The 71,472-nt window shown below is 39.0% G+C and overlaps 4 protein-coding genes across 11 annotated transcripts in view; 1 reads left to right on the top strand and 3 right to left on the bottom strand.

The window, feature by feature from the left end:
- Positions 1-1,782: 1,782 nt before the first annotated feature.
- On the bottom strand, positions 1,783-8,926 carry LOC148083706 (NXPE family member 3-like). 2 transcript variants are annotated; one of them, XM_087786811.1, is made up of 7 exons: positions 8,789-8,926; positions 7,164-7,300; positions 4,522-4,998; positions 4,166-4,311; positions 3,333-3,403; positions 3,015-3,209; positions 1,783-2,940 (listed from the first exon to the last, which is right to left on the bottom strand). In XM_087786811.1, the coding sequence occupies exons 2-7, from the start codon at positions 7,278-7,280 to the stop codon at positions 2,387-2,389; spliced, it is 1,560 nt and encodes a 519-aa protein (XP_087642937.1). In that variant the 5' UTR covers positions 7,281-7,300; positions 8,789-8,926; the 3' UTR covers positions 1,783-2,386. The 2 variants fall into 2 exon arrangements, with proteins under 2 accessions (XP_087642937.1, XP_087642936.1); XM_087786810.1 differs by having other exon boundaries at positions 4,166-4,458.
- Positions 8,927-8,968: 42 nt separating this feature from the next.
- Positions 8,969-22,491, top strand: LOC148083707 (NXPE family member 3-like). Of its 3 annotated transcripts, XM_087786814.1 has the most exons (10): positions 8,969-9,084; positions 12,290-12,619; positions 13,673-13,776; positions 17,134-17,267; positions 17,747-18,220; positions 18,277-18,569; positions 21,173-21,243; positions 21,316-21,363; positions 21,418-21,510; positions 21,587-22,491. In XM_087786814.1, the coding sequence occupies exons 4-10, from the start codon at positions 17,163-17,165 to the stop codon at positions 22,144-22,146; spliced, it is 1,644 nt and encodes a 547-aa protein (XP_087642940.1). In that variant the 5' UTR covers positions 8,969-9,084; positions 12,290-12,619; positions 13,673-13,776; positions 17,134-17,162; the 3' UTR covers positions 22,147-22,491. The 3 variants fall into 3 exon arrangements, with proteins under 3 accessions (XP_087642940.1, XP_087642938.1, XP_087642939.1); XM_087786812.1 differs by having other exon boundaries at positions 21,316-21,510; XM_087786813.1 differs by lacking the exon at positions 8,969-9,084 and adding an exon at positions 9,252-9,385 and having other exon boundaries at positions 21,316-21,510.
- A 10,108-nt stretch (positions 22,492-32,599) lies between these two features.
- Positions 32,600-48,876, bottom strand: LOC148083708 (NXPE family member 3-like). Of its 4 annotated transcripts, XM_087786836.1 has the most exons (9): positions 48,856-48,876; positions 48,672-48,784; positions 42,820-42,918; positions 41,594-41,727; positions 40,893-41,363; positions 40,544-40,836; positions 33,619-33,689; positions 33,356-33,550; positions 32,600-33,279 (listed from the first exon to the last, which is right to left on the bottom strand). In XM_087786836.1, the coding sequence occupies exons 4-9, from the start codon at positions 41,696-41,698 to the stop codon at positions 32,720-32,722; spliced, it is 1,695 nt and encodes a 564-aa protein (XP_087642962.1). In that variant the 5' UTR covers positions 41,699-41,727; positions 42,820-42,918; positions 48,672-48,784; positions 48,856-48,876; the 3' UTR covers positions 32,600-32,719. The 4 variants fall into 4 exon arrangements, with proteins under 4 accessions (XP_087642962.1, XP_087642961.1, XP_087642963.1 ...); XM_087786835.1 differs by lacking the exons at positions 48,672-48,784; positions 48,856-48,876 and adding an exon at positions 47,338-47,857; XM_087786837.1 differs by lacking the exons at positions 48,672-48,784; positions 48,856-48,876 and adding an exon at positions 47,330-47,857.
- Positions 48,877-64,509: 15,633 nt separating this feature from the next.
- Positions 64,510-71,472, bottom strand: part of LOC148083709 (NXPE family member 3-like) — a 9,566-nt gene continuing 2,603 nt past the window's right edge. Inside the window, exons 3-8 of one of the 2 annotated variants that reach the window (XM_087786840.1) lie at positions 67,239-67,703; positions 67,106-67,174; positions 66,882-67,027; positions 65,597-65,667; positions 65,301-65,495; positions 64,510-65,207 (exon numbers count right to left, since the gene is read on the bottom strand). In XM_087786840.1, the coding sequence (XP_087642966.1) occupies positions 64,657-65,207; positions 65,301-65,495; positions 65,597-65,667; positions 66,882-67,027; positions 67,106-67,174; positions 67,239-67,703 (1,497 nt within the window). In that variant the 3' untranslated portion in view covers positions 64,510-64,656. Of the gene's footprint in view, positions 65,208-65,300; positions 65,496-65,596; positions 65,668-66,881; positions 67,175-67,238; positions 67,704-71,472 lie in introns of both variants that reach the window. The other variant, XM_087786839.1, reaches the window with a different exon arrangement.

Raw genomic sequence — 71,472 nt, forward strand, 5'->3', positions numbered from 1 at the left:
TACGAGAATTTGTAAAACATTGTAAAAACAATGTAGTTTCCCTTAGGGCAAAGGACTACATTATAAGGCTTCCTTGGTTCTTTAGGTCAAAAATAAACATCTCTAATATCTACACCCATGGATATGGAACCCTCTGTTGCCGTTGGAGCGATGTATAAGGACCACCTGATTTAACCCTTTTGCAGTCTCTGGGTGAAGGTGAACGACCTCCCTGGCTTCCAGAAATACATATGCGGTGGTGGAGGTCATTCATCGGGTCACTTTGTAACAGAGACACCACAACGGTTAAAAAAATTGATAAACAAATCTCCAATATTTACACTCATGCATACGGAACCATGTGTTTTCATTGTTGTTAGACAGGTGGCAGGACACATACCAGACATATCTGACTTATATGGGTATCTAGAAAGAGAGTTTATACTGGTTGTTCAGCATGGGCATTTATATCATTTATAAGGAGTGAGCAGAGATGGTACACTATTTTCTTACACTTAGATGAAGGCACATTTGGACAAAAAAAACAAAAAAACAGGCTAAAGAAAATTACCAAAGGTAACATACAAGTTGCTTAGATGCCAAATCAGTGACATCACTCTGGTTATCAGAAAAAAGATTAGTATGGTCAGGTGTGTCCGAAACCCATATGTGCCCCTTAAACTATATTTTAATCTGGTGAAAGCAATGAGAGGTAAATTCTGGCCTGAAGTGAAAGGACACTCTTGACGTATGTGGCTATGTTGGCTACCTCTACTACCTGACTGGCTTCCCAAAAAGCTTTGTCTATTGCAGGCATTATGCTAGGACTTTTTCAGCAGTACAGCAGACAGCCATTCTCTAGGACTTATAACCTTGAAAGTTTACACTTGACATTAGAATTTGAAAAAAACCTCTCTCTTCTCTCCTCGACTGTCAAAGCAAACACAATTTCACCCTAAACAAAAACACTGTCAAAACATAACACAGATTAAGTCTGACAAAATGGGAAATACTTTTCTTTTGCAAAAAGCTTTAATGGAAACCAGGTTTTAGATAAGTCTGAAGGAAAACAGGTGAACAAAATGTCTTTTTAAAATACCAGTTCTGAAATGCTGCAAGTTTTGAAGGTAAAGTTCACCCTAAATTCAAATCCTAAATTCTCATTTTCTACTCAACCTCATGTCGACTTAGGGTTGGGATAAACACTGTTTAGATGAATCTGTTTCTTTTGAGAGAGTTATAGGCAAAAATGTCGGACATAAAAAAAAGGGTGTTTCCAGGTATAAATATTTTGGAGCCACATGACAGTTGGAATGAGTTCTCACAGCAAATTAATAATACAGATCCTAGTTTCACTTAAAGTTGGAACCTATCAGAAGCTCTTTGAAGCACCTCTTGTGTTTCAGCTCTGCGGATGTACTTGCTGTTTATACTTGCCTTTTCTTTAACAGCTCATGTAGAAATAATAAGAAAACAGCTTGTATAAAACCAAAAAAAAATGCTTTCTGTTCTGTTGCTAGGACCTGGGAGTGTAATTGTGACACATGGAAATGTCCATTATTGAGATCAATCTGATCGAACACATGTGCAAGGAATAATGACCAGAACCTGTTTACACTACATTGGATTTAAATACCTGTGGATGCTTGCCAAATCTAAAACCTTTTTCAAAAAATATAACCAGATAAAGACTGTTAATAGTCCTATCAAATCTTAATAGTACCATACAGTATATTCTCCTGTTTCAAATGTAGTTTTAAGTAGGACATTACACTAAATAAATACAAAGGTCAGCACAGTACAAACTATTTTACTTCCTTTTATTCCATCCGTAACAAAAGAAGAGGTTACTGGCAACACAATGATCACACTTCATTGGCAGGATGTGACAAGCAAGTTTACTCAGAAAAGTAAAGTCTCATGTTCAAGCACTGGGTGCAAAGTAGTGGTTTAGCAGAAGACAGAAGAAACAATACCAAAGCAAGCAAAATAAACCAGAGGCAAAGAAGCAAATAAAGGCATTAAACAGCCACCCAATAGTAAAACTAACAGAAAAAGTGAAGCACAGCAAAGTAAGCAGGATAGAATTGTCACTCTTGCACATAGACGAGGTCCATAAAAAAAACTGGAGCGTGTTTGAATTATTCGTTTTTTACAATCAGTTTCATAAATTACTTATTAACAAAGGGGTTTTATTACAATCGTGTGTGGAACTCTTGGAGTCGTGCCAAAACGTAACAATTTATCAACTCTAAAAATCCACACCTGTATGGAGACTCATTTGTTCGACATGAAAAAAGGGTGTTTTCAGGTATAAATATTTTGGAGGCACATGGCAGTTGGAAGGTAATTCTCACAAAGTTCTTACAGCAGATTAATAATCCAGATCCTAGCTGGTCCTAATACATTATTTTACAATTTTAGGACAAATGTAAGATAAGAGGACATCAATCATGTTCTTGATTATGGGCGTAGGGGGGTGGATATCATGTGGAAGATAGTGAGAAATGGTCATCTCCCAGGCATCCACCCACCGGACATTGACACCTTTGAACACTGCCCTGAGGATCTTGTCCCGCTCAAAGGAGTAAAAGTCACTGTTAGTCCATGCAATAGCAGGTGTTAGGTGTCTACGGTTTGCTGTCCGAATAATAACCAGAGTCTCTGGAGCTCTTTTCTGGAGTCTAATAACAGCCTTGCGGATGCTAAGCAGGCGTCTGATGTAAATAGCTGTTGGGAAAGTACCAAAATGAGCCCAGACACCAAACACCACCACTGTGTTTGATCCTCCAACCAGTCCATCCAGTTCGTTGGCGACATAGTGAAGCTGAGCGACGGGAAGTGGAGTGAAGCGCAGAGGAGGGCCATGAACCCTGAACCTCACCACTGTGTTCCTTTTATAATCAATCGCCAAAAATGGTCCAATGAGTCTTAAGCTGTTCATGTTGAAATGCTTGAGTTCTACAAAAAGCAAAAATAATTATTCAGACAAAAAAATGGATTTAAAATTGAACAAAGAATATGATGAATATTACCTGGCAGTTTTCCAGTTAAAAATTCATACCACTGTCTCACTGTTGAGTCTCCATACATGTACAGCATTTTGTTTGTTAAACACTGACTGTAGGCTGATGAGGTGTCAAAATGTTGAACAGGAGTGTCAGTCAGAGTTTGCCAAATGCCTTTATAGTAATAGCCAGACTGGCTGAACGCTGAACCATTTGTGGAATCTATATGACCCAAGAGAGAAGTTGCTGTAAACATGCTGTAAAATACTTTTACCTGTAGCCAACAATGTCCAACAACAAGAGTATAATTTTCATTTTAAAACTGGCAGTTAAAAGTAGGTTCACCTTTGATTTTTGGTAAGACGTTGACAATTGATGATCCTGTCGAAGGAATGTTTATGTTCATGTTGACTTTACTGAGGGAAGAGAAGAACAACAGAAAACTAAAGTTAAAGACAAATGTTTTAATAAAATAAATAAGTATTTTCTGAGAGTCTTCATGTCTATTTGACAAATATTTAAACTCGAAAGCCTTTTTTTTTTTCTTCATATTTTAGAGATCGATTTTAGAGATGCATACCATAAACACTGCTTCCTCCTCACTCTTTATTGAGGGTTTCTTATGTCTTGGCATTCTTAACTCAACAAAGCATAGCACTATTTGCACACGTAAAATGGCTTTTAACTCTGAAACCTAAACTTGACTTGTGATGGCAGTTACACCATAATCAATAAAGTTTATCCATCCATCTATCCATCTATCTAATCTATAAACATAGAGAGTACATTTTGGATGTCCAGACAATTTAGCTTGACACCAGGGCTGGACAGGTATTTAAGAGTACTTGGCAATGCCTGGTGGACCGTCTCATGTTTGAGTTGATCCAATATGAACATTTTATTAGTTTAATCCGACGATCTTTGAAGGATAAAAGTGGCGGTTTTAAATGATGGCTGACTAAATCTAATCAAATTAAATCTTTTAGTGCTTAGAGAGACATGATAAAGTAGGAGTCATGTTAATTCATTTGTCCAGAAGAGGGTTGGAACCGGTTTTTTTTTCAATACAAAAGTGTGTGAATTAATGAGGGTGTGTAACAGTGCCTGCAACAGTGACATCAAAACCGGTTCTTGCAGTGGATTAGTGGTAAGTTTTTGTGTTGTGTGAAAATACTAACCTTTGAAAAAGAGTCCCATAGGGCCCAAAGTTTACCCTAAAATCTGTCCTGGAGTGGATCACTCTGGTGTCACATTCTAGTTTCTTCGGTTTGTAGCAGAACCATGGTTCTCCTGTTCGGGCGTCCGTAAAGTTGCATATCTGCTCCTTAGTTGGACGCAAACAAACGTTACACAGGGTTTTTTCAGAGGTTTGTCCACTGCGGAAAATGCTAATGAATTGAACTCTGTCTGGGTGTTCTTTGGTCAGTCTGTTAAGCATTGTGATGGCTTCACTGGGGTGTACCAAGGTAACCTGCCAGGGAGAATCAGTGTTGGAATGCAATTCTCTTTCTTTTTAAAAAAAACATTTGCTTACCTCAACTGCTGCACTTCCGTTCCACAGTAAAGGAAACACAGCAGAGTAAGATCCGTTGAGATGATCCTCAACTTGTCCAGTCACACCAGCATGTAGAAGTAGGTTGTGCAGTCGGGCAATTATGAAATCTCCTCCAGTCTTTTTAGGATTTCCCTGGAAGTCTTTCATTTGAAACCTAACTTTGAGTTGGTCACCAACGTGCCACTGCTGCCCCCCCTCTTTTGGTAAAATAACATAGTTGCTGCCACGAGGGTTACTGGTTTCACTGAACGAGAAGTTGGCAAGAAGTGATGGAGTTTCCGGCCAAGAATTGGATGCAAGAAGAAGTTTCTCTTCCAAAGCATCTTCAGGTGAGACAGGCTGGAATTTGCAGAAATCCTCTTTTGTTGTTGTTGTTGTTGTTAGATCCACAGCTTGAGTCAGGAGGACTCCATTTTCAACATTTAACACAAATTGAGTTGTGGTTTTCTTTTGATCCTGAAAATCACAAAGCAAAGATGTAGGATAATGTATTTTACAAAGTAACCATTTGTTGATTGGTTTATCAATTTTACCCACAATTGTTTGTGGTCAGCGTGTTTAAAAAGGTGAGTAAACTTAAAATAATAACAATATTAACATATTGTATGTAATGATTCTATTTCAAAGCAATACAATTGGAAAATTGTTGAATATGATAATATTTTACAACAAGCAAAATACATTTAAAAAAAAAAATAGTAGTGTTGACATCTTACTTTACAAACTCAAAAATGCACTGTGTAAGATAAGAGATGTTTAAAGATTTAACTTTCCAGGGATTCATGAAGTAATATTGCAGGGCTGCATAACCACGGTTTCTGATAACTACTTCACATCTGAGGTACAGTCACCGTACTGTCACCGGTCAACAGGTATTAACACCCAGGACAATTTTCAGCATGTCACTCCTGACGTTTTCTATCGGATTAAGGTCTGGGGATTGTGCTGGCCACTCCATTACTTAAACTCTGTTTGTCCGGAACCATACTGTTCCTCACTTGCTGGTGTGTTTGTGTTTGTGTGATCACACCCACTTCCTATTCAGCATGAGGCAACATGACTACTTCCTCTTCGGTGGTGAACCAGAATTCCTGTTATGCGGTAAATAGGACCAACACCATAGTATGAAAAACATCCCAAAATCAGGATACTTGCACCCCCATACTTCACCGTCTTCACTGTCTACTGTGGCTTGAATTCAGCATTTACAGGACGTCTGAAACACTGTCAAAAAAAATTCTTACCCACACCAGTCGACAAAATATAACGCCATCCTTTTCAGGCCAGTCAACGTGTTCTTTGGCATATCCTTTTAGCTGAACAGCCTATCATTTTCTGCACTTCTGTATAGGTTTTTCCATCTTTTATTGATTTTGTTACCAACGAACGCTCTTCTTCTGAACAGTGTCTTGAATGACTCAGTATACTCTCTTTTCCAAGGACAAATACACAGTCAGCAAATGCAATGATAGTTGCCTCGATCTTCAAACAAGGGCCACCTGTTCAACACCATTCTTTTTTTACATAAAAAACATTATACATGTCAACGTAAATTTTCTGGTTCTCACAATGATTCTCATGCTACTGAGCCACACAGTGACCATCTTTATGTGCCTGTTGTTATCTGAAATATACATTGGGTAATGGGCATTTACAATTCCCCAAAGGCCACATTAGATTCTGTGAATTTGGTAAGGAGCCGTCAAGCAAATAGCCTAAATAAAGCGGACATCATCTTGTCATCATGACATGATATTGATTAAGCTAAATAAGCTACAATTTTATTAATTTACCATGAAAAAATGTTTTTCCAAAGCATTTATTCAATTTACATAAACCTTGTTTTGAGGGATTCATATATACTTGCAAAAATAAAGGAAGGAAGTATTGTTTTGCTGAAATGTAAATTAAAAATAAGTTCAATATACATTTGTTAGTAGGCTATTATAACCATTCGTACATTATCATACTTTGACCTCACGAGGGCCAAATAAATACAGTCAAGGGGCCGCTTTTCCCAGGTCTGTTTTAGATTAAAAAACAATAGTTCTGAGAATATAGTCACCACTGAGAATGAGTTTCTTTAGACTCAATCTGAAGTTTTAAGAATAGTATTTCTGGAATAGGGTAATTGCAATGTTGTTAATTCTCTGTTTCGCCGTTGCCAAATATCTGGACAGACAGACAGACAGACATCTGCTTACATCGAATATTCTCTGAGATGTTGTTTTGAGTTACTTGTTGGCAAACTTACATCCAACAGCCCTGTGATAAAAATGTAATTTCCTAATGGTCTTCTCTAGACTGAAGCAACTCCCTTCTTGCCGCTCTGCTTTCTGGGGCTTGACTGTCACACTTCAGCCAGCCCAAATGATGTTATCCTACTCTTACCTTCACTGGCAACCAGTCGCTTAATATATAACTTTAACAGACTTTGATAGTAGGTTACAGAACAACATATCTGATCATCTGTTGATCCAGAAATATGCTCACATCCAATATTTGCTGTTCTGGCTCCTCTCTATTGTTTGCTTGTGGTCAATAGTTCTGGGTTTGTTTTTATTGATCTGTGATGAAGGCATCAGTCATGTAATAGATAAAAAACTCTAAGATGTTCTCACCCGATGGTTTTCCAGGTAGTGTGAGACGAGGATCATAAAAAAGATGGCCAGAAATATAATTACTGCAGCCACTTTTTGACTGCTACGTTTAAATGACCTTTTACCTTCCTCCTTCATCGTATGCCTTTTTTCCCAACCTGTGAACACAAGGAGTAGACATCTAATCACTCAACAATCGTCTATTGCCTTGTATGTGTTCAAACATATACCTAGCAGAGATCGACAACCTTTTGCACTCAAAGAGCAATTTGGACACGTTACATACAGTTAAGGAAACACTGGGAGCCGCAAAACTGTTTTGATGTCAAAATTAAATATGATGCCCTATAAAGATTACTTTGTTTAGCTTTATGCTATTACTATATGAACTATAAACAAAAGGTACAAGTTCAAACTTCACTCATCTTCAATCTGTTAGACAAAAATGTATTTTCACTCTAAAATGGAACAAATTACTCCCAAATGAATCCCAACCCTGAGTCGACATGAGGGCGAGTAGAAAATGAGTGAAGTTTGAATTTTGAATCTCATTCTAAGCATTAACAACGTTTTGTACTGTATTTTTACTGTGGTCTGTCCTATAGAACTGAATCATGTTTGTTTATAACTATGTTCTTAAACAAAGCATTTTGTGACTCTGAGAGGATATATTATCCATTTTAACCAGGTCTTTCTTAATGGCTTTGTTGTAAACAGATTCTTATTTTGAGAGAAAGTGGTAAAACAAATCATGTAGTTAGCGCTCACTTGTCAGAATGGATTGTGAACAATTAATCCGTCTTTAGTGAGAGCAGATCACTTCAATAAGATGATGAAAATAGTGATAATGTGAAGATTATCTTGCCTCTTAAAGCAAATGTAGTTTTTGTATCATAACTATTTAACCCATACATGTATAGAGGGATCAATAAAGTGTATCTAATCTAATATAATTTAATAAAATGTTTAATTTGCAGCACTGAAAAGGGTCAACTACAACTAGTCGGGGCAAGGTGGATTTTCCCGAAGAAAATGCACATCTTAAGACTTTCTTATTTGTGCTGGCTTTTCCCTCATTTGCGCTCTATAAATATAAATGACTTACTTACTTACTTACATCTGTTTTTATCCATTATAACTACAATTAGACTGCAACATCTTTTGCTATGATTTTTACACATTTAATTACATTTTGAACAGTTCTATTTTTCCCCGATTTAAGACAGACTAGTTATCATAATATTTTTTTTTTAAACATTTCTGATCAAATTAAAATTGCATTTTCAAACAAACTAAAGTAAAAATACTGTAAAATGAGGCGTACATGTTGCTGTTGCTTTAAGACTGAGACAGGTGAGGGAGGGGGAGCGAGGGCGCTGTGCGAAGTTACGTCTTTTACCGTAATACTTGTGTTGTTGTCCAATAAAAGGTAGAACGAATGCTCGGTTTTTATGCGTCACTAAAAAAAACTTTTCGAAACCTTTATATTAAATAGCCACATTATGCCAATATTTAAAAAAAACAACAAAAACAAACTCAGCGAGGGATGAAGGAGCCGCGGGTTGCCGACCGCTAGCTCAAATGACAGCTTCATCAAATTTGACAGACACAATATTAAATAAAATAACAAAAATAAACTCCATTACCTGTCTTGTTTATGGGCAGTGACTGGGCAGTTCCTCAAGTGGTTCGATGTCGCCCCCGCCTTCAGTCGCGCTCTGTAGGTCCTCACACGGAAGACGCTGGTTCAAATCCCGCCCATGACTAACGGTTGATGGATGGATTGAAAAAATAGATAAACTATCGTCCGTTTAATTATACAGAAGTTAAAACAGTTTTATTCTTTCGTTAAAGGCATTGAACAACAAACCGCCCACTGAAGAAAAAAGAGAAGTATGATGGAGAACCGCTCTTACAAATGTCAACGCACTTCATCTATCTCGTGCGATATCATTACTAGGTAACTGTTGTTGTTTTTTTTATTATATATAAAGTAACTAAAGGTTATTTTTAAAGCGCATGTCTATGAGGTATACACAAAGGAGGGATGAACAGGAAATGATCAAGCAGTATTGTGAGACCGCCCACAGAAGGAGGATGTGCGCCAACAAGACACACTGACAGGCACTGGAAAGTTTGTTTTAAGGGTTGATCAAAACAGAAAGATATTAAATTAAACTTGGAATATTTTGTTTGTTTTTCATCTTGAAATGAAGGCAATTCCCTGCGGAGTCTTAAATATAGTAAGGAAATTGGGTTATCAGCCTATCATTTTCTGCACTCCTGTATAGGTTTTCCCATCTTTTCTTTTTTAATTGTGTTACCAACGAACGCTCTTCTTCTGAACAGTTTCTTGAATGACTCAGTATACTCTCTTTTCCAAGGACAAATACACAGTCAGCAAATACAATGGTAGTTGCATTGATCTATAAACAAGGGCCACCTGTTCAACAGCTTTCTTTTTTTACATAAACAAATTGAACTTAGCGCTGCTATTTTTTAAACATGTCTCTTTTATATACAGTATATATATATATATATATATATATATATATATATATATTATATGTGTGTGTGTGTGTGTGTTTACAATAAAGAGAAACCTTTATATAAATAAAGATTATTATTATTATTATATCTAGTTCCCTAGCAAGTTCACTTAAGTTAAACACAAAAGAACTCACAGCTAAATTAAAAGTTTAATGGTAAAACGAAAAATGTGGTTCCTGTTCCCATTAAACAAACCTAATAGTTGGTCTAACACTATATTTAAGTTGTCCAAAAAGCAGCTCATTTATTCATCTTTCATGACCCTTCTGGATGTTTCTGCGTCATTTAGCAAAGGGAGGAGCACCAGGAAGGTGTCTCCGACTCAGCTGTCTTGTGCCGACATCTGATCTACCAGGAAAGTAATCAATCCTACTGAGTGAAGCAAAAATCTGTAGCTTATACATGTCAACGTAAAGCTCGGCTTTTCTGGTTCTCACACTGATTCTCATGCTACTGAGCCACACAGTGACCATCTTTATGTGCCTGTTGTTATCTGAAATATGCATTGGGCAATGGGCATTTCAAATTCCCCAAGGGCCACATTAGATTCTGTGAATTTGGTAAGGTTTTCCAGGTAGTGTGGGACGAGGATCATATATATATATATATATATATGTAATATATATATAAATATATAGTAATATAATTACTTTTTGACTGCTGCGTTGAAATGACCTTTTACCTTCCTCCTTCACCGTATGCCTTTGTTCCCAACCTGTGAACACAAGGAGTAGACATCTAATCACTCCACAATCGTCTATTGCCTGGTATGTGTTCAAACATTTACCTAGCAGAGATCAACAACCTTTTGAACTCAAAGAGCAATTTGGACACGTTACATACAGTTAAGGAAACACTGGGAGCCGCAAAACTGTTTTGATGTCAAAATTAAATATGATGCCCTATAAGGATTACTTTGTTTAGCTTTATGCTATTACTATATAAACTATAAACAAAAGGTAAAAGTTCAAACTTCACTCATCTTCAATCTGTTACAGACAAAAAGGTATTTTCATTATTTTGTTTGTTTTTTATCTTGACATTAAGTCAATTCCCTGTAGTAATTTAAATATAGTAAGTATATTGGGTTTCAGACAGTGAGGTATGAACTCCTGCTGCTCTACTCTTTACCCTCTCCCTTTATCCTCCCAGCCCCATGCACTCTGTGATGCACTGCAATTTTTGATTCGGCACACTTTGACAAAAAAAAAAAGGAATTAAATTGAAGTTCATTCTCCACTTACGTAAGAGCTCTATCACCTGGAGATTTACCCTTGTATGTGGAGTTCACTTAAAAACGTTTCATATCAGGTGTGAGCATTTAACATAAAACTATAAGTAACTCAAAAATAAAATACATTTAAGCATGTTCATGTTGAATGGGGTTGACAGTAGAAACAAATGAATATGACGAACATGATTCAAGGGTCAGCAGGGGAAACATGTATCTCACTAATATAATTATCTTTTAGTTGATTCACTGGACTGAGGGTATAACACATGTCGTATTTGACAAGGCTGCATACATAAGTAAACTTATTTATCCTCATATTTATCCTTTTGGTCGAATTAGGTTTATGCATCTTTACATTTTTTTTTTTTTTCAAAGAATTAATTGATATAATGTAAGTGACAAACAAGATGTTTTTAGAATAGAATATAATTCAATTTTAATTCCATTGCAAATGTGACAATTTTTCATCCAGAAATAGAAAATAGATATTGAATGTACATGAGAGGAGGAGAATACAAATGAATATACAAGCTAACTACAGGCTATGAGCCAGTTATACATACGGTTCTTAATATTATACTGACTTTAAATATACATACATGCCAGGTTATGCAGTGTAAGTATTAATAAACAGCTGTAGAACTATAATTATGTATTTATAGTAGTACATAGTAGTATAGTATTCAAAGCAGTTGAGGTCAGTGAGATGTACACACTCTTTCTCATCATCTTCCCCTGGTATATATGTATATGTATTTGTATAAGTATATGTATATGTATATGTATATGTATATGTATATGTATATGTATATGTATATGTATATGTATATGTATATGTATATGTATATGTATATATATATATATGTATATGTATATGTATATGTATATGTATATGTATATGTATATGTATATGTATATGTATATGTATATGTATATGTATATGTATATGTATATGCATATGTATATGCATATACATATACATATATAGTGTAAACATTTACCTATACATGGAAACGCAAGAAGTGAACAATTCGTTAATATCTATGTGTTCTTACGGATTGTTCTTGTGATGAGTGACAACACAAAGCATTGACAGGGTTCTTGTGATGAGTGACAACACAAAGCATTGACAGGGGCGCAGATCAACTTTTTAAACATCAATCAAAAGTAAAACATTGGCAACTACACTCTAAAGTAGTGCCTCAAATATGTGAATATTTTGGAAAAGCCAAGGTGGATCTAAATGCAGTCCTACTTACGATGTACTGTTTATGATTTCAGATGGCACATGGCAAAAACTTGAGGGGTTAATGTATGGATGGATCTACTCTGAACTTTCTTATATACATGGTCTGTGTTGCAGGACCATTCCAGTTTACTGTCCAGCCACACACCGAGGTACTTGAAGTTGTCAACTATCTCCACCTCGTCGCCTATGATGGACACTGGACGTGTCCTGGACCTCCCAAAGTCCAAGACCAGCTCCTTGGACTTTGATGTGTTCAGCTGTGTAGATGGTGTAGATGGTGAAGAGGAGAGGGGCCAGTACTGTCACCTGAGGTGCTCCTGTACTGCACACCACAGTGTCAGACGTGATGTCCTTCAGCCTGACATACTGTGGTCGAACAGTAAGATAGTCCGAAATCCAGAAGACCAGACCAGGCTCCACATGCATCTGTGTCAGTTTAAAAATGTAAGAATTTAATGTTACAATTAATCACCAAGATTTAGATATTTTCATTTAATCAATCCACCAACATGTGAGGCAACATACTAATGAAGTCATGTGTCCTTTATTGGAAATCCTTTTTTTTTTTTAATCAAACTTATTCAAAGAAGTACAGAAACAGTCCTAAAATAATTAACATGTACTTTAAATAATATTATTGAACACAGCTACTGTATTATCTGTTCTAGATATTCGTATGAGATGTGCTATAATGTACTGATCAGAACAGATAACACATACATATACTAAGGAGTAACTCTCCCACTTCTAAAATTCTTTAATTCAAAGTCAACGCTTGAAAAAGAAGAACGTTTTTTTTTCGTGTGTCACAATGTGTTCGTGCCCGTAAGATAGTTTTTATGAGAGATCAGTTAACACCAAACCAAGTCTAGATAGTTAAACATTTTTAATGAAAAAATACTATTCATCCGTTTGTCATCAATCAGTCAGAATAGGGTATTTAAAAAAAAAATTGTAATATCATTTCAACAGAATTTGATCGAAATAAACAACTAGTGTAGATGTTGTTAATGGTGGTCAAATTATATAACTGCGTACAATTTAGTTTACCAATACCTTTGTTTAAAAATATTTACTCAAGTGCAGTACCCTAATTTCCCGAATGAGATCTCCAGAGAGATTAATAAAGTCAATCTAATCTAACCTAATTTAATTATTACATCAAAATGGACTCGGCTCTCGCAACCTTTTGTTCGCCAAGATCTCAGACGAGGGGGAACTATAGAAAGTACTAACTTCAAAACATCATAATGATGAGAGACTTACTGCATCTTGGAGTGGAAACATGTGAGTTAGTCAGGAGAGTCGGGTTTGAACATAGAAAAATAGTTTAGTGCTTACGGTTATACATATAAGTTCCTAAAACTACAAAATGTTTTGATGTGCCGAAAACACAGAATACAACAATAACTGATATACTACTGACTTCTTTTTTTTTCAGTTACGTTCGTATTTACCTCTTTTGTTGTTTAAATATGTACTTTTCTTTGTTCCAAGGTAGGTGGAAGGCGGGGTTAAACTCGGAGCACCACCTGCTCAAAAGAACACCTAGTGTAGGGAAATATTCAACATCAAGGACCCTTCACCCTGCGAACCTTCAGGTAAGAGGAGAACTTTCGGAGGATCTGGGTCAGACTTTGGATATTCATTACTCTTTGAGTCACGTACACTGTTTTGCACTGACGTAGGTGAAACTAGTTGTAGATTTCACATTTGATTCGCTTGTTTTCTTTTTAATCTCTATAACTTTAATATCATCATGGAAGTATTATTAATTGTTGTGTGCCATATTATCGTTGTAAGATTGTATCATCTTTTTTTTTTTCCATTTCCACAAATTAAAATAATGACTAATGGCGAATAACACACGTATCTACATGACATCTGTTTGTTAGTTTAATATTGGTCTCCCAGATTATTATGAGGAAATATTTCAGAAATTATTCGTGTTCATGAACATTTTTTATGAATAATTATCACCTTTATTTTTAAGTAACTCTCTGGAATTTCAACCGACAAACTAAATTCTACTTCTTATATCTTTTAATGTACGTATAAAATCGTATTTGAAATATTCAAGAAACAATTGGCATCCATTCAGCAAACTATGAATATTTATTTTGAAATACCTCTCTGGAACTTTAACTTACAAACCCCAATTAGTTTCTTATAACAATACTTTTAGATGACTTACATGAAGGTTAGGTGAAAGTTAGTCATCCTGACGGGATGGTTAGTTGTCCTAAAATGAAGGTTAGTCGTCCTAAAATTAAGGTTAGTCATCCTAACGTTAAAATTAGTTTTCCTAATGTGAAGGTTAGGCGTCCTAACTTAAAGGTAGTAGATCCAAACGTTAAAGTTGGTCGTCCTAATGTGAAGGTTGGTCGTCCTAACGTAAAGGTTAGTCGTCCTTACGTGAAGGTTAGTTGTCCTGACTTGAAAGCTAGTTGTCCTAATGTTAAGGTTAGTTGTCTAACGTTAAGGTTAGTCGTCCTAACGATAAGGTTAGTCGTCCTAACGTTAAGGTTAGTCGTCCTAACGATAAGGTTAGTCGTCCTAACGTTAAGGTTAGTCGTCCTAACATTAAGGTTAGTCGTCCTAACGTTAGGGTTAGTTGTTCTCATGTGAAAGTTAGTCGTTCTAACGTAATGTTCTAGTTTGAAAGTCAGTTGTCCTTAAATAAAGGTTAGTTCTAATTTAAGAGGTAAGTCGTCCTAGCGTGAAGGTTAGTCGTCCTAGCGTGAAGGTTAGTTGTACTAACGTGAAGGTTAGTCATTCTAATGTTAAAGTAAATCGTACTAATATGAAGGTTAGTCATCCTAATGTGAAGGTTAGTCGTCCTAACGTTAAGGTTAGTTGTCTAACGTTAAGGTTAGACGTCCTAACGTTAAGGTTTGTCGTCCTAACGTTAAGGTTAGTCGTCCTAATGTTAAGGTTAGTCGTCCTAACGTTAGGGTTAGTTGTCCTGATGTGAAAGTTAGTCGTTCTAACGTAATGTTCTAGTTTGAAAGTTAGTTCTCCTTGAATAAAGGTTAGTTCTAATTTAAGAGGTAAGTCGTCCTAGCGTGAAGGTTAGTCGTCCTAATGTTAAGGTTAGTTGTCTAACATTAAGGTTAGTCGTCCTAACGATAAGGTTAGTCATCCTAACGTTAAGGTTAGTCGTCCTAATGTTAAGGTTAGTTGTCTAACGTTAAGGTTAGTCGTCCTAACGTTAAGGTTAGTCGTCCTAACGATAAGGTTAGTCATCCTAACGTTAAGGTTAGTCGTCCTAATGTAAAGGTTAGTTGTCTAACGTTAAGGTTTTTCGTCCTAACGTTAAGGTTAGTCGTCCTAGCGTTAAGGTTAGTCGTCCTAACGTTAGGGTTAGTTGTCCTGATGTGAAAGTTAGTCGTTCAAACGAAATGTTCTAGTTTGAAAGTTAGTTTTCCTTAAATAAAGGATAGTTCTAATTTAAGAGGTAAGTCGTCCTAGCGTGAAGGTTAGTCGTCCTAATGTTAAGGTTAGTTGTCTAACGTTAAGGTTAGTCGTCCTAACGATAAGGTTAGTCATCCTAACGTTAAGGTTAGTCGTCCTAATGTTAAGGTTAGTTGTCTAACGTTAAGGTTAGTCGTCCTAGCGTGAAGGTTAGTCGTCCTAATGTTAAGGTTAGTTGTCTAACGTTAAGGTTAGTCATCCTAACGTTAAGGTTAGTCGTCCTAGCGTTAAGGTTAGTCGTCCTAACGTTAGGGTTAGTTGTCCTGATGTGAAAGTTAGTCGTTCAAATGTAATGTTCTAGTTTGAAAGTTAGTTTTCCTTAAATAAAGGATAGTTCTAATTTAAGAGGTAAGTCGTCCTAGCGTGAAGGTTAGTCGTCCTAATGTTAAGGTTAGTTATCTAACGTTAAGGTTAGTCGTCCTAACGATAAGGTTAGTCATCCTAACGTTAAGGTTAGTCGTCCTAATGTTAAGGTTAGTTGTCTAACGTTAGGGTTAGTCGTCCTAACGTTAAGGTTAGTCGTCCTAACGATAAGGTTAGTCATCCTAACGTTAAGGTTAGTCGTCCTAATGTTAAGGTTAGTTGTCTAACGTTAAGGTTAGTCATCCTAACGTTTAGGTTAGTCGTCCTAGCGTTAAGGTTAGTCGTCCTAACGTTAGGGTTAGTTGTCCTGATGTGAAAGTTAGTCGTTCAAACGTAATGTTCTAGTTTGAAAGTTAGTTTTCCTTAAATAAAGGTAAGTTCTAATTTAAGAGGTTTGTAGTTCTAACAAGAAAGTTAGTTGTCCTAAAGTTGAAAAATGTAATAGAAACATGTAATGGTTAATTTTTGTGAATGAATCCAGATATTTCCATTAGTGAAACTGAATTAACTTTCAAGATATTTTATCAAATATTTATTTATTTACTGAAGTAGACTACCTGAAGAATAGATTCAGAAAGTTTCATGAAATTCTATTGTGTACTTTCAGAATAAAATCACTTTTAATTACTCTTAGTGTCATACATTTTTGCTGTTTTTAAAAGTGTATATCGAAAATAGCCCTAACTTGACATGGCTGACATTTATCTAGACTGAAGTAGACTACCTGAAGAACAGACCAAGGAAGTATCATGACATTCTATTGTGTACTTTCAGAATAAAGGCCCTTTAAATATACTCATATTCATATGAATTTATGATGTTTTCAAATGTGTGTAGATAAAATATCCCTAGTTTGGCATGGCTTGAAGTAAAAAAAAGATTTGAAATCGCTTATTTTGATTGAAGTGAAAAGAGTTTTGAAGTTGTTGTTGTTGTTTTTTTTGATTGAGGCGATGTTGTAGTCATTTAAATACAGTGTAAACACGTGAAAACGTTAAACCCTAATAAAATAAAAAATTGCAAACCTCTGTAAATAATTACTATATATTATTAAAGATGAAAACTGTAAATCTTGGATTTTTTTTACTTGTCTGTAACAGGGTCTTAAATTGTATTTGCAGGCAGAACAAAAACACCCTGATCTTGGATCATGAAGGGAGGAGCTAAGAGGCCAACTTGGCACTTTTGGATTCCATTTTTTTTGTTTTTGTCAATCGTTTTTGTCATTCTGTCAAATCACCTGGATAAATACCTGGTGAGTGTTGCAAAAAAAAAAAAAGGTACTACATTTCTGTTTTTTTAACCTGTAATGGTAAGGTAAGGTAAGGTAAGGTAAAACTTTATTGAAATGTTTTTTTCCAATAGCCAATACATACAGCATTTTTTAATTAACAAAAAAAAAAAATAATAATAATAATAATATAAAAATGAATATAATAAAATAATAAAATATATATATATATATATATATATATATATATATATATATATAAATGAATATAATAAAATAAAAAAATAAAAATAATAATGATAATAATAAATAATAATACAAATAAATAAAAAATGGCAGAAAGTAACGACAACTAAAGATAATAAATAAAAATCATAAATAAAAGTCAAATAGCAAGTTGTTTTCATTTTAGTTTTTCTTTATTTGTATTTGTTTTCCTTCTGTTCTTGCCCCGTAAATGCGGATGGTTAAAGTTACATTTAAATATTGTTTTCTTTCTTCAGGGTCGGGAGAAACCTCTACGGCCACCGTTCTTGAAAGTGACAAATAAGGTCATTACAATTTCGCTGCCAAATGTAACTGTTCCAGCAAATGAGGTTTTTTCCTGCAAGCCTCATCCTCTTTCGCTAACAGATTCTTTGGAAGAGCGCCTCCTTCTGGATTCCAACCGCTGGCCTGAAACTCCCTCTATACAAGCAAATTACTCTTTAGAGAAAACCAGTAATCCGCGTGGCAGCAACTATGTTATTTTACCAAAAGAGGGGGGGCAGCAGTGGCACGTCGGTGATCAACTTAAAGTTAGGATTCAAATGAAAGACTTCCACGGAAATCCTAAAACGACTGGAGGAGATTTCATAACTGCCCGACTGCACAACCCACTTCTTTATGCTGGTGTGACTGGACAAGTTGAGGATCATCTCAACGGATCTTACTCTGCTGTGTTTCCTTTACTGTGGAACGGAAGTGCAGCAGTTGAGGTACATTTATCAAAAACGCCTTGTTTCTAAAGAGTAAAGCTTCACTTCTTTTGTAGGTGACTTTAATTCACGCCAGTGAAGCCATCACGGTGCTGCGCAGACTGACCAAAGAACATCCTGACAGAGTTACATTTATGAGCATCTTCCGCCAGGGGAAAGAGTTTGAAACGAGCACATGTAATGTTTGTCTGCGTCCCACAAAGGAGCCAATATGCAACTTTACTGACATCAGAACAGGAGACCCTTGGTTCTGCTACAAGCCGAAGAAGCTGGAGTGTGACACCAGAGCCACACATACCATGCAAGGGTTCGCTGCAAGCTTTGGACCCTATGCAAAGCTCTTTCAGAGGTAAGCATTCTTTCAATTTAAGGTTGTTCTAAACATAGGAGATAATCCAGTCCACACTCACTGGGACAAAACAGACTATAAAAGCCCAAAAATTCAAGACTCAAGACTGATAATCTAACATATCTGGGATCAGTTTAAGGGCTGCTAAGTGTGGAAATAACACGAGTGAGATTTTAGTGTCACGAAACACACAGAGAATGTGAATGAATGAATGAATTGTTTATTTTGGGCATGACAGTTTAGATCACATTTAATTATAGTTCACACATTACATGCATGTCCCGAAAGGGAAATACCTGGAGAATCAAAAGCTTATCTAGTCCCGCCCCCATTTACTTCAAAATATTGGTAGAAGTAGTTGTAAAGAATTGAAATCACAGATATAATCATATCTTAAATCAGTGCTTGAGTCACTTCGTTTGACAGATTATTGTTATCATATTTCAACAGCAGATCACATTCTGTCCGGTCGATAGTCATATTTATCCAGTCCATTTTTTATATGTTGGATGAATGAGAGACATTTTTGAATATAGGGCTCTTTAATTCTCGATGGTGACTTTCTCCAAGTCTTCATGAATTTTGGCTTCGTCCGCTCGCATCAAAAACACGATCTCGCGAAGTCTGGAGATGTCAGAGCACATCCCGACCACAGCACTCCGAATAGTTGTGTTGACCTCTCTTGCATCAGTTTGGGCAGCTGCGAACTTCCTTGAGCTCAGAAGTAGCTTGAAGATCCCAAGACCCAGGAGGTCCATCCCATTTATCATGAATGTGAAGATGTACACGTCCTCAACGTCCTCCACGTCCAGTGGAGCAAGGCACACAACTTTCCATTCATCCCAACCGTCCAGGGTGTAGTCGGACATGAAGGTACCGTCCGGGCAAGCACGTTCCCAAGACCCTGCACGCCGTGTTGAAAACACTCTGTCAATGGTATTCAGAGACCAGCTTAGTAGTTCCATCTTGGAATTGTCTTAGTGTCTCGATTGTTAGGCCTCTGGGAATGTCCCTATTCACACAGTAGTATCACAGTCTAATAAAGCACATTTTATCTCGACTGTTGTATAAACACAGTCACATCCTAATACGCCAATTGTTTCTTGTATAAATAGCTGTTAAGCTAATCCAGTACTATTCCTCTGATGCCAAATCTGTTCAGTTTAGCTAATGGAATATCGTGGTTAATGGTGTCAAATGCTGTTTTCAGGTCTATGAAAATTCCTACCGAGTGGAGTTTTTGGTCAATACCGTCGGTTATAATTTTCACATATTCAGTTAGAGTTAAGGCCGTCAAGTGATTCTTTCTGAATCCATACTGTAAGTAAATAAGTAATTTTCTGTTTGTTGATGAAATCATGTAACCTGTCGTTGAATTGCTTCTCCAGTGCAGTTGTGGCAGTATTGAGATTAGTCTGTAACTCATGTGTATCACCATTCTTGAACAGAGGAATGACTTTAGCTACTTTCATTTTGTTAGGAAAAATCCCTGTTTGGAATGAGAGATTGAAAATGTAGGTGAGTGGGGAAATAATACCAGATAAGACCCTTTTAATCAATAAAATGTCCAGGTCATTCACGTCGGTGGATGTTTTTGTTACAAATTTTTCGACCAGATGTCTTATCTCTGTGTCCCTCACCGGAGTTAGAAACATTGATCTTTCATTACTGAAAATGTATTTGTGTTAAAATGTCTCTTCATGTTAAACTCTTTGTTTATATTGTTATCTTGATATTTATGACTGCAAAAGTTATTTATCAAAGTCAGAATAAATAACTTTACAAACCAATCTCTATATTTTTAATAGCTACTTATTGTAGCTTCTTTTGCAAGCCCCCCACTTTAGCCGGTGTCAAGAGATATGCAATTCTTGGGCCAGCCATTTGAATTCATTGTTTCGCCATTATAGCCAAATAAGACGTTTTTCAGAGTTTCGATGAGCCCTCCCTTACTCTGCCTTGGATTGGCTCTGACCTGAACTGAATCAGTAAGCATTAGACGTGTCGTCAATGCTCCTCCAAGATTGCCAAAACTCAGTTCAAGTCGAGTTCCTGTAGCTCCCGACTGTGTCCACAACTAAACTTGGCATGAATATAATTTAAACTGGGCCCCAATAAGCTGAAGAAAGAACATTACTATATCAAAGTTAGCAATGTTAGTGATGAAGATGTTGTTTCCAATAATGAAAAGGTAACAACAATGATGCAAATGTTCTCAGCCAAACAAAAGAAAGGAGGAGATTTATACAGTAGGCAAGAGCAGGGGTCAACAACGTTGTGGATATCTATGGACCACTTCAAAAAGCTGTGACAAGAAATGTCTTTGCTTTACTCTTTGAATCCGAATCACTGACATTAACACATCTTTTTAAAAATAATTATAAATATATATTTAAATGATAAAACAAAACTATCATACCCATATTTAACAACCTGATGGAGTTTCTGTCCTTATGTTGTTTGTCTAAATACTGATTTTTTAAACAACTTATCTGAGCAGTTTACAAGACATTAAGATTCGGTTGACACACAAAAACAGACACACACACACACACACAGCTATTTCACGTATAAAGATTTAACAAATTTGTTTTTTTACTCAGTAACATCAACATGAAGGTTTCCATTCATTCATTTGGAGTCTCCAGCGTCAATGTTCGTCCTACAATTAAAGGTGAACACACTTGTACCTACAAAGTTAAAGTGTTTTTAGACTTTTTTTTAGAACCATTCTCTCTGAACACAGGTGTGAGAACCAGTCCAAAGATCAACCAGCCTGGTTACTATTACAAAGGTGTGTGGCAAACCTTAACCGGCGCCCCAGTTCAGCAGTTTAACACTCCTGCAGCCATCAGCAAATGTCTGGAAAAAAAAAAGATCTACCTGTATGGAGACTCCACCGTCAGGCAGTGGTACGAATACTTAACTGGAACCATACCAGGTGATTTTTCACACTCATCCTCTTTCTGGAGTTTGGGATTTCAATTAAATGTTCATATTATCTGTTCTATTTTAAGATCTCAAGCCATTCAACATCAACAGCATGAAGGGTGTTGGACCTTTTATGGCTATTGATTATAGAAGAATGACTATAGTGAGGTACCGTTTCCATGGAATCCCTCTTGAACATCGTCCGCCTCCAGTTCCTGTGGCTGAGCTTCGCTATGTTGCTAATGAACTGGACTCACTGGTCGGAGGAGCCAACACGGTTGTGGTCATTGGTGTCTGGGCTCACTTCGGAACTATCCCAACTGAGTTCTACATCCGCCGGCTCCAGAGCATCCGTAGGTCCGTGATCCGACTGCTGAAAAGAGCTCCAGACACCCTGGTTGTTATCAGGGCGTCAAACCTCAGATATTTAACACCTTCCATCGCCTGGTCCAACAGTGACTTTGCATCGATGGAGCGAGACAAGATCCTCAGGGCTGTGTTCAAAAGTGTGAATGTCAGCTGGGTGGATGCCTGGGAGATGACTATGGCTCACTCTCTTCCTCACGAACTTCACCCTAAACCCCCCATCATCAAGAACATGATCAATGTCCTCTTGTCCTACATTTGTCCAGGAATGAAGAGCTAGGTGTTTCTTTACTGTATTGTTTATTGGACAAAATTGTTTCTTTTTTTATAAGCTGTTGAATTTAGCTTGAAGGATATTTTTTCTTTATTGTATTTCTGTGAATTAAATTCTGTGAATTGTATTACCCTGGTTGTCTTTCTCTGTGTGATTTCTCCCTCACCCGGCACCTCATGAACTAAGGGCATACACTTTTTTTTTTTTTTTTTTAAATAGATTTTAACTCTCTTGTTCGCCCCACCTCATGGGACCCATACATATTTGAGATGCAACTTAAGTTTTTTCTAGTTGCTCTTGTTTCTGGACTTCTCATATGGTTTATCTGTACATTGCTGGTGTTTTGTTGCAGACCAGCCTCAATGTTTAGATGGTATCTTTGTACGTTTACGTTGTGAGAATTACAATATTTAAAGTGATAGTTCACCCAAAGTAAAAGTTCTCTCATTTTCTACTCACCCTTATGTCGACTAAGGGTTAGTTGTTTTTTTTAACAATTTCACATGTTGAGGCTTCAATACAAGATGGACCTTAAGATGAGAACTAAGGAAGTATTTGGAGTTTTTTTAAATGTGTGTTTTTGAAGGAAGCTGAACAGAACTGAGCATCAGATGCCAAATTAAAATAAAAATACATTTCTATATAAAATGCACACCAAGTTACCAACAATGACCATCGATTACTCTCATGTGAATGAGTAATTAATAGCAATTACCTTGCAGGTTTTTTGTTTGTGCTTGTTTGAGAAGACAATGCATATGCCTCTGGTTCATGCTCTGGTGCATGATGTGTTGTGGTCTCTCCACGTTTGTATAACATACCTTTATATTTAATGGATTTAAAGTTCAACTAATGTGTTGATTTAAGTGTCTCTTACAATACATGCAAAACTCTCTTTTAATTAAAATATTTACATTACAAAATCTGCTTATGCGCCCACTTTCAACACTTTCCTGGAGATAAAATCTTGTTTACCCTAACTTTCGACTTTCTACTTTCTTAATTGTCATTTCACAGAAGTACACAGCAGGGAAAACTGGCAACACAATTTTGTTGATTGGCAGCTGTTTAAAAACATAGCATAGGGTGATTGTATAAATATTAATAAGTTAAAAATAGTGCAATATAATATTAACAGAATAAATAAATGTTTTAAATATTGCATATAATTAATGTATATAAAAGTATTAATATAAATATAAATAAGTAAAAAAAATAGTGCAATATATTATGAATAGAACAAATAATGTTTTAAATAGTGCATTGCTCGAAGTGATATTTCCTTCAGCAGTCTGATGGCCATAGGGAAGAAGCTGCTAAATCTTTCTGTTCTGCAGCGGATACTGAGGAACCTTCTGCCAGACGCCAGGAGAGAGTCCAGAGGGGTTGGGTGGGACAGAATTCTGCTGTGAAGTCAAGTATCAATGTTTGTCACCATGTGTCATCAATCCCGGAAGTCTCCACCTCCAAGGGACTTGTTGTATAAACAAAGTGGTCCGTAATTACAGCTGGCTATTATCCTATTAAACGTTCAATTTATTTAACTTGAAAATGCGCATTTAGTCTGTATTTGACCTTAATTTTTTACACACCTCAGACGGAGAATCTGATCAAAACATGCGTATAGATTATTTTTATTAGGTCACATCATTACTGTATCCCTCCGCCGTGCACGGAATGTAGACCCGTCACACCACGGGAATAAAATAAATAGATATTCTGCTTGTTTGTTTAAAAGCGCCACGGAATACAATTGTAGATTTGTGCTTGTATAAAAAAGTTCACCATCAGGTAAAAAGACTTCAAACTTCTGCATTAAACCCGCAACTTCCTCCAAACTAAAACGATTAAAACTAGTCCGTTTAAACCCCCGGATTTGACGTCACACTTGTTGTCACATGTTGTCTGAGAATAAGAGTTTTGTCAAGTCAAATTTTGTCCGATTTTGTGCTCACGCTCCTGCAGTAACTTGACGGAACAAGGTGCGGGTTTCTCGTTTATTGAGATAAGATATAATTATTGCCTTAATACGACTCAGAAATAATGTTTAATTATCTGTCATGTAACTTTCTGTGGTGCGTTAACACAAGAGCTAGTTCGCTAAGACACTGAATAGCTTTTAAATTATAATGCAACTCACACATTTATTATTATTCCAATAAAAAGTTGGCTATATTGAAAGGTAGGTGATTTATTTGATTAATATTTAGGATTTTGATTTCATTTATCACTTCCGCATATTAATAAAGATAACATATTTAACGTATTTAAGTATAAAAGTATAAGTTTATTTTAACCCTTTTGGATGAGGGATTTGATCTTTTGTTGTCTTCTTTAAATGAAAAAATATCTATAAAATAATAATGAAAAGTATTTTAAATTCCAACATAAAGAGTAAACCAGATGGGAAACACCACAAAACAATGCATGAATGAAACATGGAGAGCTTATCTCTGAATGCATGATCAAGTATACTTGCTTGTGTAGTCAGTTATTACTGCTGAAATCAATTCATAACTTTCATTTGTTTCTATTACAGTCTATTACAGTTCTACTACACATCATGTGTCGCAGAACATGACCAGACAGAGGTAGTCTTTGCTCTTGAGGCTGTCGTGCTTGTATATTTTTTCTGAATCTAGCATTTTGACTACTAATAATGACACATTGATGATTTAATCGAGGCGTTTCTACAAGAACTCCAGCAAACTTTGAACGTTGAAAACATCCACTGCGTGGTAGCAACTCCAGAACCGTCTGATCGGGCTTCTGAAAACTGGAGCAGAAGAGGAACAACCCATTTTCGACTGTGTGATCATAGCAAGGAGGTTCCGTGAACTACATCCACAGCAAAATTAAACATGTAATGAAAATCTTCATTTATATTTAAAAGTGATCATAATCTAAACATCCTCATATTGGTCTGCAGTCAGAGAGTCCTCCCATAGATCAGCAAGCAAGCTGAATGAGGAGGGATTGGAACTAGCAGTCTGTTGCCATGGAGTGCCCTCAACATGTACAGGGGAGAGATCTTTGCCCATCCCTCATACCTGCAAAACAAACACTGGTATGTTTTGTTTTTGCATGTTGACCTGCAAGAACTGCCCAGAACTCCAGACCTGCATGACATGAAACAGGGGAGGGCAAAGTGTTCAACAAAGGGCCGAAGTGGGTGCAGGTTTTTTTTCTCCATAAAATCAAGAAGACACCTTTTGACCAATCAGGAGTCTTCAGAGTGTATTCAGTTGATTGTCAGTCTGGTGTTGCTTGTTTAAGCTGAAACCTCATTGGTTAAACTGTACATGCTTGATCGGTTGGAACAAAAACCTGCACCACCCCGGCCCTTTAAGACCGGTTTGCCCTCCACTGACATTAAACCTTTCTCTCTGTGGTTCATGCCAAATGATTTCAAATGTGAAGTAGGTGAGTAAGTAATATTTGTAAGCATAGTGAACACAAACTTGTAAACCTACAGCACATCCCATCATGTAAATCATCTAAAATGCAATTCTATGTCCTTTTCTAGGTGAGATGGAGTGCTGCATATCAGACAGGTGCTGGACTAACCATCGGAGGTGGAAGAGGTCAATTCCATCTCTGGAATAGCAGTGAAGACCAAACTACATGTCAAAAGCAGGTGAGATGGTTACATCATAGACACTTTGGTAATGAAAATAGTCATATTGGTAATAATGATGAATACATTTCTGTGGCAGGACGCACTGGCATGCTGACGCTTATGGCCAAGGTTTTCTGGGTTCTGTTGTTGGAAACACTTGAAGAGTCTTTTTCAATAGATTTTACACTTCAAATGATCAGAATCATACAACTTCATTAAAACCATGTTATCAAGGTTCGGTTGACTTTCGGACAAAGAGGATTTGACATTGTTATGACAGTAAGGAGACGGCAGGAAGAGAAAGATTCTTGAGAAAGAGATGAACCTACACTGGAAGTCCCTGTCAAGTCTTTGTGATTCCCTGAAAGAGTTGTCTCGCATGGCAGCGTCACAGCAAGGTAAGAGTTTATTTAGAAGAACAGAAGTACTCCATTTACAGCTGCTCATTCCTATTGTCTTATTATTTTAAGATACACCATGGGGCCTGATTGATGAGTCTTTGAAGGGTCTTCAGAGCATTTTAGGAACAGAAGTAAGTCAGCGTGACGTCACTCAAACCATGACTCGGACCAGAAACTACTACACGCAAGTCTTCGCCGAGGGTGAGACCATCAACGTCGTGCAGATTCACTCTGATGGTTACTCGGAGAGTAACATATGTTGTAACTTCAGAGATGCCTGTAATTGATACCAAAGAATGATTAAAAAATGAAAATAAAGTTTTTATGATAACAGTGCGTATATTTTATTATGACATGGTGATAAAAAGCAGCTCATGTACAATATTCATATTGGAGTTAATAGTGTCAAAGGCATTTACGCCTTTAAAGTTGACTACCATTGGAATAATTATACATACAATCATGCGATAGTAATCAATAACATGTATTGCATAAAAACATATATAATCATACGTTAGTTATCAATAACATGTAGTGCATAAGCACATATATAAACATATGTTAGTACTCAATAACATGTATTGCATAAGCACATACATAAAAATACGTTAATCAATAACATGTATTGCATAAGCACATACATAAGCATACATCAGTAATCAATGTACTGCTTACAGCTAATCAATATTTATTGTGATGTACATGATATCAACACTGGATTATAAATACATTCATTTATTGGAGAAAAAATAATCCTCTCAAAAAATGAAAATATTTTCATGAAAAAGTGGAGAAACATTAAATTGTCTTCAGTGGATTTCTTTAAGGGAGCAGGACTAGAGCACATGTTTCTCAGTTGACCACTGAAGCCTGAGAACTTCTAGAACAACAGTGAGCCCTGCTACCTGAGTTTTACTCTATTTAGACCAGATTCACAAGCAGCTAATATGAGCACTCATGACTCTGCATGTTCATGACCAGACCAGTTCTAGAGGACCAAACATAGGCTAGGCTTGATATTGAGTCTAGTGAGTCAAAAAACGTGTTTTTTCATGACTGTTGCTCTTTTGCTCTTATTTGACCTCTGTGACTCTTAGAACAATGGTCCTGGTCTATGTGACCTCTGTCACCTCTAAAATCATATGCTGCTGGAACCATAATGATAGCCCCTCACAAACCGGAAGTAGTTTCAGGAAGGACCTAGAGAAACGCCCTTGAAAACATATGTTTAAAATGTGAAGAACATCTAAAAGTTTCAGATAATTTAAATTAACAACTGCCGATTTATATTGCTTCAAAGTCCAGTTTTTTTTTTAAGTTTCCCATGGTGCCATGGGGCACAGGCTGTTCCTAGCAACATCAAATCACCACAGTTCAAGTCAATATTTAGTCTATAATAACATATCCAAATATCAGCTATGAGGTCTGAGTAGAAAAAAAGTTGCATAAGGCCATTTCTGGAAGAGCATGTCTGGTCATTCATTCTATTACACTCAGAGACCATCCTGACAGAAGAATGACAACCTCATTTTTGTACCGTTGTACACACAATTTTGCTGTGGATGTAGTTCACGGAACCTGTGACGTCATCATCCCTTGCTATGAAGACACAGTCGCAAATGGGTTGATCCTCTTCTGCTCTAGTTTTCAGAAGCCCGATCAGATGGTTGCGGAGTTGCTACCACGCAGTGGATGTTTTCATCATTCAAAGTTTGCTGGAGTTTTTGTAGAAACGCCTTGATTAAATCATCAATGTGTCATTATTAGTAGTCAAAATGCTAGAACTTTCAGATTCAGACAAAGTATACAAGTACGACAGCCTCAAGAGCAAAGACTACCTCTGTCTGTTCATGTTCTGCGACACATGATGTGTAGTAGAACTGTAATAGACTGTAATAGAAACAAATGAAAGTTATGAATTGATTTCAGCAGTAATAACTGACTACACAAGCAAGTATACTTGATCATGCATTCAGAGATAAGCTCTCAATGTTTCATTCATGCATTGTTTTATGGTGTTTCCCATCTGGTTTACTCTTTATGTTGGAAATTAAAATACTTTTCATTATTATTTTATATATATTTTTCCATTTAAAGAAGACAATAAAAGATCAAATCCCTCATCCAAAAGGGTTAAAATAAACGTATACTTTTATACTTAAATACGTTAAATATTTTATCTGTATTAATATGCGGAAGTGATAAATGAAATCAAAATCTTGAATATTAATAAAATAAATCACCTACCTTCCAATATAGCCAACTTTTTATTGGAATATAAATATATTTCCGTCCTATTAAAATACCAAACAAAATACGTGTGTGAGTTTCATTATAATTTAAAAAGCTATTCAGTGTTTTAGCGAACTAGCTCTTGTGTTAACACACCACAGAAAGTTACATGACAGGTAATGAAACATTATTTCTTAGTCGACTTAAAGTAAGTAAGTAAGTAAGTAAGTAATATTTATTTATATAGCGCTTTTCGAGACCAGGGTCACAAAGCGCTTAGACAATCAAAACAATACTCAAAAAAAAAAAAAAATTATATCTAACCTCAATAGACGAGAAACCCGCACCTTGTTCCGTCAATTTACTGCAGGAGCGTGAGCACAAAATCTGAATTAATTCGACTGGCTTGACAAAACGCTGATTCTTAGACAACGTGTGACAACATGTGTGACGTCAAATCCGGGGGTTTGGGGGAAGTTGCCTGTTGAATGCGGAAGTTTGAAGCCTTTTTACCTGATGCTGAAACTACAAAACTGAACTTTTTTATACAAACACAAATCTACAATTGTATTCCATGGCACTTTAAAACAAACAAGCACAATATCTATCTATTTTATTCCTGTGGTGTGATGGGTCTACTGTACATTCCGTGCACGGCGGAGAGATACAGTAATGATGTGACCTATTAAAAATCAGCTATACGCATGTTTTGATCAGATTCTCCGTCTGAGGTGTGTAAAAAATTAAGGTAAATTAAGGATTGAATAAATGTGCATTTCAAGTTAAATAAGTTTAACTTTTAATAGAAACTGGATCATTGATCATGGTCAATGTGTGGTTTTCTAAACTCCTGTTTAATTTGCATAAAACCTAAAAATATACATAACATAGTCACTTTTACAGGACCTTTTAATCATGTATTAATCCGTAAGAGCCTCTTCCACGATGCGTGAACAATCCAAGCTTCAAAAAAATACAAATTAAGCATTTTTTACCGATTTATGGACGCCATGTACCACCTCAAATTGGTTTGAGGTCGGTTAGCACAATCGGGGGTAGAATCGCTCTGTCGACATACATTTCAAGTGTGCTTCATAGTTTTAGAATTACGGTAGCCAAATGACAACAGCGACACGTCACGTTACCATGGCAACGAAGAGTCAGGCGACACGTCAAATGTTACCCGTGCTGTCTAACGTTTGGGAGTTAATAACTCTGTGTATTAATGGGTGATTCTCGTGAATGTCGCTCTGATCCAGGAACAAAGACAGCTGGTCAGACAACACCTTCTCTACGATCTTGGTAGAAAGGGAGCTTAGAAATAGGCCTGAAATGACTGAGGTCAGTCAGGTCTAAGCCTGGCTTTTTGAGCAGAGGCTCCACAATGGCATGTTTAAATGCATTGGGAAAAACCTCTGTGGAAAGGGAGAGGTTCACCATATCAGTAACCCAGGGGCCAATTACATCAAATACTTTTTATAAAGAGCCTACAAGGAAGGACGTTGTCTGAGCAAGAGGAGGTTTTCAACTTGCTCACCAGTGCCTAATTATCACCCAGAGACACAGCACTGAAGGAAGACCACGAGGAGGAGACAGGCTCAGTAACAGCAGGGGCTCCACACAAAGGGGGAGAGATTTTCTTTTTGATCAATTTATTTTGTCAATAAAAAATATCAACGATGCATTGCTGTCAGCTTCACAGAAGACATGCGTGATTTGAGGAGCAGGAGACACGAGAGAATTGATCGTGTCAAACAACACTTTGGGGTTTTCTTTTCCTGATACCAGTTTCCTGATGTAATCAGATCTGGCAGTTTCTACCATCTCATTGTATGAAGACATCAGATCCCTGAGGTACGGTGTACATTTTAGGACATTTTATTCCTGTGGTGTGACGGGTCTACATTCCGTGCACGGCGGAGGGATACAGATAATGATGCGACCTAATCTAATCTATACGCATGTTTTGATCAGATTCTCCGTCCGAGGTGTGTAAAAAATTAAGGTCAAATACAGACTAAATGCGCATTTTCAAGTTAAAATTGATGACACGTGGTGACAAACATTGATGCTTGACGTATCACAGCAATTCTGTCCCACCCAACCCCTCTGGACTCTCTCCTGGTGTCTGGCAGAAGGTTCCTCAGTAACCGCTGCAGAACAGAAAGATTTAGCAACAGCTTCTTCCCTATGGCCATCAGACTGCTGAAGGAAATATAACTTTGAGCAATGCACTATTTGAAACATTATTTGTTCTATTCATAATATATTGCACTATTTTTTTTTACTTATTTATATTTATATTTATACTTTTATATACATACATTCTATGCAATATTTAAAACATTTATTTATTCTGTTAATATTATATTGCACTATTTTTAACTTTATTATTATTATTATTAATATTTATACAATCACCCTATGCTGTGTTTTTGAACAGCTGCCAATCAACGAAATTTCGTTGCCAGTTTTCCCTGCTGTGTTCTTCTGTGAAATGACAATAAAGAAAGTCGAAAGTCGAAAGTTAAGGTAAATAAGATTTTATCTCCAGGAAAGTGTTGAAGGTGGGCGCAGCTTAAGCAGATTTTGTAATGTAAATATTTGACTTAAAAGAGAGTTTTGCATGTAATGTAAGATACACTTAAATCAACACATTAGTTGAACTTTAAATCCATCAAATATAAAGGTATGTTATACAAACGTGGAGAGACCACAACACATCATGCACCAGAGCATGAACCAGAGGCATATGCATTGCCTTCTCAAACTAGCAGCTAATGACTATTAACATGAGAATAATCGATGATTATTGTTGGTAACTTGGTGTGCGTTATATATCAGTGGGTGATATATCAGTGTGTATTACTGCACCTGACCGTGGAGGAGCTGGCCAGCTCCTTCAGTGGCAGGCTCAGACACCCCCAGTGTAGGACGGAGCGTTATAGAAGGTCCTTCATCCCAACTGGTGTCAGGATATTTAACTCTCTACTTTAAATATCCTGATGCTAATCCGTAGTGTGTTTTTCTTCTCGTGTGTTTTTATTTTTTGTTTTTATTTTATTTTATTTTATTTTATTTTATTTTATTTTATTTTATTTTATTTTATTTTATTTTATTTTTTATTTTACTTTATTTTATTCTGTTAATAGTGCTAATTTTCTAATACTGTAAATAATTTGTATATTTTTAAGATCGTTTTATTTTTATTTTATTTTATTATCTCTTTTACTATTTCTTTTTTTTTTTCCATGCACTTTATTTTCATTGTCCTGCTGCTGCTGTTGTAAAAGTGTGTTTCCCCTCTGGGGATGAATAAACGTTTTCTATTCTATTCTATTCTATTAACTATTCCTGTACACTGTGGACAATAGAGATGCAGTCAAGCATAATCGCATCAGGGGATAAGATCTGAAAACTTTGGCAGTGCCATTTGTCTCGGTGGGCAGATAAACTCAAGTCCAAACCTCACCATCATCCACAAGACTGTGCAGTTTCTAGTGTTACTTTAGAAATGAGTGAATGAATGTGTCAGGAGTAAAAATAAACGACACTTTAGGCAACAGCACGCTTAAAGTGAGAGTTCAATAAAAATGTGAATGTTCTACGCACGCCCATGTTGACTAAGGGTTAGAATTTCTTTCCGAGTAATCTGTTCATGGACAAAAATGTATTTTTATTTTAATTTAACATCTGATGCTCAGTTGTGTTCATCTTCCTCCAAAAATACACATTTAAAAAACATCCAAATACTTCCATAGTTCTCATGTTAAGGTCCATCTTGTATTGAAGCCTCAACATGTGAAATTGTTACAAAAAAAAATAACCCTTGGTCGACACAAGGGTGAGTAGAAAATGAGTGAAATTTTTACTTTGGGTGAATTGTCACATTTTAATCATCACAACGTAAATTTACAAAGATACCATCTAAACATTGAGGCTGGTCTGCAACAAAACACCAGCAATGTACAGATACACCATATCAGAAGTCCAGAAACAAGAGTAACAAGAAAAAACTTATGTTGCATCTTAAATATTTATAGGTCCCATGAGTTGGGGCGAACAAGAGAGTTAAAATCTATTTAAAATAAAGAAATAAAAGTGTACGCCCATTATTTATTAGGTAATTCAAGTTCATTTTAGTTCATGAGGTGCCGGGAGAGGGAGAAATCACACAGAGAAACAGGGTGAAAGACAACCAGGGTAATACAATTCACAGAATTTAATTCACAGAAATACAATAAAGAAAAATATCCTTCAAGCTAAATTCAACAGCTTATAAAAGAAGAAACAATTTTGTCTAATAAACAATACAGTAAAGAAACACCTAGCTCTTCATTCCTGGACAAATGTAGGACAAGAGGACATTGATCATGTTCTTGATGATGGGGGGTTTGGGGTGAAGTTCGTGAGGAAGAGAGTGAGCCATAGTCATCTCCCAGGCATCCACCCAGCTGACATTCACACTTTTGAACACAGCCCTGAGGATCTTGTCTCGCTCCATCGATGCAAAGTCACTGTTGGACCAGGCGATGGAAGGTGTTAAATATCTGAGGTTTGACGCCCTGATGACAACCAGGGTGTCTGGAGCTCTTTTCAGCAGTCGGATCACGGACCTACGGATGCTCTGGAGCCGGCGGATGTAGAACTCAGTTGGGATAGTTCCGAAGTGAGCCCAGACACCAATGACCACAACCGTGTTGGCTCCTCCGACCAGTGAGTCCAGTTCATTAGCAACATAGCGAAGCTCAGCCACAGGAACTGGAGGCGGACGATGTTCAATAGGGATTCCATGTAAACGGTACCTCACTATAGTCATTCTTATATAATCAATAGCCATAAAAGGTCCAACATCCTTCATGCTGTTGATGTTGAATGGCTTGAGATCTTAAAATAGAACAGATAATATGAACATTTTATTGAAATCCCAAACTCCAGAAAGAGGATGAGTGTGAAAAATCACCTGGTATGGTTCCAGTTAAGTATTCGTACCACTGCCTGACGGTGGAGTCTCCATACAGGTAGATCTTTTTTTTTTCCAGACATTTGCTGATGGCTGCAGGAGTGTTAAACTGCTGAACTGGGGCGCCGGTTAAGGTTTGCCACACACCTTTGTAATAGTAACCAGGCTGGTTGATCTTTGAACTGGTTCTCACACCTGTGTTCAGAGAGAATGGTTCTAAAAAAAAGTCTAAAACACTTCTTTGTAGGTAAAAGTGTGTTCACCTTTAATTGTAGGACGAACATTGATGCTGGAGACTCCAAATGAAGGAATGGAAACCTTCATGTTGATGTTACTGAGGAAAAAAACTAATTTGTTAAATCTTTATACGTGAAAAAGCTGTGTGTGTGTGTGTGTGTCTGTCTGTTTTTGTGTGTCAACCGAATCTTAATGTCTTGTAAACTGCTCAGATAAGTTGTTTAAAAAATCAGTATTTAGACAAACAACATAAGGACAGCAACTCCATCAGGTTGTTTAATATGGGTATGATAGTTTTGTTTTATCATTTAAATATATATTTATAATTATTTTTAAAGATGTGTTAATGTCAGTGATTCGGATTCAAAGAGTAAAGCAAAGACATTTCTTGTCACAGCTTTTTGAAGTGGTCCATGGATATCCACAACGTTGTTGACCCCTGCTCTTGCCTACTGTATAAATCTCCTCCTTTCTTTTGTTTGGCTGAGAACATTTGCATCATTGTTGTTACCTTTTCATTATTGGAAACAACATCTTCATCACTAACATTGCTAACTTTGATATAGTAATGTTCTTTCTTCAGCTTATTGGGGCCCAGTTTAAATTATATTCATGTCAAGTTTAGTTGTGGACACAGTCGGGAGCTACAGGAACTCGACTTGAACTGAGTTTTGGCAATCTTGGAGGAGCATTGACGACACGTCTAATGCTTACTGATTCAGTTCAGGTCAGAGCCAATCCAAGGCAGAGTAAGGGAGGGGTCATCGAAACTCTGAAAAAACGTCTTATTTGGCTATAATGACGAAACAATGAATTCAAATGGCTGGCCCAAGAATTGCATATCTCTTGATAATTGCATATCTCTTGATACCGGCTAAAGTGGGGGGGGTGAAACATCTGACAAATTTGCAAAAGAAGCTACAATAAAAAGTACAGTTAACATCATCAGTTCAGTAGAAGAGAAAAAAAAAACATTTTGAAAAATTGGAAAAAATGTTGGAAAGACGAAAGGACTGGTAGATGGCTTTACGTTTAAAGTGTTCAAAAACAAATTGGATTAAATGATGACTAAAACATGAACTTGAAGAGAGGGAACAATTATTAGCAATTTAAGAACTGTAAATACGTTAAAAATATATACAATAATCAGAAATTCCAGTAACAAATATTATGAATAGGTTCTGCATCTTAGAAAAACTAAATTAGGGATGAAAATATAGAGATTGGTTTGTGAAGTAATTTATTCTGACTTCTAGTCATAAATATCAAGATAACAATATAAACAAAGAGTTTAACATGAAGAGACATTTTAACACAAATACATTTTCAGTAATCAAAGCTCAATGTTTCTAACTCCGGTGAGGGACACAGAGATAAGACATCTGGTCAAAAAATGTTTAACGAAAATATCCACCGACGTAAATGACCTGGACATGTTATTGATTAAAAGGGTCTTATCTGGTATTATTTCCCCACTCACCTACATTTTCAATCTCTCATTCCAAACAGGGATTTTTCCTAACAAAATGAAAGTAGCTAAAGTCATTCCTCTGTTCAAGAATAGTGATACACATGAGTTACAGACTAATCTCAATACTGCCACAACTGCACTGGAGAAGCAATTCAACAACAGGTTACATGATTTCATCAACAAACATAAATTACTTTATGACAGTCAGTATGGATTCAGAAAGAATCACTCGACGGCCTTAACTCTAACTGAATATGTGAAGATTATTACTGACAGTATTGACCAAAAAATCCACTCGGTAGGAATTTTCATAGACCTGAAAACAGCATTTGACACCATTAACTGATTCCCAATCCAACTGAACCCCAGAGGCTGAACAGCTTAGTCAATTGTTTGCTAGAAATCAAACAATGGCTGAGTGAAAACACTTTGCAGCTAAATGTGGACAAAACTGAAACTCTGGTGATTGCTCATGATGATAAGGTTCCAGGGTTGAGTCAGTACTTGGGTGACTTAGGTCAGTCTGTCAAACTGAGCCTGAGAAACCAGGGTGTTGTATTTGATAAAGACATGTCTCTGTTCAACACTGCAGAAAACTGACCAGAAACTGTTTCCTTCAATTGAGAAAAATATCTAAACTTAGGAAAATGATGTCACAACATGATCTGGAGCTTGTAATACATGCGTTTGTTTCTTCTCGTCTGGACTATTGTAACAGTTTGTTTTCATGTCTTAACAAGAAGGAGCTGTCTCGCCTGCAGTTGATTCAGAACTCTGCGGCGAGAATTCTAACCCGCTCAAGTAGAAGAACTCACATTTCTCCGATCCTTAAAACTCTTCACTGGCTTCCAGTTTCTTTCAGGATCAACTTTAAAATTCTGGTTCTTACTTTCAGATCTATTCATGGTCAGACTCCTCCTTAAATCACTGATCTGATCCAGCCTTACACCCCAGCTCGGGCTCTGAGGTCTGTGGATCAGAATCTACTTATGGTTCCTCGCACACGGTTCAGGACCAGAGGAGAGAAATCTTTTCAGGCTGTTGCTCCTAAGCTTTGGAACGATCTTCCTCTCCCTCTGTGTTTGATGGAGTCTACTGACTCTTTCAAGAAACATCTTAAGACGTTTCTATTTGTTCAGGCTTTTCCTTGATTTTCTGGAACTCCTGTTATGTTATCAGTTTTATCTTGATCTTTAAAATGTATACTTTATTGAATATTGTTTGGATTGTTTAAGCGCTTTGTGACCCTGGTCTGGAAAAGCGCTATACAAGTAAAAATTACTTACTTACTTACTTAACCACGATATTCCATTAGCTAAACTGAACAGATTTGGCATCAGGGGAATAGTACTGGATTAGCTTAACAGCTATTTATACAAGAGATCAGAATATGTTAAAATAGGTGAAAATACATCAACATCAACTGGACATAGTGTGCGGGTCCCACAGGGTTCGGTTCTGGGGCCAAAACTGTTGATAATATACATTAATGATATTTGCAAAGTCTCTAACATTCTAAAAAATAATTCTATTTGCGGATGACACGAATATTTTCTGTTCTGGACGTAACTTGAACCAACTAGTGGAAACAGTTAACCAGGAAATGGCTAAGCTTCACGTATGGTTCAATATAAATAATTTTTCACTAAATCTAGCGAAGACTAAATACATTCTAAACAGGAAAAAAGGACGAAACAAAAATATCAACATCCAAGTGAAAGGAGTCAACATTGGAAGGGTCAGTGAAAATAAAGTACTAGGAGTTATAATAGATGAAATGTTAAATTGGAGGCCACACATCAGACAATTAAAATAAGTTGGCCAGAAGTTTATCCAAATTATAGAAGGCTCAGAAGGTAGTAAATCAAGAAGCACTCCACATTTTGTACTGCACTCTGATCAATCCACACCTTCAATACTGCGCCGAGATTTGGGGAAACAAGTATAGAGGTTCAATAAAGTCGATAGTATTACTTAAAAAAGAGCTTTGAGAATGATGGACTACGCCAGCTACAGGGCACATACCAATCAGTTATATATCAAATCCAATATCCTTAAACTACAGGACATGATAAACTATTGCACTGTGCTAATGATGTACAAGTCTGCAAACAAAAGCCTCCCTCGTAACGCTCAAAAGATCGTTGATGACAAAGAATATAGACTCAATCTCAGAGGAAATATGAATTTCAGACAAAAAGGGATACGGACTACTTTAAAATCCTTTTCCATATCGGTCACAGGTGTAAAACAGTGTAATGCACTAGAAAAAACAATTTAAAAAACTCGGCGACACAAACAGCTTTCAAAACAAATTTCACTAATTCCACAATTGCTATTTACAAAATAATTCCATCAGAATCATGAGGTCAGAGACCCACGTCTGACATGTCATGGTGGTAGCGCCTGACGCTAACAGTCTGTAACAAAACAATGAGTTGTCATATCGTAGTGCAGCACCGTGCAGCGTCTCTCTCGCTCCAAGCAGAACAATCTTTTTTTTTTTTTCTTTTTGTTCGCCTTATTTCTGGAGCATCCGTGAACATCTACATTATTTTTGGACCAACATCCTTCGAAGTCGAATCGGGCCGAGGACAAGTCTGGAAAACTTCCCGGTGAGCGCATTCGTCAAACTTTCCCCTCACTATGTCTCCCTCTCCCTCCTCTGTTCTTTCCTGCTCGGTGTGTCAGATGTTTAGTTACGCTTCGACCTCCTTTAGAGATAGCATTAGTTGTGTAAAGTGTAGCCTGTTAGCTAGACTGGAGGTGAAGCTCGTTGAACTAGAGAGCCGGTTGTGCGCTGTCGAAGCTAAACCGCTAGCTAGCCAGTGTCAGGTAGACAGTGCGCAGCCACATAGCCTAGCAGGTAGTCCTCCAGCAATTCCCGAGCCTAGAAGTAAAGTAGAAGCAAGTCCAGAGGCTAGAAAACCATTTAGGCATTCGTGGAACTGCTCTTAACTGGTTTAAATCTTACCTGTCGGATAGAACGCACTATGTACATGTCAACCACCTCTCATCGACACACACTAAGGTCAGCTATGGTGTCCCACAAGGTTCTGTTCTTGGTCCAATACTATTCACAATCTATATGCTCCCACTAGGGGACTTGATTAGAAGACACTCTATACATTTTCACTGTTATGCTGATGACACCCAACTTTACTTGTCCATGAAGCCAGATGAAAGAATTCAGCTTACACAATTACAGTCCTGTATCACAGATATCAAGTCATGGATGACCAAAAACTTCCTCCTACTGAACTCGGAAAAGACTGAGGTTTTACTAGTTGGTCCGCAACATCTCAGACAATCATTAACTAATGATCTAGCTTTACAAAATGGACTTGCTCCTGCTACTAGCACCACTGTAAAGAATCTGGGTGTATGCTTTGACGAGGACTTATCATTTAACTCACACATAAAACAAATCTCACGGACTGCTTACTTCCACCTTCGTAACATTTCAAAAATTAGGCACTTCCTTCCTTTAGATGCTGCTGAGAAGCTCATCCATGCTTTTGTTACCTCCAGGCTGGACTATTGTAACTCTCTTCTGTCAGGCTGTTCTAAAAAATCTCTCAGAACTCTTCAGCTCATTCAGAACTCTGCAGCTCGTGTCCTGACTAAGACTAAGAGGCGCGAACACATGTGTGCTGGCGGGGGTGGTTGGGGTGGTGGATGGGGGGTTGCGCTGGGGGCGGTGCTGGGGCTGGGGGGTTGCTGGTCCCGCTGACGGGGTTGGCGGATGAACCGTTAGGGGTGGGGCTGGGGCTGGCCGGGTGTTCTGGATGACCTTCCGGCCCCGATGGCTTCGCCTGGTCTGTGGTGGGGGGCTTGTCTTGGGGTGGGTGTCTGCTGCAGCGGTGGCTGTGGTCCTCTACCCGCCCTGTGTGGCATGTACTGTGGTCGGGGAGTTTGTCGCCCTTGGTCCTGGGGGTTCGTGGCCGGGTTGGTCGGTCTTTCGGGGGCTTCCCGGGTGGGGGGGCCACACTGGGCGGGGCCACATTGGGGGTACGGCGGAGGCATTGGGCGGACCCATGTTACCGTAGAGACCATGTACCGCCCATGCAAGTGCTGCTGTCCCCCTGGGTGCTGCATGGTGGGTGGGGGCGGGGGCTGGGGGTCAGTACGTGTGATGGGCGGGGCCTCTGCACCTTAGAGACCGTGGACCGCCCATGGAATACTGCTGGCCCCCCAAACCTCCCTCATGACATGGGGGAGGTGGGCTGCGGCTGTTGGGGACGGTCTACAGTTCAAAGATTGGGGGCCGTTCCCGGACGGCTGCATCCCCATTGCCCCCGCCCTGCCGGCACAACCGTGGCCCCCCTGTGACCCGGGGGACCTGGGCCGGTGCCTGGCCATTGCTCCCCCGGGCTCATGCGGTGGCACTCGACCCGGCTACTGGCTGTGTCCGCAGGGTATTGGGGGGGGCTCCACCGCCGCTGCTGTGGTGGATCCCTATCTCCTTGACTCGGTCCCCTGCTATGGACTTGGTGGCAGCCTGACGGTCTGGGGGTCTTCCGTGGCCCGGCCTGGCCCCGGGGCTCTATCCCCTGACTGGTTCTTCTGGCTGCCCCTCTGCCCCGGTGCCTGCGCCTGGTGCCTCCCCCTCTCTGCTTCCTCGGTCGTCCTTGCCTGTGCTTGCCCTCTCGCGCCCCCGGTGGTGGTCCGACTTCTCGCTGGTGTTTGGGGTCGGCTCTGGTGGTTATCTCGCCTGCCGGGTCCTGGTCTCCCGCGGGTTCCTGCCGCGGCTTGGGCCCCTGTGTCTGGATCCTGCTGTGCTAGGTATGTGCCCTGTGCTATTTCAACCCCCCCCCCCCCCCTCTCCCCTCTATATATCTTCACTCGTCACCGGAGTCTGTATACCTGTGTATTGTATACATTTGTCCCAAACCCACACCTTTTTATTTCTCTCCCGGAGCCCCAGGGATCCACCTCCAGAGCTGCTGCTGATCCAGGGATCCACCTCCAGAGCTGCTTCTGATCCAGGATCTTCACCACGTCATCAGATCCCGAGTTCTCTCCAGCACCCCCATGGACCCTCCTACACTCTCCTCTTTTCTCTCACTATATACTCATACTCAAGCACTGATTTAAGATATGATTATATATGTGATTTCAATTCTTTACAACTACTTCTACCAATATTTTGAAGTAAATGGGGGCGGGACTAGATAAGCTTTTGATTCTCCAGGTGTTTCCCTTTCGGATGCATGTAATGTGTGAACTATAATTAAATGTGATCTAAACTGTCATGCCCAAAATAAACAATTCATTCATTCATTCACATTCGCTGTGTGTTTCGTGACACTAAAATCTCACTCGTGTTATTTCCACACTAAGCAGCCCTGAAACTGATCCCAGATATGATCAGTCTTAGGTCTTCAGTGTTTGGGCTTTTATAGTCTGTTTCATCCCAGTGAGTTTGGACTGGATTATCTCCTATGTTTAGAACAACCTTAAAATGAAAGCATGCTTACCTCTGAAAGAGCTTTGCATAGGGTCCAAAGCTTGCAGAGAATGCTTGCATGGTATGTGTGGCTCTGGTGTCACACTCCAGCTTCTTCGGCTTGTAGCAGAACCAAGGGTCTCCTGTTCTGATGTCAGTAAAGTTGCATATTGGCTCCTTTGTGGGACGCAGACAAACATTACATGTGCTCGTTTCAAACTCTTTCCCCTGGCGGAAGATGCTCGTAAATTTAACTCTGTCAGGATGTTCTTTGGTCAGTCTGCGCAGCACCGTGATGGCTTCACTGGCGTGAATTAAAGTCACCTACAAAAGAAGTGAAGCTTTACTCTTTAGAAACAAGGCGTTTTTGATAAATGTACCTCAACTGCTGCACTTCCGTTCCACAGTAAAGGAAACACAGCAGAGTAAGATCCGTTGAGATGATCCTCAACTTGTCCAGTCACACCAGCATAAAGAAGTGGGTTGTGCAGTCGGGCAGTTATGAAATCTCCTCCAGTCTTTTTAGGATTTCCCTTGAAGTCTTTCATTTGAATCCTAACTTTAAGTTGATCACCGATGTGCCACTGCTGCCCCCCCTCTTTTGGTAAAATAACATAGTTGCTGCCACGAGGATTACTGGTTTTCTCTAAAGAGTAATTTGCTTGTATAGAGGGAGTTTCAGGCCAGCGGTTGGAGTCCAGAAGGAGGCGCTCTTCCAAAGAATCTGCTAGTGAAAGAGGATGAGGCTTGCAGGAAAAAACCTCATTTGCTGGAACAGTTACACTTGGCTGCAAAATTGTGAGCTTATTTGTCACTTTCAAGAATGGTGGCCGTAGAGGTTTCTCCCGACCCTGAAGAAAAAAAACAATAATTAAATGTAACTTTAAACCATCTCCACATTTACGGGCAAGAACAGAAGGAAAACAAATACGAACAAAGAAAAACTAAAAAGAAAATAATTTGCTATTTGACTTACTTTTATTTATGATTTTTATTTATTATCTTTAGTCGTCGTTACTTTCTGCTATTGCAGGTTAAAAAAACAAGAGATCTAGTACCTTTTTTTTTTTGCAACACTCACCAGGTATTTATCCAGGTGATTTGACAGAATGAGAAAAGCGATTGAGAAAAACAAAAAAACTGGAATCCAAAAGTGACTAATTGGCCTCTTAGCTCCTCCCTTCATGTTCCAGGATCAAGGTGTTTTTGTTCTGCCTGCAAATACAAATTCAAGACCTGTTTCAGACAGGTAAAAAATCCAAGAATTGCAGTTTTCATCTTTAATAATATATAGTTATGATTTACAGAGGTTTGCAAAACAAGTTAAAAGTCTCCTCAGTCAAATAAAAAAAAAAAAGTAACTTTAATTTAAAAAATATATTTTTAAACGTTTTTTTTTTTTAGTTAAGTTCTCTTTTTTTTGTAGGGCCACATTTTGGGTAAGACGTCTATGTCATAATTATTCAATCAAAAAATAAGTTACTTCGATCAATTGAAATCTTGTCTTTTTAATCAAAGTGAAAAAAGTATTTACATTTTTGAACGCAAATGTTTAAAACCCAGAAATATTCATAGTTTGCTGAATGGATGCCAATTGTTACTTGAATATTTTGAATACGATTTTACACGTACATTAAAATATATAAGAAGTAGAATAGAGTTTGTTGGTTGAAATTCCAGAGAGTTACTAAAAAATAAAGCTGATAATTATTCATAAAAAATGTTCATGAACACGAATAATTTCTGCAATATTTACTCATGATAATCTGGGAGACCAATATTGAACTAACAAACAGATGTCAAGTAGATACGTGTGTTATTCGCCATTAGTCATTATTTTAATTTGTGGAAATGGAAAAAAAAAAGATGATACAATTTTACGACGATAATATGGCACACAACAATTAATAATACGTCCATGATGAATGTTCAATCTACAACTAGTTTCACCTACGTCAGTGCAAAACAGTGTACGTGACTCAAAGAGTAATGAATATCCAAAGTCTGACCCAGATCCTCCGAAAGTTCTCCTCTTACCTGAAGGTTCGCATCTGCAGCTCCTCCCCCCTTCACCTCCACATTATAAAAAAGTCGGGGCCCCCAGTAAGTAAGTAAATAATTTATATTTATAGCGCTTTTCCAGATCAGGGTCAAAAAGGCTCCAGTATGACCTAATCAAATTAAATAACCCCACTATGCATCCGTTTATTACGCATATCACCCAAAATGTTTACCATTGACAATACTAACATTTTCTATTCTCCACCTGAGCAGGTGACGTTACACACATTTAATAGCTCTGTTTACCTGTTTTCTTTCAAGCGGGTCCTTGATGTTGAATATATCCGCAAACTAGGTGTTCTTTGGAGCAGGTGATGCTCCGAGTCTAACCCCGCCTTCCACCTACTTCGGAAAGAAAAGTACATATTTAAACAACAATAGAGGTAAATACGAACGTTAAAAAACATGATGCTTTATTCAATTGAAAAAAAAAACTTTTTACTGACGTCATGATCATATAATAATAATATTACAGTATTATAATTATTTATTTATTCTATTTTATATCAGTTATTGTTGTATTCTTTGTGTTTTCGGCACATCAAAACATTTTGTAGTTTTAGGAACTTATATGTATAACCGTAAGCACTAAACTATTTTTCTATGTTCAAACCCGACTCTCCTGACTAACTCACATGTTTCCACTCCAAGATGCAGTAAGTCTCTCATCATTATGATGTTTTGAAGTTAGTACTTTCTAAAGTTCCCCCTCGTCTGAGATCTTGGCGAACAAAAGGTTGCGAGAGCCGAGTCCATTTTGATGTAATAATTAAATTAGGTCAGATTAGATTAGATTGACTTTATTAATCCCTCTGGAGATCTCCTTCGGGACATGAGGGTACTGCACTGGAGTACATATTTGCCCCTTCTGAAAAAAATAAATATGCAATCATTTCAGCAAAGTTTCTCAAGCACCTGGGTTTACATCAACACCCAGTAGTCGCCCCTCTTCAGCACTCTTCTTTCAAAATCTCTCACTCCTGTTCAGACACATGTTGCAACAGTTCCAACTCCACATCACCCTGACTTTCAAAACACCAGATAAAGTAAGCCAGATTTACAAGTGTTGCCATGTAATTGCACTTGAAATAAGGTAAGGTAAGGTAAAACTTTATTGATCCCTCAGGAGGTCTCCTTCAGGAAATTGTTTTTTTCCAGTAGCCAATACATACAGCATTTTTTTTATAAAAAATAAAAAAATAAATCAAAATAAAATAAGAGCAAGAGAAATAAAGAGAAAGAACACAATTACACAATCTAAGTCTAAAGATAAAGACAAAGAACATAGGTCAAAGAAAAACAACAAAGACAAAGGATACAAAGACTAACATAGAACAGAACATCCAGATACTCTCACTCCACTCCTGTCCCCGAACTCAGAATTGTACAATTTAATAGCCCGATGAATGAATGAGTCCTTGAGTCTATTTGTTTTGCACCTGGGTAGGAGCATTCTTGCACTCATTCTGCTTCTCTGCTCACTGATGACAGTGTTCAGAGGATGACTGTCATCATCCATGATGGACAGTAGTTTGTCCAGTGATCTCCTCTCAGCAACTGTCACCAGTGAGTCCAGCTTCATTCCAACCACAGAGCCAGCCCTCCTGATCAACCTGTCCAACCTGTTGACACTCCTCTTGGACACATTTCCACCCCAACACACCACAGCATAGAACAGGACACAAATAAATCCATTGAGATTACGAAAGTACTTACGTGTCTTTTCGTTTGTAAATTCCTAGGGAAATTGTGAAATGTCTACAAGCAGTTGTCAAAAGACAAGTTGAATGATCTTGAATTTAACTAGATTCAGGACCAGAGGAGGGAAATCTTTTCAGGCTGTTGCTCCTAAGCTTTGGAAAAATCTTCCTCTCTCTTTGCGCTTGATGGATCTACTGACTCCTTTAAGAAACATCTTAAGACGTTTTTATTTGTTCAGGCTTTTCCTTGATTTTCTGGAACCTGCATTTGTGTTTTCAGTTTTATCTTGCCCTTTGGACTGTATAATTTATTGAGTATTGTTTTGATTGTTTAAGCACTTTGTGACTCTGGTCTGGAAAAGCGCTATACAAATAAAAATGACTTACTTACTTACTATTATTGTATTTCATATAGCAGGTTTTGTGCCGGCTTGTTATATTATAAACGCAAATTCTATTTTTAAACAAAGGTATTGGCAAACTAAATTGTACGCAGTTATATAATTTGACCACCATTAACAACATCTACACTAGTTGTTTATTGAGATTAAATTCTGTTGAAATTATATTACAATTTATTTTTTTAAATACCCTATTCTGACTGATTGATAAAAAACGGTAGTATTTTCTCATTAAAAAGGTTTAACTACTACGACTTGGTTTGGTGTAAAGTGATCTCTCATAAAAACTACGGGCACAAACACATTGTGACACACGAAAAAAAAAGTTCTTCTATTTCAAGCGTTGACTTTTAATTAAAGAATTTTAGAAGTGGGAGAGTTACTCCTTTGTATATGTATGTGTTATCTGTTCTGATCAGTACGTTATAGCACATCTCATACTAATATCTAGAACAGATAATACAGTAGCTATGTTCAATAATATTATGTAAAGTACATGTTAATTCTTTTAGGACTGTTTCTGTACTTATTTGAATAAGTTTGATGGAAAAAATTTAAAAAAGGGATTTCCAACAAAAGACACATGACTTCATTAGTATGTTGCCTCACATGTTGGTGGATTGATTAAATGAAGATATCCACATATTTGAGGCACAACTTTGTGTAGTTGCCAATGTTTTACTTTTGAATGCTGTTTAAAAAGTTGATCTGCGCCCCTGTCAATGCTTTGTGTTGTCAGTCATCACAAGAACCCTGTCAATGCTTTGTGTTGTCAGTCATCACAAGAACAATCCGTAAGAACACATAGATATTAACGAATTGTTCACTTCTTGCGTTTCCATATTTGGGTGTTATCATTTACCTATACATACAGTATATATGTATAGCTAAATGTTTTCATCAAATATGTATATGTATATACATATATACATATACATATACATATACATATACATATACATATACATATACATATACAAATACAAATACAAATACATAGACAAATACATATACATATACATATACATATACATATACATATACATATACATATACATATACAAATACATATACATATACATATACAAATACATATACATATATACCAGGGGAAGATGATGAGAAAGAGTGTGTTCATCTCACTGACCTCAAATGCACTGAATACTGTATAGACAATCATACTGTACAATACAATACATAATTATATTTCTACAGATGTTTATTAATACTTACACTGCGTAACCTGGCATGTATGTTTATTTAAAGTCAGTATAACTTGGTCATATTTAGAACCATATGTATAACTGGCTAATTGGCTATACTTAGCTTGTATATTCATTTTTATTCCCCCCCTCCCATGTACATTCAATATCTATTTTCTATTTCTGGTTTGAAACTTGTCACATTTGCAATGGAATTAACATTGAATTATATTCTATTCTATAAACATTTAGTTTGTCACTTACATTATATCGTTTACTTAATAAATAAAAATGTAAAGATGCATAAACCTAATTCGACCATAAGGATAAATATGAGGATAAATAAATTGGTAAAAATAAAACTTATGTAAGCAACCTTGTCAAATACGACATGTGTTATACTTTCAGTCGAGTGAATCGAATGACTGAAACGGGTGTCACCTGGGGACCTCGGTGTTCTGTAATTCACACGGGATACAGATGTAAAAAGGAGCGCAATTACTGTAAGAGAAAGTTAGTGTAACCAAGCGTTCTTCATTTAGAGAAGATCAAGTGATCAACCATTATTTTCTTTCGTTTCTCAACTTGTGCAGACACTCAACAGCGAGAGCGCTGCCCTGCACATACATTTTCCCCAACATTATTCTAACAGAATAGACACAGTCTGTTACAGTAGTGTAACCGAATGTATTCGTGTGGGAAACAGCGAGGCAGGAACTGAAGTTTGTATCTGTGCAGCGCGCATGTCTTCTTTACTTTAATCATGTGGAACACACCCCCAACAACAACGAACTCCATCTACTTCCTTTTCAACCTCTTCAAATGAAAACAGAGGAAGTCAATATAACAGTTTTTCTCAGTTGCTTTTGGTTCTTTTCTCACATCACTTTTAACATTTGCTCAGCAGTTGGTGCATTTCTCAAAACAATTAGTGCAAACTGCAAAACCTAGTGGATAACCTGCAAAAGTACGTCACTTGCTCAAAATGGATAGCGTATTCCTCAAAAGCAAGTATTCATGTCAATGAAACTGCCAGTGTCATCAACATTCAAAGTCTTGACACCATCGTTTATGAACAAGATGGTCAAATGGCTTTATCATGTTTTCATTATGGCAATTTATTCACTCAGTGTTTTCCGATACAAAAAAAAGGTCAGAACTCCGTGACACTACCTAAAAATGCTCAAGACAGCACTATACACTACTTGTACACTAATATTTCAATTAAATGTGCGTGAAAACAGTGTAAATATCTGACTCACCGTGTTTTCCTTCGTGCTGAGGATGTGAAAATAAGGAAATGTTATCTCTTCAATAAAGCTCTGCTTGTCTGCTCACTCCCCCATTCAGGTTGTGGTTTTAAGGGACCGTTTTAAAAGGATCAAAACACCGCGTCGCTTCCGTCCCCGGTGTTATAAAGCGCTATATAAATAAATATTACTTACTTACTTACTTACTTACTTGTGATTAAAGATGAACAATCCAGAGTGTGTAACAGGTCGTTTCTTTGCCGCTTTAGACTTTACTTCCACGTAGCATAGTGTGTCTCTCAGACCTGTTTTGGTAAAATACTGTTGTCGCCGTATTGTCAGTCTTTTTGTTAAAATTGTCTGTGTCTGTATATTTTTATCTTTGGAGAATTTTTTCTCACTGCAGTACGTTTTTTTCCGACTGAGCTCCGAAAGAGAAGTTTCCTTGATGGTGGGAGTGGTTTCACTTAGAGGTTGAACTTGTTTGTTGATGAAAGAAAATAAGAATAATTAAAGTTAAAAGTGATTGTTCAGGTTCTTATTTTGATGTTCTGATTTTTTCAATTTTTATTTTTTTTCTTAGATTTTCTCTTACCTTGATCAATTGTTGTCATTTCTATTTTTCTATTTTTCTTGATTTCTATTTGCTGTGGAAATGTTATCTCTTCAATAAAGTTCTGCTTGTCTGCTCACTCCCCCAACGTTGACCCTGTCCCCATTCAGGGTGTGGTTTTAAGAGTTCTTGTGCCAGTGCTTGTGTCCAACAATACCACCTTAGCACTTGCCCCTAAAGATATTTTATAACAAGTATCCGCGTAGGAACATCCGGCAAATGACTACAGGCCCAAACGTGTACCTGGAAAATATATACTTATCTTTATTTAGTTATCAAACAGTGAGATTAAAACAAGCATTGAATGGATTATAGGAGAAGTCGGCTAGAGATAATAATCATTGCATGGAACTCCCGCCCAGAAACACCGGGACACCAAACCCGGAACTGGCAGCTCTCGACACTCTCAACAGGATAATGAGTTTCCATATTCTTACCTCATCAGCTGTCTCGCAGACATCTGTGTCTTAAAGGGCAATTAAAGACAGTGATCGGGGTCTGTCCCTCATCTCTGCGGACAGACCCATAATGAAAGAACGGACTAAGGTGTTTAAGTTTAAGTTATGTGGTGAGAGTAAAAACCTCGCTGGCTCTGAGCGGCGGAACCTGATAGCTTAGCATTAGCAGCTTCAAACCATGTGAGTAACTTACTGTCACAGGCTTGAAGCTGCGCGCTCTGCCAGTAACACTCTCATAATATACCACAGAAGAAAAATCTGTTTCATGTCCTCTATTGCGATAAAGTGTATTTCATAGAAAGAGGAGATCGCTCATCTACAGCCGATGATAGTTTTACGGGCGTCTGAAACAATGCTGAACTGACACCTGCTGAGCCACATCACTGCCAAGATCCGGCTCGGTCATAGGAAAACTCCCACACCGGACCTCCGGGTATATTCCTGATATCTCAGGAAAGATATGGACTAACTCACCACAGATGTCGATGTTTCAGCTGAGTACAGTCCCGGAAAAAAACAGTAAAGCTTCACTTCTTTTGTTGGTGACTTTAATTCACGCCGGTGAAGCCGTCACGGGGCTGCGCAGACTGAAGAAAAAACTTTGTGACAGAGTTACATAAAGAGAGGACATCAGATCCCTTAGGGGAAGTCCGTGCACCTTAAGTTTCGTGGACTTCCAAAGTCGCTCAGACTTTCGACAAAGTCTCTTCAGACTCAGGAGATCTTCATTTGTCCAAGGGCACTGCCGGAAGCGGAAGTGATGTATGAATACTGATTTTAAAACAACTTTTGAGAGGTTTATAAGACATTGAGATCCAGTGGACACACAAAAACACACAAGCACAAAGATAAGTTGTTTTCAGACTTATTTAGAACTATTTTCTCTATCAACTAGCCTGGTCACTACTACACAGGTGTGTGGCAAACATTAACCTGCGCCCAGTTCAGCAGTTTAACACTCCTGCAGCCATCAGAAACATGATCTACCTGTATCGAGACTCCACCGCCAGGCAGTGGTACGAATACATTTTTTCACACTCATCCTCTTTCTTCTCTATTTTTCAGGAGTTTGGGATCTCAATACAATTTTCAAATTTTCTGTTTGATTTAAAGATCTCAAGCCATTCAAGGATTTTGGACCTTTTATGGCTATTGATTATACAATAAATACTAAAGTGAGGTACCGTTTTAAAAGGATCAAAACACTGCGTCGCTTCCGTCCCCGGTGTTATAAAGCGCTATATAAATAAATATTACTTACTTACTTACTTACTTACTTGTGATTAAAGATGAACAATCCAGAGTGTGGTACAGGTCGTTTCTTTGCCGCTTTAGACTTTATTTCCACGTAGCATAGTGTGTCTCTCAGACCTGTTTTGGTAAAATACTGTTGTCGTCGTATTGTCAGTCTTTTTGTTAAAATTGTCTGTGTCTGTATATTTTTATCTTTGGAGAATTTTTTCTCACTGCAGTACGTTTTTTTCCGACTGAGCTCCGAAAGAGAAGTTTCCTTGTTGGTGGGAGTGGTTTCACTTAGAGGTTGAACTTGTTTGTTGATGAAAGAAAATAAGAATAATTAAAGTTAAAAGTGATTGTTCAGGTTCTTATTTTGATGTTCTGATTTTTTCAATTTTTATTTTTTTTCTTAGATTTTCTCTTACCTTGATCAATTGTTGTCATTTCTATTTTTCTATTTTTCTTGATTTCTATTTGCTGTAAATTCCTGTAGTCAGGAACGTTTGTTACGCTATATGTTTCGGTTGGACCTATATTGATGGGACACGATTAGAAAGTTGAGTCGACTCGTGGAAAGTTTGTCCCTCCTGTTCGACGGAAGTCCTGCCAATAATTTGTTTGTGAAGAAATACCATTCTCTGGATGAATCATTGAAATATAACTCCTTTGTGACATGTCTGGTGTCCTTATTGGCTCTCTAATTGGAGCGGCGGTTGTGAGCAGACACTCACCCGGCATTTATTCATCTGATACGAAACATTCAGAACACTATTATTTCTTGTTATCAGTATTATTGTTTTCCATTTTTCTTTAGTTTATTCCCTTTGTTGTTTCTCTCTTAAGTATTTGGATTGGGTTTGGTAAAATTATCTGTTCTCTTTATTAAGAAACATTCTTTGTTGACAATTTTTCTGAGCAAACAAGAACTCAACCTCGCTCAACTCTCCACTAAGAATGAACTTGGCTCCAGAGAGGGAGGCAGCTGTGTACTGTTTCAATGTGAATGAACCATCTGATTTCTCTGATCTTGAAAAGACTTTTGAGACTTCATTCCTATGATCCACCTTTGGAACCCCCAACACTGCACTATGAACTATATCTGGGATGATGATGAACCTGAATATGAAGACAAATGACACGATCTGGTCACAAACATGAACTTGACTCTTGTCTGCGGTGAGATTTTTGTGGTCCTGATGGTGTGGCTGCTGAAGTTGAACTAACTACTGAACAAGGTGTTCTCTATGCTCTCTCTGACACTTCTGTCCCTCGTGTTGCTCTTGCTGTGCTTGCTGGTGGAGAAGCTAGAGCCCTGAGACACATGATTAAGAAATGCAAAGCTGCTTGCGATTGGACGAAAAAGCAGACAAATCTAGCCTGTTAGAGACATGATATCTTCCTGAGTCTAAGTTGTAACAGTAAACAGTTAATCCTATATTCTGATTGCTCCACTCAGAGCTATAATGAAAGCAGCCTTAAGAACACTTAACAAAAACGTGTGTGGTCAACTGATGCAGAATTTTGTTTTTAACTAATTAAAAGTGACCCTTCTAGAGCTGCTGACTTTTCACCTCCAGACTATACTATAGAGACTAGACAATACAGACTATACTAAACCATTCTATCTTGATGTGAGTGAAATTGATGATATGTTGTACTTTGGGAATTAGACTTAAATAGTGAAAATGGTAAAAATAGAGACTGAAATACTGTAGGAGGGAAAGTCAAAGAAAAAATAATAGATTAAGAGATAAATTAAAAGAAAGACTGAGAAAAATAAATCTGACATTCTTTTCTGTAGTTGAATAAACCAAACACCTTTAAACCAAGAGTAAATCTCCCTTAAGTGAATATTAGTTAAAAAAAAAAAATTAGTTAGGAATAAGCAGAAGAGTAAACTAGAATATATACTATATATTGTTGTGGGTAGATCTGGTCTGACTGACACCTGATCAAATGAACTATTACATTCATAAAACACATTTGAACACACACAACACTCTCAGGCGTTGCAACACGTCCTCACACCCAAGGCGTCATGTGTGAGGATGTGTTGGACATTCACACAATTCTTAAAAACAACGCACTGAGATCAGAGATAAACAAACAACACATGATGTCTTAAATTTTAAAATGAATAAGATAAAAAAAAGTGTCACTGCTACAAACTGCTCCCTGTGTGTGAGAGAATGAAAGAATTCTCTCGAACCCCCGCCTGTTTCTCTCTTCTCCATGGAGACAAAACATACTGATAATTTGAACTCTCTGCTAACTTCAAGGTTTATTCAAATTAAACACATAACAAACTTTAACAGACATCCACAGATCAAAGTTTGGAATACACAACTCATGACACACACACAATATCCTGATCACCACCTGAATAGATTCATAACTGACCTTCTCATAACTTCTGATCATTCTTATCCTGTTAGAGGTGGTGTTGAGAAGCTCCAGTGAGGGAGAAATAAGAAGCCACGGTCCACTGCAGACTTTTGAATATATCAAAAGATCTCCTTGTTAGAAACGGGAACCAGAAACATGAGCCAACATGTGTAAAGATAAAAACTTGACTAGCAGATGATTAAATGTTTATAAAAACAAATGTAGTTTTAGGGAAGCTACTCTTTGGACATGTGGTGAAATAGTTAAGATGTGTAAATTACCAAACACAAGAAGTCATGATTTGAGATAAATCCAACTTCCCTAAAAAGACATTACTTAATGCTAAAAGAAGGAACATATTGGTATTATATATTTAAAAAGACAATGAAATGGGCTGGAAATGGTCCAAACATTGGAGAAGTTTCAAAGAATAGAAAATATCTTGTAATGATTAAAACATATTTTCAGAATTTATATATATATATATATATTTTAATAAATTAAAATAGAATACTTGTATCTAAATCAATGCCAGCCAATTATACAATACACAATATGAATAGTGAAACTTAAAAATTAAATTGATTCATTGAAAAAGTTCAATAAGAAAAATGTAAGAAAAATAATAATAATAATAAAAAATGATGCCTTCAGGAAAGAAAACAGTGACTAATATATTTAGAAACTTCAGAATCATATCAGTCTCTAAATAACCTTTGTTTAAGATAAATATACCTTAAATCTAAGTTGATAAAAAATAAGAACTAGAGCAGGAGATTGATGGAAAATAAACAAGTTGAGTTCTAAATTAGCATATGGACTTGCAAGTGTAATTTATTGAAGGAATTTAATTATATTAGCATTGGAAACTTCTACTCTTCATCCACTTGACAAAATTGAACACACTTGATTTGATTGAAGTCTTAAACAAAGTAAACATAAAATAAATACAAAATGAATACTAGAGTTTAACAGTTCTTTGGGGAACTTCAATATAAAGATGACAAATGGGTTAATAATGTAAAATAAGGTTCTCAAAATTCTTGTGGGGTATATCTAACAAATGACAAGAAAATAAAATATATAATAATAATAATTATTATTAAATAAATAAATGGCTGCAGAATAGTTTGCACATAGTCACTTTTTTCTATTTTGATATTATTCGTTTACTTCAGCAATAGACATTCAAACCAAATCTAAGAGGAATAATAATGATTCAACTAAACTAATTGATGTCAAATTTAAGTGGGTCAATACCAAGAGTATTATGGTTAATTCAATGATTTGACTATAGATTGGAATATAAAGTTGGTCAAGAAAACATTTTTAAATACAAATAAATAAGGTTGTTTATTTCTCCCTCAGGGGGAGGACTTAGCTTAATAATATGTTTGTTACATGTTTGGTGATTCTTGTTGCACGGTTCTGCCGATCAACACTGCTGAAGGGAGCTCTGTCCAGATTGCATTAAATTAGTAAAAATTGTTGGTTTAGAAAAAAGCTCGAGAATAAAGCACGACTGTGTTTGACTATCTCTCTGTCTTAGGTAGTAAATAGGAAGGGGGTAATTAGGTCTACATGAAGAAGTATGAGTAAATTATCAATATAAAGTATGATTTAAAGTGTCCCTCGCGGGACTAATAAGGGATTCTAAAAAAAAAAAAAAGATGTATTGTTTCTGTTTTGTCCGGAGAACGCAATGCTGTTCATCTCTTTCCTATGTTGCAGGACGAGCTCAATGATGCACTGTTGACGGGGAGTACGTCAACAACACCTCACATGAAGAGCCGACATCTATGGTCGCTGAAAACGGGGCTGCCTCTTCCTTTTTACCTCGCTAAAGAGGTTTTTCAAAGAAGTGGATACTGGCTGTATATCAATATGTATTTTAAGAAAATCTTTACTTCAATATAGGCTTATTTGATGTTAGTTAGTTAGTTAGTATAAACGGATGATAGTTTAGCATGTTTAGTTTGTGATCAGATTCGCGATTATTATTTTGTAATCAGTCTTTGTTTTATTGCATCATTATTTCATGATGCAATCAGGGGGAATGTAAGGAAATGACAACTTTACTGTAATCAATCATCTAGATTTAACACACATTTCAAATAATCACTTGATTCACTGATAATCTTTCATATTTAATTCATATTAAATAATCATAGCTTTGCATTAAAATCCATTAACTGCAACAACTCAAATTCACAGTCCCCAGTTCAAATAAAGCATTTCACACACTGAGAAATATTAAACAATCCCAGTTTCCCAGCAAGTCTGTGGGAACAGATTCAGTCCAGAAGACAACAAACTTTGGTGAATTTCCACGACAGCCACGTGTGGCAGCCATCTTAGAAGACAAGTGTTTACAGTTACTGACCAATCCTACATGCACAATTGACTAGAGGCGTTAACCTGAATAATCATACTATAAAGATCCACCATTTTGTGAGATTGTATTGCATTCTGGTATTCAAAAACGTCTGCGATAGATCTCTCTGCTTGCTAGCGCCGTGTTCACGTAAGTTTGTCTCTGACTTTTGCATAATTCACCAAACAAGCATTTTTCTTAAACTCATCCATGTGTCTGTCCTTCATTTTCCACCACCACGTACGAGATTGGGGAGGGGTCGGTTCACCGGAACACAAAACCCCCACAGTTCATTCTTAGTTTTTGTTTGCTTTTCTTTTCACTTTTCTTTTCTTTTCTTTTTCTTTTTTCGTTTTGATTTACCCGGGGCGTCCCCACTGTCACCAATACTGTCCACTGTTCTTTTATTGCTCATTCCATTCATTCCATTCATACATCAACCTCCCCTAGAGGACAAATAACGTCTTGTTTATGTTACCTGTCCTTTGGGCTACCGTTGTCTGGGCATCTCATAGATCACCTTGATCCAACTCTGTTTAACCCCTGTTTAACTACGTCGTCTACGCTGTAGTCCTTGTTTTTTTTCCAATTAATGTCATCACTCACTTATTTATGTTGCTAAGCCTTCTCTGTCAGAACCATGCCTTCTAAATGAGATTGTTCAAGCATTGTACAATAAGGATGCAAGAGTAACCATTTTCGCTCTCATTGATAAATTCAACTTCTGTAATTAACCAATTCCTGATAAAAAACGTATATATCTCATGGGCTTTGTAATGCAATGTTGTACCTCTTTTTCAAAGTCAACTAGAATCCTCTGTGCATCACCGTCTTACCCTGAAAAACATCTTTCCTTCTGATCAATTGTTTTTATCATTACTTATCCACAGACTTTTCTTAACTTATCATTTCAGCAATCTGATTCACACCTCCACTTCTACAATCTGATTCACACCTCCACTTCTACAATCTGATTCACACCTCCACTTCTACAATCTGATTCACACCTCCACTTCTACTCACAATTCTTCCCCTTACTTACCACTGATGGACACAGGAGTCACTCCACCCCATGAGCCTGACATCATCTCCTCTGCTGCACCACGGCTCATGTGGAACTGTTTAAAAACCAGTGGAATGTCAGCAGGGGGTCTGTGTCGTCCGTTCCATGCTGTCCTCCCAAGACAACTTGCTCCAGCCTGTGTGCAGCACTGCAGCAAGTCTGACTCAAAACATCTCCTGCCCTGTAATAACACAACTTAACACATTCAGTTAATAATAGCCATACAATTGAATTATTTTGTCTTGCTGATAATTAAACTTTTAAATTAAGACACTTTTAGCTTTCCTTTCTGCTACCACTAGTTTGATGACGACTGAGGATTCACATCAGGTAGGGGGGTGATGCCGACCCCTTCCCCATTGTTCCCCATCTTCTTCTATTTTTGACACTTTATCAGAACCCACACATGCTGTAACAATTTGTCTCCAATCCCCAATAGCCAATACAATCCATGTAATATCCTTGCAATAAACTTTTATCCATGCACCTGCTCCTTTTTCCAAAGGAGGAAGCCTTTCTTTCAAACATTGCACATCCATCATGGTTGCTGGGATGTAATCAGTATAATCCCTCTTTCTTCCACTCTTCACCACTAGAGGAAACTGCCCATAAATGCTTGTTCCCTCCAATCCATCTGATCTCCCTTTCAGTGTCCCTTTCTCACACCTTTTAGTTTTAACTATATGTTTAGAGGGTTTGAGTGGTTGCTTGGTTCAAGTCTATAATTACAATGTTTTTCTTGTTCCTCATCCTTATTTACTTCCTCACACAGCTGCTCTATAGTCTTTAGTGCACTTGCCAGCGCTGCAATCACATCTTTATCTTCTTTATCTCGTCCTTGTCTCATTGCTATCTCAACTGATCTGCTAAGTGTCTTTTCTGCTGTGTCTACCAGATCTCTTGTGAGAATGTCTAGCCTCTGTGTTATTATTGCTACATTATCAATTATCTGTTTTAAATTTATCATTTTTGTATTGTCTATTTCATTACCATCTTGATCTATCATCAGCTGCCCTCCTGTAACATTGAACACTTGTGCCTGGGTGCTTACTTTCTCTTTTATTAACATTTCTTGCAATTCAGCAGACAGTTGTGTATTTAACTTCATCATTTTTACAATTTCAATCAGCATAGAAAATCTTTCTTTATCAGTTTTTGTTTTTTCTGAAAGAGCCAGACTGCGTTTTTCATTAAACAACATGCTTGTTATTCTCCTCCTAATGAATTCAAGTTCTATGGTATTGTTTTTCACAGTTTCTCTTCTTCAGGTATCGGCATGCCCCAATCTGGCAGATTTCCAACCTTTCTCTGCTTTTTAGCCCATTCATACCATACTCATTCTTTCCACATATGAACTTACAGAGCGAAACAATACAGCACCACATGATGATCCTATTCCACGAGACTGCTATTTTACCCGTAGTTCAGATTTTATTAGCCAATTTTATTCAGTCTATTATTACTATTAAGATCGAGAGCCGAAATGGAACAAAACAATACCACTAGCTATCTTTTCTTTGTCTTAAAAGCGGAACCATCTACAACCCATTCAACTCACACAGCAGTTTCCATGGTAACCCACCAGTTTCAGTGGTTGAGCTTCGACATGTTGCTAATGAACTGGACTCACTGGTCGGACGAGCCAACTTAAAAAATTTAGATTTTTTTCCGTAACAATTTCACATGGTGAGGCTTCAATACAAGATGGACCTTAGAGATGAGAGCTATGGAAGTATTTGGAGTTTTAAATGAGTTATTTTGGAGAAAGATGAACACAACTGAGATGCTACATCAAAATTAAAACACACATTTTTGTCCATCAACAGATTACTAAAGAATTCCAACCCTTAGTCAACATGGGCGTGATTACATTCACATTTTTGGTGAATTTTCTCTTTAATCGAACTGTTGCCTAAAGTGCTTAAAGTGTCGATTTTTTTTTAATCCTGACACTCGTTTCTAAAGTAACACAAGAAACTGTACAGTCTTGTGGATGATGGTGAGGTTTGGACTTGAGTTTATCTTCCCACCAAGACAAATGGCACTGCCAAAGGTTTCAGATCTTATCCATTGATGCGATTATGCTTGGCTGCAACTCTATTGTCCACAGTGTACAGGAGAAGTTAATACACACTGATATATCACGCACACCAAGTTACCAACAATGACCATCGAATACTCTCATTGTTAATGAGTAATTAATAGCAATTACCTTGAGGGTTTTTTGTTTGTGCTAGTTTGAGAAGGCAATGCATATGCCTCTGGTTCATGCTCTGGTGCATGTGTTGTGGAGTCTCCTCGTTGTTATAACACACCATTTTATTTGATGGATTTAAAGTTCAACTAATGTGTTGATTTAAGTGTCTCTTACATTACATGCAAAACTCTCTTTTAAGTCAAATATTTACATTTGAAAATCTGCTTAAGCTGCGCCCACATAAAACACTTTCCTGGACATAAAATCTTGTTTACCTTAACTTTCGACTTTCGACTTTCTTTATTGTCATTGCACAGAAGAACACAGCAGGGAAAACTGGCAACGAAATTTCGTTGCTTTGCAACCGTTTAAAAAACACACCATAGGGTGATTGTATAAATATAAATATTAATAAGTAAAAAAGAGTGCAAAATGTTATAAATAGAACAAATAATGTTTTAAAGTGCATTGCTCGAAGTTATATTTCCTTCAGCTTTCTGTTCTGCAGCGGATACTGCGGAACCTTCTGCCAGACACCAGGAGAGAGTCCAGAGGGGTTGGGTGGGACAGAATTCTGCTGTGATTAGTCAAGCATCAATGTATGTCACCACGTGTCATCAATCTCGGAAGTCTCCACCTCCAAGGGACCTGTTGTATAAACAAAGTGGTGTGTGATTACAGTTGGCTGGAGGAGGAGTTAAGCAATTTTTACGTCATAATCTACTCCGCTCTCGTAACCTTTCTTTTTCAGACGGGGGAGAACTTTATAAAATTATAACTTTAAAACATCGTCATGATGAGGGACTTGCTACAACTTGGAGAGGAAAACGTCAACATTTGAAACGTGTGAGTGAATCAGGAGATTTGGGTGTTCACATTAATTGCCCTTTAAGTATGGCAATATTGTTTTTAGGTCAATTTGCAGTATGAGAAGGCCAAATCAACTTGCCTTAAAACAAGTTCCTCTGAAATTCCAAATTAAAACAAATCTAATAAAACCAGACAAAGAACAACAACAAAAAAATTGTAGACAAAAAAACACTACAGTGACGCACAAGGAATGTATTTATTTGTTGAAGGTGGGGTGAGATTTCACATTGCATGGCCACCAACATCATCTGCTTGAGACTACTGTCAATCAACTTTGATTAGTTTAACATGTTTATTGTCATGCAGTTGGGATCAAACCTCTAGGGTTCACTGCTGGAGACTTTAACCAGTGCAACTTACGGACTGTATTCCCCAAATACCACCAGCATGTGAATATTCCCACCTGTGAAAAGAACACTCTGGACCATGTTTACAGCAACATTCGTGGTGGATACAGGGCTGCACCCCGCCCCCACTTTGGACACTCTGACCACATATCATTGTTTATGTACCCTGCCTACAGACAAAGACTAAAACAATCAAACCCAGCCATAAAAGACATCAAACTCTGGAACCCAGAAACCGAAAACATCCTGCAAGACTGTTTTGCTACGACAGACTGGGTTGTTTTTAAAGCTGCAGCCACTCTGGAAGACTCCTCTGTCAGCTTACAGGACTACGCTGAGTATGTGACCGGGTACATCAGCGCGTGTGTTGACAACATCGTCCCCACCATACATGTCAGGAAATTCCCCAACCAGAAGCCCTGGGTGAACACTCAGGTACGAAGCATGCTGCGTGCTCGCTTCACTGCTTTTAAATCTGGCAACGAAGCTGAGTACAAAACTGCCAAGTACCAACTGAGACATGCCATCAAAACAGCAAAGAGACAGTATCGAGAGAAGCTGGACAGCTTCTACTCCACTGCTGACTCTGGGCGGATGTGGAAGGGCTTGCAGCACATCACAGACTACAAGACCAGCACCAGCACCATCAGTTCTACGGACAACCTGCCAGACGACCTCAACGCTTTCTACACACGCTTTGAGGCCACAATCAACAACACCGGAACAAACACACACACCTGGACTGCCGTACCCCCCTCACCACCACCAAAAGTCTCTTCAGGACAGGTACACAAAGTACTGAAGAAAATCAACCCCCACAAGGCAGCAGGACCAGACAACATCCCCGGCCGTGCACTCAAAGCATGTGCCAACGAGCTGGCTGACGTCTTCACCTCCATATTCAACCTCTCCCTAAGCCAGAGCACCGTTCCCACCTGCTTCAAAACTACAACAATCGTCCCCCTCCCTAAGAAGAGCCCACCCACCTGCCTGAATGACTACAGACCAGTAGCGCTCACTCCAATCATCATGAAGTGTTTCGAGAGAGTGGTGCTGGCTCACATTCAGAGCAGCATCCCAGACTCACTGGACCCCCTGCAGTATGCTTATCGACCCAACAGGTCCACCACCGACGCCATCTCAGCTGTCCTCCACCATTCCCTTTTCCCACCTGGAAAGAGTCCTACATCAGGATACTCTTTGTGGACTACAGCTCCGCCTTCAACACGGTGATCCCCTACAAACTGACCCACAAGCTGTCCACACTTGGCATCAACCCTACCCTCTGCGACTGGCTCCTTGACTTCCTGACTGGCAGACCCCAGACTGTCAGGATTGGCAAGAGAACATCAGCCAGCATCATCACAAACGTTGGCACTCCACAAGGATGTGTCCTCAGCCCCATCCTCTACACCCTGTTCACACATGACTGTGTCGCCTCCCACAAAGACAACACCGTCCTAAAGTTTGCTGACGACACCGCTGTGATAGGATGCATCACCGCGGCGAACGAAGCGGCCTACAGGACAGAGGTGGACAGTCTGGTTTCCTGGTGTGAGGACAACAACCTCACCCTCAACACAGACAAGACAAAGGAGATGATAGTGGACATGAGGAAGGAGAGGAGACCTCACCAACCACTGTTTATCCGGGATCTTGAAGTGGAGCGGGTGAGCAGCTTTAAGTACCTCGGGGTCCACATCACTGAGGACTTAACGTGGGGCACCAACACAACACAGCTGGTCAAGAAGGCACAGCAACGGCTGTACTTTCTGAGGAGGCTGAGGAAGTTTGGCATGTCGACAAAGATCCTCAGAAACTTCTACAGCTGTGTCGTGGAGAGCAGTCTGACCAACTGCATCACTGCGTGGTACGGCAGCTCTACGGCCATGGACCGCAAACGTCTGCAGAGAGTGGCTAAAGATGGCGCCGCACGAGCAGCAGCTGGTTACAACAGCTCCCTCTTTCTTCTTACTTTTTATTACACTTTTTCCTTTTTTTGGCGTCTTTTTAATTTTTTCTTTAGAGTGGTCGGATCTTGTTGCCGTTGTGCACAAAACGAGACCACTTTTACAACTTTTGCATACGGTTTTCTGCTATTTTCGTCACTTTTGGGAACTCCGTCGGCAGACACGCTCAGCGGGTCTATTGTTTACACCCGGGATCAGCTGTTGGGGTTGCGCAACACCGCTCTCTCTCTCAGCGCGGAATGGACGATTCCCGTGGAAATCAAGAGAAAAAGACGCGGATGCAGAGCAGGTCGGATGAAACAAGAGAAGAAACGTAGGTTCCGTCCCTTTATTCCATCGATCATCATGGGAAATGTACGTTCGATTGTGAATAAAACGGACGAGCTTGCTGCGCTGACCCGGCATCAGAGAGATTTCCGGGAGAGCAGCCTTCTATGTTTCACGGAGACCTGGCTGACGGAGAAGATCCCAGACTCTGTTGTTTCCCTGGAGGGGTTCAAGATGGTTCGTGCGGACCGGGACATGGATGGAAAGAGGAGAGGAGGAGGAGTGGCGGTGTTTATTAATGAGAGATGGAGCGATCCCGCTCATGTCTCCATTAAAGAACAAGTGTGCACTAAGGACATAGAGTTCGTTGCGGTGGGCATCCGCCCGTATTACATCCCGAGGGAGTTCTCACATGTGATTGTGTTCACTGTTTACATTCCTCCCTCTGCGGACGCAGCCGCAGCGAGCGAGAGGCTGAGCGCCTCAGTGTCGGACCTGCAGCTCAAACACCCGAACTCTCTCCTGCTCATTAACGGAGATTTCAACCATGCCTCACTTTCCTCCATTCTTCCCACCTTCACACAATACGTGAAGTGCCACACCCGGGAGGACAAGACTCTGGACCTTTTATATGCAAATGTAAAAGGTGCCTACACCTCCATCCCCCTGCCCCCCCTCGGCCGCTCTGATCACAACCTGATACGTCTGCGACCTGAATACACTCCCATGGTGAGGAGACAGCCTGCACAGAAAAGAACTGTAAAGATGTGGAATGATGAAGCCAAGGAGAGGCTGAGAGACTGCTTTGAGTCTACAGACTGGAGCGTGTTCTCTCATGGTGATGACATCGACACCTTCAATGACCATTCCACAGATTACATAAAGTTCTGTGAGGGCAACGTCACACCGACCCGCAAGGTGCGGTGCTTTGCCAACACCAAGCCATGGGTGACCCCTCAACTTCAAGTTCTGCTGAACAAGAAGAAGAGGGTGTTTGCTTCAGGGAGCAGAGAGGAGCTTAAGGAGGTCCAGCGTGAACTCAAGAAGGCGATCAGGATGGCCAAGGACGAATACAAGGGGAAACTGGAGGAGCAACTGGCGCAGGGAAACACAAGGGATGTGTGGAAAGGCCTGAAGAACATCTCAGGTCATGGCCAGAGTGGAGCCAGAGCCACAGCAGGGGGAGACCAAAGATGGGCCACTGAACTGAACCAGTATTTCAACCGGTTTGATCAGGGCCCCCCTCCCCCCTCCACCTCTGCCCCTCACTCTTCACAAAGCTGTTTTTCCCCTGCTTCAGCCCCCTCCCCCCAACTGTTCTCACCTCCAAGCCACCTTTCTCCACCCCAACAAGCCCTACTGCCTCAGCTGCCCAACCCCCCACAGCCACCTCTCTCTGTTACATCGGAACAGGTGAGGAGAGAATTAAGGCGACTGAAGATCAGGAAAGGTGCTGGACCAGATGGACTCAGCCCCAGACTGCTCAGGGACTGTGCTGATCAACTTTGTGAGTTGGTCACACACATCTTCAACCTGAGCCTCAAACTGGAGAAGGTCCCGGTCCAGTGGAAGACCTCCTGTGTGGTTCCGGTTCCCAAGGCGGTACACGCGAAGGAGCCGAGCCACTTCAGACCAGTCGCCCTGACCTCCCATCTGATGAAGATCTTGGAGAGGCTGGTACTCCGCGAGCTACGCACGACGGTGAGCTCTGCGTTGGATCCGCTGCAGTTCGCCTACAGGCCAAAGATGGGGGTGGACGACGCCGTCATCTACCTGCAGCACCGGGCACTGACTCACCTGGAAGCCGCCGGTAGCACTGTGAGAGTCATGTTTTTTGACTTCTCAAGTGCTTTCAACACCATCCAGCCGGCGCTGCTAAGGAAGAAGATGGAGGACGCAGGAGTTGGGACACAGCTGGCAGCATGGACGATGGACTACCTCACCAACAGGCCGCAGTTTGTGAGGCTGCAGGACTGCAGGTCTGAGGTGACCATCTGCAGCACCGGGGTGCCTCAAGGGACAGTGCTGTCACCTTTCCTTTTTTCCCTCTACACGGCGGACTTTACCTATGACTCCAGCAGCTGTCACCTCCAGAAGTTTTCTGACGACTCGGCCATTGTGGGCTGCGTGTCTGGGGGGGGCGAGCTGGAGTACAGGTCAGTCATCAAGGACTTTGTTGACTGGTGTGAGAGCAACTACCTTTGCTTAAACACCGGTAAGACAAGGGAGATGGTGATTGACTTCAGGAAAAAGTCCCCACCACATCAACCGGTGAGCATCCAGGGCTCGGACATTGAGCTGGTGGACAGCTTCAAATACCTGGGTGTTCACCTCAACAATAAACTGAACTGGTCCACACACATCAACGCCGTGTACAAGAAGGGCCGAAGTCGCCTCCACCTCCTGGGGAGACTGAGGTCCTTCGGAGTGTGCAGACCACTTTTAAGGACCTTTTATGACTCCGTGGTAGCCTCTGCTATCCACTACGCTGTGGTCTGCTGGGGAGCAGGCAGCACGGACCGGGACAGGAAGAGACTGAACAGGCTGGTCACGAGGGCCGGCTCTGTCCTGGGCCGCTCGCTGGACTCGGTGGAGGAGGTGGGAGAGAGGAGGACACTCTCCAGACTCTCCTCCATCAGGGACAACGCTCTCCACCCACTGCACCTGACCGTGGAGGAGCTGGCCAGCTCCTTCAGTGGCAGGCTCAGGCACCCCCAGTGTAGGACGGAGCGTTATAGAAGGTCCTTCATCCCAACTGGTGTCAGGATATTTAACTCTCTACTTTAAATATCCTGATGCTAATCCGTAGCGTGTTTTTCTTCTTGTGTGCTTTTTATTTTATTTTTTTTCCGTTTTTTATTTCTATTTTATTTTATTTTTATTCTATTTTATTTTGTTAATAGTGTCAATTTCTAATTTTGTAAATAATTTGTATATTTTTAAGATCGTTTTTATTTTATTTTGTATTATCTCTTGTACTATTTCTTTCTCCTTGCACTTTATTTTCTTCCAACTGCGCTGTTGTGAAAGTGTGTTTCCCCTCTGGGGATGAATAAAGCCTTTCTATTCTATTCTTTCTATTCTATTCTAAGACAGCGGAGAGGATCACCAGGTCTCCACTGCCCTCTCTGCACAGCATCTACCACCACAGAGTCCACAGGAGAGCTGCCACCATCATCAAGGACAGTTCCCACCCACAACATGGACTGTTTACACTCCTGCCCTCGGGACGCAGGTACAGGAGTGCAAAACGCAGGACCACACGCCTGAGAAACTCTTTCTACCCCACTGCAATAAGAATCATGAACAGCTGAACACTGCACTGTTGTCACATGTCACTTTAAATCCATCACATGTACAGTTCCCCTCCCTTTCTTATATTATTATTTTTTATTGTTATTTTATCTTGACTTTTTTTTTGTTATGTATATTTATTTTTATTTTTTTGTTATGCCGATATTTGTGGAGGGACGGCAAAGAAAGAATTTCATTGCATAGGGAAATGTGTTTCTCGATGTATATGACAATAAACACTTTGAATTGAATTGAATTGAATTGAAATAGCCACATACATGTCCCACAATACCCACAAACAAGTCTGACTTCAATTTCTGAACATCAGGTTTATTACAACACTATCAAAAGATAGTGAACATTCAGAGTTAAATCACACTCAATATGCACATCAACATGAATCAAATATTCCCAGTAAGACTAATGTAGCAAAAAAGTTCAAGTGAAAAAGGAATCTTAGCCGATTATTTGAGGGCAAATGTAGGACAAGAGGACATCGATCATATTCTTGACGATTGGAGGTTTGGGATGAATATCATGAGGAAGAGAGTGAGCCAAAACCATCTCCCAGGCATCCACCCAGCGCACATTGACATCTTTGAACACCGCTCTGAGGATCTTGTCTCGCTCATATCCGTAAAAGTCGCTGTTAGTCCATGCAATAACAGGCGTTAAATGTCTGAGGGTGGCTGTCCGAATAATAACCAGAGTCTCTGGAGCTCTATTCTGGAGTCGGATCACAGCGCTACGGATGCTCTGGAGTCTTCGGATGTAGATTTCATTGGGAAATGAGGTGAAGTGAGCACACATACCAAGAACTACAACTGTTGTTGATCCTCCAATCAGGGTGTCCAGTTCATTGGCGACATAGCGAAGCCCAGCAGCAGAGACTGGAGTGAAGCGCAGAGGATTGCCATGAGGCCGCAATTTCACCATAATTTTGTTACTGTAATCAATCATCCTAAAATAGCCAAGCTGTGCCAAACTGTAAAATTCTTCCTTGGCATCTACAAAAAAGGAGATGATAAAGTCATTGATAGTGTTATATTCCCCAACACAAAGAAACACGTATTATTGAGAAATGGTATCGTGATCTTTACCTGGCAACATTGCCTTTATGAATCGATACAACTGCCCGATAGTGGAATCTCCGTAGAAGTACAGCATTTTGTTCTGCAGACATTTACCGATGGATGTGGAAGAGTTGAAATGCTGAATTGGGGCGCCGGTCAATGTTTGCCACACACCCTTGAAGTAGTAACCAGGCTTGCTAAACTCTTGACTGCTATTCACTCCTTTTTTGACAAAGACAGAAAGTGAAATACTCAGACCAAAATAATATAAAAATGGTTTCTTCTCAAATAATGTCAATTTTCAAGACATGTAAAAGTGTCACCTTTCATTTTTGGCAAGACATCCACACTTGCTATTCCAGAGGGAGGAATAGGAACTTTCATGTTGATTTTTCTGTTAAGGAAAAGAAACATTTCTGTTCAGAGATCAACATTGAGATGATGGATCTCTATGGTAGGCCAGAGGCAGTGGTGTGAATAAATAATAATAATGAATCAAATCTTCTGCCTGATCCCTTAAACTGTTTTCCACGAGTCAGGCTAGTATGACTTAATCGCCTGTACGTCAGCCTGTTATATCACATTGAGGATGAAGTGGTTCAAATTAAAGCAGTAAAGCACATGCAATGAAGAAATAAATACATGTGGTTCAGAAAATGTATTTACACTCAACACACTAGCTAAGTATTTTTTCATCACTTCCTTTAGCGATTTAGTTTTCCAACACAAATAGAAAATAAAGACAAGGACAAATTCACAAGCATGGTATTCCATGTCATTAAACAGCCATGCATGGTATTCTCGTTTTATAGGTTGCTGGAAAATGTCACTGTTGTAGCTTTTATTTGACTTGTAAACATCTCCATTTGTGATGTTGTCTTGTGATTGTTTTTCTGTTGTGAAAAGATGATATTTTATATTTATCTTTAACCCATTCTTTGTTATTTTTCTTTAAACTATGTTCTTTATATTTTGAAGAATTTGTTATCTTGCACTTTGTTCTTTGTATTGCTCTTTGTTCTTGTTTTTGCTTTTATGAAAATACTGTCTGTGTTGCAGTGAACTGGAACACTAACTTCCTAAAGGAGATCTCCAGAGGGATTAATAAATTTGATCTCTCTTTGATCCTGATTCACCTCAGTCATAAATTTAAATGTTCTACTATTGTCGTATACATATTGCTAAAGCGTTTCTTTTCACTCTTTTTCAAAACATATATGAAGCTTCGTAGGAAAGCCCTGAGCTGAAGTATGTACGTCACATGTATTTAACCACATATAATTCTCTCACTGAATGTATTTTCCTGTGGATGCTGGTGTGGGAAAGGAATGTGCGGGTGCTTTTTACCAGGTAGGATCTTTGAAGGATCGAACATTAACCAAGACCATGAGGGATAACTTTTTCAGGTTTGGTCAAAAGCTTTGCGGCAAAACGACTTATAAACGATATAACAGCGATCAAACAGCTACTGATATAATACAGGCACTCAAGGCTGAGCGTTGTTCTTTTTTCTCATTTGGAAATAAAACATGTGAATTTAAACCAGATCTGATTTCTATACTTTGTTCTAGTGAAAGCATTAAGTCATATTCCTAACCTGACACTTACCTTTGAAAAAGACTAGAATAAGGCCCAAAGTTCGCCCTGTCTTTTGTCCTGGAGTGGGTCACTCTGCTGTCACAGTCCAGCTTCTTCGGCTTGTAGCAGAACCACGGTTCTTTGGTCGCGACATCAGTGAAGTCACATATAGGTTGCTTCGTCGGACGCAGACACATGTTGCAGAGTGCAATTTCAGTTTCATTGCCCTTTTTGAACATGCTAACAAACTGTACTCTGTCAGGATGTTCTTTAGATAGTCTTCTCAGGAATGTGATCGCCTCGCTGGAATGAACTAGTGTAACCTGGGAAGGAGAAAATTATTGTTAGAACACATTTAGTCTGATTAACTTATTTTTTCTTCCTTACCGCAATGTCTGCTCTCCCAGTCCACAATAAAGGAAACACAGCAGAGTAAGATCCGTTGAGATGATCCTCAACTTGTCCAGTCACACCAGCTTGAAGAAGTGGGTTGTGCAGTCGGGCAACTATGAAATCTCCTCCAGTCTTTTTAGGATTTCTCTGGAAGTCTTTTATTTGAATCCTAACTTTAAGTTGATCACCGACGTGCCACTGCTGCTCCCCCTCTCTTGGTAAAATAATGAAGTAACTTCTCCGGGGATTGCTTGTTTTGATTAAACTAAAACGAGCTGTTACTGGTGGAGTTTCAGGCCAAGTGATGGATTCCAGAAGGAGGCGCTCTTCCAAAGCGTTTTCAGGTGAAATGGGCTCAAATCTGCAGAAATCCAGATTTTTGGGTGAATTTATTTGAACAGGTTCAATTACTTTATCCTGGACATGGATCCCTATTAGATTTGAGAGCTTCTTCTGAACCTAGAAAAGAAGTAAAAAAGTATATATTGTCAACATTATTATCTCTACAACAATAATATATCTGGATAAGTGCAACGCTGGATTAAATGTATTAGCGTCTATAGAATTAATAATTAAGCATTACTTTCTTACTAAAAGTAGTGACCCAGGGCTATGCACTGTTGTTAAAGAGCAACTAATTTTGTTGATTTATTGATTTGAGAGTCTCTTGAATAGATCTTGGACTTCTATTGTACTTATGTCAGTATATGTTTGTACAAAACTCCTTTTTCATTGAAATATTTACATTTGAAAATAATCTTAAACCCCACCCACTGAAAACGCTTTGTTTTTGAATGGAGATTAAATCTTGTTTACAATAACAACAACAACTCTTCTCCAAAGGATCTCATAACCTCTTGTTCGCCAAGATTTCAGATAGGGGAATACTTAATTAAGTTATAACTTCAAAATGAAAAATCTTATCTACCAGGGTAACGTAGGGTGGTAAATAACACACTGAAAGAATGCCTTGTAACCTCCGCTACCGTCCAAGTGTACTTTCTAAACTGAATACATTTAGTGTATTTGTCTTTCATATTGCCACCCCTCAACAGATCCAGCCCCCCTCTTCCAACCCAATAAATATTTTTCTAGATCTGCCCCTACCAAGGCAGCTCAGTCACATTTTTTAGTTACAACTGACACATAACAAACAATGTTGTCACAAGAAACTGAAAATGCTAGGTTCTACATCTTGGTGCTTGCCCTCTAACCGCTTCCTGACAGTGAAGAGCGGAAAGATCACAGTGGAATGATGGTGAATGTGAGTGAACTAATGAATATTGAAGTGGACAAATATGTGTGCATGACGTGCTAAGCCACCCTGGAGAGGGGACACACACATGTCCTCTGCTTTATGTGCATTAGCCCAAATCACAGAATGGCTGATTGTGTGGCCTGCCAAGCGCTTCCCACAGCCACTTGCTGATCCACGCTGCCTCATCCTCAGAGATCATGGGCTGATAATGATCAGGAGGATGACTGGCGGTGTAACGAGACGGATCCCAGCACCCTGTTCGGATCCCAGCAGGAAGGGATCAGAGCGAAAGAGGCAACTGCCATCCTGTAGCTCCTGCCAAGACAGGTTAACAGCAATGTTGTTTAATAGGACATATACCGGGGGGATGCAGGTTGTCTCCCTCACAAATAACATGGCTCTACTCTGCAGTGTACCCGACAAGCTCACGTTCCAACGTGATAAGCTACTATGGTGAGAAGGTTTTTGAGGCCTGATGAGTTGAGCTGAGTTGTCCCTCGATCGTGAACAGACCGCGACGAGGAGGACAACGGGTGTTAATATCGTGGCTCTCTGCATGGATATTGGATTTTTTTCTATAATTTGCATGAGATCTTCAGGAATGTGTTCAGACTCCCTCTGTTTCTAGACCAGGGCGAGGAGCTACCGCCCCTGCTGGTCTGTCAGCTGGAGAGATGCATGGCGGTCGGATTTCACGAGAGATGAGCGGGCAAGGACCGCCAGCAGAGCTGGAGAATGTACATGGGACAGGGTGAGTGATGCGGTGCATGGTGATCTGTTCTCAACTAACATCAGCTCCGCAGAAATTCTCCGGCACATTCCTCAACATATCTTTTTGGCTTCGTCAGCTCCTGTGACACTAAGGCGTGCTCAGGGGGGCTGGGGAGGCTTCCGGGGGGAAAGGGGTACATGCGCAACGCAGGGTTCGAATTTAACCATCGCAACTGCATAACTTGCTGTGACCGCCTTTCACACTTGCCATAATGCCCTGGAAAATGTACCGGTGTTTACGGCAACAACTTAGCATGACCGCACTTGGCTTTTAATTTGTTAATAAATTCCAAACGTAAGCGGGTCAAGCGATCCCAGACTCTTTTTCCGAAGCGAGTTCAGGAGCACCCGGTAGAAATAGGATGACACCCAGGCTAATTAATTTTGGTGCCCTTCCAACTTGCCTTGGTGCCCTAAAATGGATGCTATTCTTTAAGGCAACACTTGCCTTGACCTTAAAAAGTTTAAATTCGAAGCCTGGCAAAGTGTATCTTAGGTTCCCCACGCAGACTCACAGGGCTGGACAAGAGTGGGGGTTCTAGAGAATCCAGCTAGACTACGTGCTCTGTTGATTAAATAAATAGAGACACAGCTTGTGTCACGCCTTCATCATGGGCCTGTCCTGGGACAGTAACGGGGGCGGGCCGAGGGACAACCTGATGTTCTTCAGAGCTTTGTTTCTGACAGAACATTACTCCACTTGGAGTCGGCATGTTTTTACTTCATTCCAGCTATGCGCTCCAGTTTGCCCGTCAACCCCCGCGTTTTTCAGGGATTCTCTGGACACTAGTGGCGGAACAGGAGAAGTAATCCTGTCTAAGAAACAAGGTCCCTACTCTGCTGCAGAAGAAGGTGATAGAGCCGGTTACAGCAGCAGAGATGATGAGCGGGTTTTACTCCCATTACTTCCTTGTGACAAAGAAGACGGGGGGATGGAGGCCCATACTGGACCTCAGCTATTTGAACAAGTTTATAGCTACATGCCTTTTTCGGATGTTGTTTTTCAGTAAAACAACTGCTGACAGGTGTAAGTCCTTTCACATTACAATAGTACTTGCATTTCGCTCTCGAGGATCAAGTGTTTCAATACACTCGACTCCCGTTGGCTGCTCTCTGGCACCCAGGACCTTCACAAAGTGTGTCGAGGAGGTGCACTGGAACCAATTGATGATGATCCTTGCCAGGTCAGAGGTAGAAAGTCACGCTCACACACAGAAGGTGTTGAGCCGTATTGCCTGGAGGATCATGGTTACAAATGTGTGAAGACAAGTCCCTGGACCCCAGCTCCTGTTTGGTCTCAGCTGTCCTGTATTTCTTGCCACATTTACTGGATAAAGGACGTACTGTGGCAATACTGAGAGTGTTCGCATCAGCCATAGCAACAAGGCACAAGGGTTTCGAGGGTGGTTCAGCTCGTACCATCCACTGGTGGCGCGGTTCTTAAGCGGGGGCATACAGGTTTCGACCTCCTGTGAGACCTTCCAGCCCTCAGTGCCCTCTCCAGCTTGTGCTGGATTCTCTTGCAGGCCCGACCTTTGACCCTTTTGACCAAGTCCCACTGGATATCTTGTCTTTCAAGGTCTCGCCACTTCTGGCGCTGACTTCTACGAAGAGAGCGAGTAAGCTTTGTGCTGTCTCTATTAGCACTGAGTGTCTTGCGCCCAAACCCAGCCATCCGTCCGAATGTTCTAAGCTCCACCTTCAGGGCAACGACTCTCACACTGCGGTCCTGTTGTGTCCAGTGAGGGCTTTGGCCTGTTTGGCTGGCTATTTTTCAGGCTTCAAGGTCTCATTGGATGAAATCTTCCATTATCCAGGCATGCCAGGCAGCGGGTGGATCGGCACCTAGTGGACTGGGGGCACATTCCACCGTGGTGTGGCTCTTTTGCAGGGTGTTGCAGAAGAGGACATGAGCCCTGCTGCTTCTTGGGCGTCCACCTCAACCTTTACTAGAGCATATCTCCCCGATGTGGTGACAGGATCAATAGCTCACACCGTTTTGAGCGCTGCCTTGCGGTTAAAGGGCTTTGCACCAATCATAGAACCTGAAGTTATGAAGCCAATAACTCAGGGGTTAATGCAATTACAAGTGCAGGTGATTCCTCACTGCCTTTTTAAATAATTAGTATGCCCTTTACTGGAAGCAAATACATAATCTATAATTTACATCTGTGCTTGCTAGAATATGACCTTAGGAAC

This window comes from Callionymus lyra, chromosome 3 (assembly GCF_982586985.1).
Source record: "Callionymus lyra chromosome 3, fCalLyr1.hap1.1, whole genome shotgun sequence".
In the NCBI taxonomy this organism is placed as follows: domain Eukaryota; kingdom Metazoa; phylum Chordata; class Actinopteri; order Syngnathiformes; family Callionymidae; genus Callionymus; species Callionymus lyra.

What these genes read in the sequence shown, in the direction of transcription:
- LOC148083706 (XM_087786810.1), bottom strand. Translation starts at nt 7,280, where the DNA reads ATGAAGGAGGAAGGTAAAAGGTCATTTAAACGTAGCAGTCAAAAAGTG. An exon ending in ACTACCTGGAAAACCATCGG is followed by an intron (nt 4,999 to 7,163) that starts GTGAGAACATCT and finishes TGTGATTTTCAG; the next exon opens with GATCAAAAGAAAACCACAAC. An exon ending in CGTCTTACCAAAAATCAAAG is followed by an intron (nt 3,210 to 3,332) that starts GTGAACCTACTT and finishes TGGGTCATATAG; the next exon opens with ATTCCACAAATGGTTCAGCG.
- LOC148083707 (XM_087786812.1), top strand. Translation starts at nt 17,163, where the DNA reads ATGAAGGGAGGAGCTAAGAGGCCAACTTGGCACTTTTGGATTCCATTT. An exon ending in ATCACCTGGATAAATACCTG is followed by an intron (nt 17,268 to 17,746) that starts GTGAGTGTTGCA and finishes TTCTTTCTTCAG; the next exon opens with GGTCGGGAGAAACCTCTACG. An exon ending in CTTAACTGGAACCATACCAG is followed by an intron (nt 21,511 to 21,586) that starts GTGATTTTTCAC and finishes TTCTATTTTAAG; the next exon opens with ATCTCAAGCCATTCAACATC.
- LOC148083708 (XM_087786836.1), bottom strand. Translation starts at nt 41,698, where the DNA reads ATGAAGGGAGGAGCTAAGAGGCCAATTAGTCACTTTTGGATTCCAGTT. An exon ending in ATCACCTGGATAAATACCTG is followed by an intron (nt 41,364 to 41,593) that starts GTGAGTGTTGCA and finishes TTTTTTCTTCAG; the next exon opens with GGTCGGGAGAAACCTCTACG. An exon ending in ACGGAAGTGCAGCAGTTGAG is followed by an intron (nt 40,837 to 40,892) that starts GTACATTTATCA and finishes CTTCTTTTGTAG; the next exon opens with GTGACTTTAATTCACGCCAG.